This window comes from Benincasa hispida, unplaced genomic scaffold, assembly GCF_009727055.1.
Source record: "Benincasa hispida cultivar B227 unplaced genomic scaffold, ASM972705v1 Contig1182, whole genome shotgun sequence".
NCBI classification, from domain to species: Eukaryota; Viridiplantae; Streptophyta; class Magnoliopsida; order Cucurbitales; family Cucurbitaceae; genus Benincasa; species Benincasa hispida.
This window is the reverse complement of record NW_024063731.1, coordinates 70,463-142,335: the sequence shown is the minus strand read 5'-3', so window position 1 is coordinate 142,335 and position 71,873 is coordinate 70,463. Positions and strand designations below refer to the sequence as shown.

The window sequence follows — 71,873 nt, the reverse complement described above, 5'->3', positions numbered from 1 at the left end:
CTTATATTTCATGATGCATGTGTATGCTTTCTTGTAATTTCATCATGCTAGAAACTATATCATAACACTTATAATATATGATGCATAATTAAAATGCTAAACCTAAGGTGGGTTTCAAATCAATATGTCATACACTAGGCCATATAAACCAACATAAGTCACATGTACATTAAATAAAAGGTGATGAACCGGGATAATTAGCCTCAAATCCTTAAAAAGAAAGCTAACTATTACAAAGCCCAATGAGTCTCCGGTTCAAACAGACAAACTGGGTCTTGAACCGTCCAAATGAAGAAATGCGTCTCCTTAATCACGTACCAAAACCTTGTGATCTCCTACACAAGAGAGTAAATGCTTTACTCAATCGTTTAGCAACGTAGTGTGAGCATAAACGATCGTGTAGCAATGATCACGTACCTTTAACTATGTAATGAAGCATGAGGTCACGCGATGATGCAACACGCACCGTGCAACACAAGTCTTAAACGATCAACTAGACGACAACAATGCGATGAAGAACAATCATCTAAATGATCGCTGAACAAGCGTCATGGTATCGTATACCAGGTGATAGTGTAGTCAGTGACTATGTGATGAAGTATGATGAACTACACGATCATTTAGTGCGTGCACCTTTTATTAAACGATGAGTATTAAATACTCTAGGCGATCGTTTACCTCCAGCGTCCATGCGATCGAGCAACCAACGCTACACAATAGAGTAAACACTTTACACCATCATTTAGCTATGTTAAACGATTGTTAATACTGCACGATCGCGTAGAACTTTTCTACACAATCGTTTAGCCAAATTTCAACAATCGTTTACCTTAGGTACACGATACGACCAACCCTTGGTCTTAATCCTTGATGAGAATTGCATCTCCATGCTTCGAAATAGACTAGATTGCTTGTTAATTATGCCCAAAAACGCAGAGGCCTTTACAAATTAACACTTAAAAATGCTTTAAACAGATGCAACCATCCCGTAAACATTCATCAATACATCCACAAACACATTTAACACTTAAACGCAATATAGAAAACTTGAAACCCACCACGACTGTAAAAGAAGTTCAATACAGTAATGGTATTTGGAATATCATAACAACCTGACTCTGATATAGATTGAAGAAAATCTAACATGAGGATTTCTATGAGCAGTGGAAGGGATCATTCCAAATTCCATTCAAATTGAACACAACCAATTACAACCTAATCGAAAACTAACAGGTCATGTATAAATAGAAATTACAGCATGCTATAAAGAACTCAAGGGATAGATCGCGTAACCTTTGAAGAACCATTCTTCAAGAATACCTCGATCAGTCTACAAAGCGTCCACAGCAACACTCGAACGATCGAACAACACACAACATGAATACAACGAACAACGAACAACCCTTCGAAACCAACTAAGTCCAACTCGATTCACAAACTAAGTCAAGACACTACAACAATGGTTACCTTGGTATTCTCGGTGTGAGAATCTAGGAGTTGTGGGCTCTATATGATCTTGGCTTCAGGAAGAGACTGGAGGTCTACGATCGAGTAGACGATTAAGCAAGTGGGAGATAAGAACACACTCTATCGAATAGATGATGTGCTTGATCGTTTAGTAACTGGCAGCCTGTCGTATAGACTTAGCCACTCGATCGCATAGCAACGATCAGCTGAATGACTATCGTATTGTCAACTCTACACAATCGTTTATTCTTTATCAACGCTATCGCTTAGTGAAACTCTTTCACTTGATAGCTTATCTCCGTGAGTAACTTTTTTAATGAAGCAACCCCTGAAATTTAGGAAAACAATTTTCCTTTTCTCACGGTTACCATAAACTTCGAATAACCTCCCACTCAATCGGTTATTAGAGAAAAAGAAATTAATTATCATATAATTAATATATTATAAATAAATATGATAACCAACTTATCAGATTATATTTAAAACCTTAGGTTTTAAGATTTCATCTCATGAAACATATAAACCATAGAACTTTTTCTATTTTATGGTACTTAATGTAAATCATATTTACATTCATTACTACACTTGATGTATCTCATACATCACATCAATTATATCACATATAATTGAATTTCCTCTTGTTAATTTTAACACATCAAACAAACCCCAAAATCTGATTCTCAACTTAAATCCATTGAGCTACCAAGGGGACCTTATAAACCTATAGCTTAAAGCTCCAACCGTACGTGAATAACTGGCTAAACTCATTAGTCATGGGATCTACCATCCGTTAATTGCCGGGAACTTCACTAAAGACCGAAAACTGCACTCTTCTCACTATAGATATATTTCTATGTCCATATTAACTAATGAATAGTGCAGTAACCCTTCACATATCGCTAGTAAGTACAGCTAGACCAATTTACCGTTTTGTCCCTATAGTTACATCTAAATCCTTACGTACCACTAATTCCTCTAATGAACAATAAGTCATAGTCCTATTATAACTGGGTCTTCACTTCCAAAGAGAGGATATGGCCACTATGTTTAAGTCCCAGAATTAGCCTTTAAGGGAGTAATCTATCTACTTACCCCTGCTTCAAGAAAGAAGTGAATTTCGTCTTGTGTAACTGACTTCCCATCACCCCAATCAGCCAAATCCCCAAATAGGTAGGCTTGTTGAGTTGACAATCTGGCCATTCCCACCTATACTAATCAAAGGACCATCCTCATTGACAGGAGTTCCCAAAGCACTCAGGATTAAGGTCATGTCATCTATGGTCGTTTTAGTGAGATGTAATTCTCAATTATCAAAGACGTTATATAAAGAGACTAATCATCTCGTGGTCCGGTTTCATACAAACTCTTTGTATAGAATACTCCCGCTTGCATATCTCCACATGAATGGTCAGAATTATAACATCCGTAGTAGTTTACAATACTTGTAAACCTCTACAAAGCGGGTCGTATCCGTAATATCATAGGATAACGTATACCTTCTTTATCCTTATAATTCAGACCTTTTAGTTATTACATAAGGCATGATCCACTTTTATATCTCATATACATGCTTAAGTTTACATACAATAACCACGGATCTTAGTTTATTTGATATGAGTAAATGCAAATAAAATAACTCTTATTTTATTAATAACAATATGTGTACAATGTTTACAAACTACGAGACGCTAGGAGAATTAGGACACCAATCCCAACAATTTTGTCGTGACCATTGAATCAAATAAAATATTTTTTTGTCTAACTTGGTATTAATATTTGGGCAAGTTTAATGAGGCAAAAAAATATGCTTAATTTGGACCAAAGGCCACCCAAGACCTAGATTCAGTTAATTGGGCCAAGAGCTAGGTCTATGGACCAACTGAGCCCAAGTCCACAAAGTCCATTAGAGTTTTGTGTAAATAGATGGGTTCTCGTTCATTTGAAGGTCAGAAATTTTGAACTCCTAGTGTCGAGAGAGAAGTCTCCAAACAATCAGATGACAACCTAACTTTTAAACTTGAATATTAGTTGAAGATACAAGTCTCTTAGAGATACAAACATTCTTTCAAGACTTCAATTTCAAGAACATCATGCACTTCACTTTCTCACATCAAGCATATACATTGAATAGAGAGAGAATCAGAGATCCTGTACTCAAGTTAAACAACATCTGCATCAAATCAACATAACACACAAGTTAAACTCTAGGAAACATGTTTCTCTTTAAACGTACTCAAGTTAAACAACATCTGCATCAAATCAACATAACACACAAGCATATACATTGACACGTCCGATGGAACATCTCTACCTCTCATCTTTCCCACATCATCATCCAAGTTCAGTGATGACACTAAAGAAAGCGTCATCCAAAACCACTGCTGCAAGTGACGCTTACAAGTGACTTGTCACCTACAGTTGGTCAAAGAAAACCATCTAAGAGCACGAACAATGTCGTCAATATTACATCAATCACTTTGGAAAAATGAAATCAAAGGCACCAATAATTTTTAGAGAGTGTTGCAAAGATATCTATGGTCATTAATACGAATCCATTCAGATTTTCCTCCAAAGAAAAAGAAATAAAATTTGAAAAGAAACATGATGGAGGCAAGAGGCATCACCTAAATATTAAAACAAGACAGGAAAACATTTACCCATTTCCTGACTCTGATGTTGCCAACATGCTAGAACAACTACTAAAGAAGCAAATTATTCAGCTGCCGAAATGCAAACGATTAGAACAGTTAGGAAAAATAGGCGATCCAAACTACTATAAGTATCACTTAGTTGTTAGCTGTCCAATTCAAAAGTGTTATGTACTAAAAGAGCTAATTCTAAGGTTGGCTCATGAAAAGAAGATTCAGTTATATCTCAAAGAAGTGGCTCAGATAAATCACGCGATAGTGGTCTTGACTTCAAGGGACCATATTTTATGATCAAACCTAGTTTAATTTGGGACCTTCGAGCATATAGTTGTTAGGTTCCAACATAAGATTCTAATGATAGACTCTCAACACAAAGATGAGTCTATTGAAAATGATGATGAATCGTGGATTTATATAATTTGTTGGAAAAGAACATAGTTAAATTCTACCCAAAAGTAGTTGTGCTCCCATCAAAATTATAGAAGAAGAAGAAAGAGACAAAAAAAGAAAGGAAAGAAGAAAGTGTAGAAGCTTAAGCAAGTTCATGAGGAAAATGAGGGTTTTTCTATACATTGACGACTTGTAACTTTCGCCGAATTTCTCTCCAAGAAACTTCCATGATAGATGTAAACGATAAAAATGATGTTTTTCTATGAATGCATATGTTGCACTATGAATGTGAATAATTCAAGTTCTTGTTCCCGACAATGGCGCCAAAAACTTGTAAACGATAAAAATGATGTTTTGCTATGAACGCTTATGTTGCACATGAATGTGAATGATTCAAGTTCTTGTCCTTGACAACAGCATCAAAAACTTGTAATATTGATTTTGTATATATCTTTAACTAATGTGTTGCTTATGAATGAATATGAATATGATGATGCTCTATGCGCTCAAGTTCTTTGCATTAAAGATATTGTTGCGATACTACGATCTATGTGTATGTGTTGATAGTAATATGCTTCGTAGTATGCGATGATGTAGTGCGTGTCACAAATTTTTTTACGCTGGAACCAAGTATGATTCTAATACAAGTTTCTTAGAATGACCTGAGGTCGAACATGGGGATTGTTGTTGTTTAGATGTGATACTAGTGTGGTAAATGCGACTAGTTTATCATAAAGAATAAAGAATTTGGTTTGTGTAGAAAAGTAAATTGCGATGAAAATAAATTGCGTTGAAGTAAATTGCAATGATAAAATAAATGACTAAACTACTAATGATATAGGTTGAGGACTGGCTGTGAAGTTGTACAAAATAATCTAATGAATGTGGTGGCAAGTCTTGTGAATGAATTCGAAAAAGAATGAGTTGAGGGAGAGGACATCGCAAGTTCGTCAATCCTGTTAAGGATGCGACTGAGGTTCTGCTTTCCCTTGGCTTACACCTTTCAATTATTGGTCGTGTTCCCATATGTCTATGGTGAAACGGGGATGAACGTAATGAACGCAAGGTTGTTCCATCTCTGGAAATACTTATTGCTTTAGTTAACGCATTCTTCCAACCCTCTCTCGATAGGCGGAATGACATCTTCACTTTTGCTCTTACAGGTAAATATGTCCTCAAGCATGTTTTAGCTAAACTCACTCATCTACCTTAACAAGGATTAACTGACACGCTTAATTCTTCCCCTTTACCCAGGGGATTAAGGACACAAGATGGAGAAAACGGATGATAAATGTATGGAAAGGAACAGAGAGATGATAATGATGACGATAATGATATTTAAATCTAAAGATCAGCGTTTGATACATGATTTGTGAATGAAAGATTAAAGAAATATGAACACAGTAGATGAATGAAAGAATGGATACAAATACAGAAAGCGTGTCAATGTCTTAACACAGATCCCGATCGGAGACATTGTGCATGCCGGCATGTGGATGAAATGGAGTGGAAAGCTTCCCTCTCAGGCTTGCTTTCCAGATCGAAGTGAGCTCTTGCACAGAGCTTCTTCTTCGGGAATGGAAAGAGTTTCTTGCTCAGAGACTCACCTTTCAGCCTTATCTCGTCGTTCTCCCGAATTTTCTCTGTAATGTCTCTTTAGACCAGCCTTCTTAACAATGAATTTGAGGAAGCTTTTTATAGACCTTGACTCTCTGTGTTGGTGGTCCTACTGTGTAATTCTGATAATTCGTACCATGGCATAATGGAAAAGTCCGTTCTACTCCACGATCAATTTGTCAGAATCGTACAACAGAAAAACTGTACACTTGTCAGGATGTTCCACGAATGCATTTCTCTTCACATCTTCGATCGATCGCCGCATGTGGTGTAGTTGTTTTGATCTATTGTTGATCACCACATGCGGTGGAAATACGTTGATCGCTTGAATCCATGATCGATTGTCGCATGCGCTGCAATTGCGTTGATCTTTCGTTCTTGATCGATTGTCGCATGCTGAGAAGATGCGTTGTTCATTTTTGTCCTCGAGCAATTAACACATGCGGTGACCTATTTCCTGAAAAACAAAGACTTGGACATTCCATTTCGCTATCGCAATGGGGTTAGTAGGTATGTTCATGACACTTTATAATTTTCGTATTTCTAAGCTAATTCTTATACTATCGACGCAACTTTTCCTTCTTTTTGCCGCATAATCTAAATAAAACAACATAAATAACTTGTATTTCTACAAGTTATCAAACCCCCAAATTTAGATATATGCTTGTCCTCAAGCATATCTTCGACTAAGGCAATTTTGCTCAACTCCCATCCTAACTTTTCGTTGATCGGCTACTCCGAATGCTCTACCTCTACAAAATTACTCAACAACGCAAGTTTCTTCAATCCTTTAACAATTCATCAACATGCTCTACTTTATTCTTATCTCAAACAAACCTCTACCCAAAGTTCCCTTCTAGTTTTGAGAAGAATGTTTTACCTCTTTTTGCAAAAACAACGAAGTGCGTCTTTATGCGGTGGCATGGTTTGCTCATTATATAGAGAATGTTGATCATGGTTAGACCCTTCATTTTGTCTTGCTCCCACGGGTGTCATGCAACCATCCATCTTCGGTTGTATACCAATCTCAACTTTGACTCTTGATCCTCAGCCAAGTTTTACTTTTGCTTGTCAGAGGAGTTGTCTCTTTTATCCTTATTTTCTCTTTTTTTCTTTCATATTGCGTCGATCCTAGAAACCTACCTTCGTTTTGTCTTGCTCCCATGGGTGTCATGTGAACATTCAACTACGAGCAGGTTTCTTTCACGACTTAACTCTTATCAGGTTGGGATTTTCCCTTACCCTAACATTGGAATTTTTATGATTTTTTTTTGGATAATAATGAACGCATTTGCCTGATATGACCACATCCGCTTGATCACATCTGCTCAGACCTTCCTCACCCCCAAATTTAGAGATATGCAAGGTTCTCATTGCGTTGTTTTGGACAAAAAGACAAAACACTTAGTCAAAATTTTGAAAAGAAGGTTTGAGCAAAGTCTTGAAATAGAGAAGGCAAAGTAAAGCTATTGCGATGAATTGTCTAAGTGTTAGTCAGAGAATGCAATGAACAAAGAATTCTGCTAAGGGAAGTATACTACTCATCATGGCAGCACAAATAAACAACGCAAAATAAAAGACAAGAATTACCGTAATAATTGAAAAAGGATGATAAGTAAAGAGGCTAACGCATATGGAAACAATAATTACTCTGTTATATAAAATTTGACTAAGTATACAAAGAATTATAAACATCGCAACAAAAAATTGTAGCATGTGCAAAAGAATACAAGGTATAACTTCTATATAAAAACATGAATGGCCGCAAAGAAAAAAATAACAAAATTGCGGAGAAGGTGGCACACCCCCAAATTTAGAGTTACAGTGAAGGAGGAGCTCATTGAGGCGCATCTTAAAATTGCAGAGGTTGCTGTAGATGGGGAGGCACTGATGTTTGAGGTTGCACTGAAGTTTTGGCTTGCGTCGTCGTCGTCGTCGTCATCATCATCATCATCCATAGGTTTTTCAAATGAAGATCTATTATTGGGATGAAATCATCATAGTAGGCCTTTATTCATCTTAACATATGTTCGTGACAGAGGGTTGTCGGGGTTTTTATTGATGATGGATCAGTCATTAACATAATGCATAAGTCAATATAAAACAATTAGGAATCTATATGGAATAATTGTCAAATAGGAATTTGGTAATTCAATGCTTTAACCAAGGCGCTGAACGAGCGATCAATATGATACGTTTGGAACTCATTATTGGTGACTTGAAGACTAATACATTGCTCTATGTTATAGATTCAAAGATCACTTACAAGTTGTTATTGGTTCATCCTTTGATTCTTGGAAATGGAGTGATAACTTCAACACTATATCGATGTTTCAAGCTTTTTCAAGATGGTATTATGAAAGTTAAAGTAGGCTCTAACCTATTTCAAGAAGTTGAGTCCCACTTCACAAAGACAAAGATTAACTTGAGAAGCTATAGCATCAGTGAAACAATACCTGCAAGATTCCTATAATAAAAAGCAGGGATAAACTTAAGTCAACCCCAAGTAGATGCAAGAAATGAGTCAAGGGAAGAGGCAAACAAGTGCTTCCAACTCTCAGAAGAGTGACATATCAACTAGCCTTGTGTAGACTAAAATTTTAAAAGATGATGAGAAACATCTAAGTCCTAAGATCTAGTTCTAGGTTCCTTTGTCAAGACTGATACGAGCCCAAGTGTACGCTCAAGTCATAGTATAGTAAAACGATCTGAAAGGATCGAGTATCGTTGTTAGGATTCAAATGATGGTTTGTTTATCAACCATAAAATAGTGTCAATTTTAGCTAGGGATTGAAAACTGAATTTGAATTTTTTGATTTTGAAAGAAATAATTAAAACTAAAGACGGGTGCAAAAATTCAAGAAATAAAGTGTTATAGGGTATGGATTTAATTACATACTTCATCAAGTAACACCTAAGTTATTCATGGAATATTGTCTAAAAAATATGATTAGGATCGAATCCCATAGTGGAAGAAAGTGATCACTTTTACTTTGATTTTATTTTGAATTCATATTATAGAAAAGAAGAATAAACAAACATACATTAATTGAGTTTTACAGATTAAGCATGAAAATATAGGGAATAATAAATTACCTTTGAAGATCACTTCTTTCTTCTAACAAACATGTCTTCCCTCAGCAACGGATCTCCTTAAAAGTGTACATGCATGCATCCAAAATGTCTTCCCTACTATTCTTTGACAAGGATTGATTGATGGGAACCTTGTTGAAAGAGGGAATTTTTATGCAAAGACTTTTTCTCTGTGAATTTTGAGAGTGAGCTAAAACATGAGAGAAAGGGAGAGCAATTTAAGGAAACATGTTGTTAGGATTTGTGTCCTAAAGCCTCATAATTAATTAGTTATTAATTTACTTATTAATTATGAAATATTAATTTATCCATTAATTAGAAAAATCCAAGGATATTGTTGTAGTCTTGAATAGTATGTAGTTTACATACAAGGTGGACTATGTTCAAGAAATAACATAAGAGGTCTATATGTTGGGTACCTTATCTTGATGATACTACAAATATGGCTCATTTTGTAATAATTACAAATGGTTTGATCCAAAACTTTCATGTGGAGACATGTGAGTTGGGGTATCCTATACAAAGAGTTTGTATAAGACTGAATTGCGAAATATGTAATCTCGCTTTGTAAATGGGAACTCAATAAACCTACTATTTTGGGGATTTGACTAAATGGGGAGTTGAAACATAACTTTACAAGATGGAATTGGAATTGAATCCTTTCTACATAAATGGTAAGTAGATGAGTAATTCCCTTTAACTATTGGTTTCAGGTTTTAAACAAGAGGCCTCATCACTCGCCGACCCGAAAGGGAATTAGTTTATAGTTGAACCATAAAAATCGTGAATTAGAGGAATTAATGGTACTTAAGGAAAAGATGTAATTACACGGGTAAAACGGACACTTGACCCATACGTAATTATGAATAACTTGTGCAAGATTGACTTGCTTATATTGATTATATCCATGGACACAACTTGTCCTAAGTTACATAAAAGTCCAACTATGGGTCTATAGTGGTTTTCCCTATAGTTAAACAATGAAGGTCAATTTAATTAAAGAGTTTAAAATTAATCTTCGATCATTGGAGCTTATAATATGTAAGTCTACAAGGTCTCCTTGCTAGCTCACCACGAGGATCAAATATAATTGAATGGAAATTTTGAAGAGTTCAAATTTTTTAGGAAAAATATTAATTGTATTGGATATAACTAATACATGATTTATTATAAAGTTTATTTGAAGGAGATTCAAATTATGACCATGTAATTTAGAGAATTATTTAATTTGAATGAGATTCGAATTAAAAAGGTAATGAGAGACTTAATTTACTTGAATATGATTCAAATAATTAATTATTTAATTTGGACGAGATTCAACTTAAAGGGGTAATGTATAGAATAAATATTATTTAAAACCTTATCATATGAGATATTAACTGGGTAAATATTTATTATTGTTGGAAATAATCAAATATTTAATTTAAAATCTTCGCAGAAGGGTTATCCTAATAGGATTAGAAGTAACCCTACAGAGTTCTATAAATAGAGCCTTAGGGAGCCTATATGGAACATACACTACAACACAATCTCTACAGCTATTCTATAGAGATTTTTCCAAACAAAAGTTCTCCCAGTTTTTAGATAAGACTTTTATGAAAAATTTTCTTCCCCATAGATCTCACAAAAAGAGCAAGACTTCAAGGAGAAAATTACTTGTTCAAGGAGATATTTTTACTGTAATTGTCGATTAGCAAAACTATGCTACTTAACCTTTCCTTCTAGTTTTAGTATTTTTAATTTTTTCAAGAAATCAAATAAGGCAATCACACGCTTCACCAAGATTCAATTCCCTTTAGATGTGAGTGGTCCCCACTCACACAACCTCTCCACTCCATTGCAATGTAGGAAAGTTATGAATTTAATTTAATTTAATTTATTTAATTAATTAATAATTAAATTAATTTTTTATTTATTAGTTAAATAAGTCATATTTAATTAAATATATATTTGAATCATGATGAATAGTTTTAATATGAATCTCTCACTATTATATAATATTTAAATCTTATTTAGATATATATAAACTTCTCATATTGTATGGTTTAATTTTGAATCTCATTTAAAATAAGTTTCTTTTAAATTTTAATATATTTATATACAATATACTAATTGTATTATATACAACTAACATAAACTCCATTATCCATTTGAACATTTAAAATTCTTTCAAAACTATTAGTACTATTTTACTGTTATGAGCTAGTAAGGGGACCAAATGGACCTACAAATTATAAGCTCCAATAATGTAAAATCTAATCAACTAAACTCTTTAATCAGATAAATCAACATTCATTAACTATGGGGAAAAACACAATATATCCATAGTTGCACTCTTATACATTGTAGAACATCTTGCATCCGTGGATATAACCATTATAAGTAGGTTGATCCTTCACGAGTTGTTCGTAATGATAATAGTGTCAATTTATTGTTTGACCCTGGTAATTACCTTTTTATCCTTAAGCATAATTGATCCTCTAATGAAAAATATATTTATGGTCCAACTATAAACCAAGTCCCTCTTGGACAAGTTAAAGGTTCGGGTCAGGCCATATTGTTCAAGTCTCAGGGTTAGTACATAAGAGAACTACTCATCTACTTTTCTAAATGGGAAAGAGTGAATTTCATTTTGTGAAATTACATTCCCAGCTCCTTGAAACGCACTCTAAAAGTGCATTCCATGGGTTTAGAAATTAGTTAGTTTTATGCATTATATGAGATCTTTGATGCTTTTTACGTTCAATTGTAGAAAATCAAGCAACTGGATCATAACAAGCAATTTTTGAGGACTAAATGCCAAAATTCCAAGGGTATAAAGGAAGGTCAAAACTTTGACCTAGGGCAATGATCAAGGATAGAAAAGTGGAAAAAAGGTGAAGATTAAAGGTAGGACAGCATCACAGGAGTGTTGCAATGTTGTCCAACAATGTTGGAGACATGACACATTTACAAAATAAGTCAACATCACAAAGTTTCCTTGCACCGTTGCGACGCTATGAATGGCTGAGGCGTGTTAAGTTTAAATTAACGTCAGTGTTGCAACACTGCTAGTACTGCCTATAAATGCAGTGCTGCACTGAATTGAACTAGGGAGACAAGTTAGGGTTGAATTTTGAGAGCGTAATCGATATTTCGGCGAGGCCTCCTTGAGAAGAGTAATTCTGAACAGAGGCGACATCTTGGAGCTTCAAAGGATCGAAGACTTAAATAGTTTATTGGGTTGTGATTTCGCACTCGAGGACGAGAGTCAAGAACTCAACTTGCATCTTTTTCCCTCATTTACTTTATGTTCCTTTGTGTTTAGAAACTTCGTGAATGGTCTATGCTTGTGTTGTAACCATGAGTGACTGATTTGTGTTTCTAGGGTTTTGATCTAGTTTTATGGATTGCTTGAACTGAATTGATTATTCTTAGATTTGATTCATGAATTTTTGACATGCTTTTTCTTAATGCTTGCAAACAATTTGAGAAATAGGGCTGACTACAAAGAGTATATCAAGTCCAATAAGAAGCCAAATTAATGTACTAAAGAAGACAGGCCCACTGAAAATAATAAAGGGCCCAAATGTATTAGGCTAGCAAAAACTACAACAGAAAAGCTTGTCTCCAATTCATCTACATCAAATTTTCCACTCAATTGCATTCTCCATCTTCTCTATTGAAGGTCAATTGCTACATGAATTTCATTAGTTCCACTCCTAAAATAATCAATCACTAAAGTAATAATTTTGTAAATAAAAGCCTTTGAGATAAAATTGGGCAAGAAACTCATGGAAATTCCATCCCCATTGAGTAGATTTAAGAAATAGAGAAGAAATTAAAGGCAAAGAACGGACGAATACCAACCTTTTTTTAGACGTGTAATGGTGAATGACACACAAACTCCCTAGTTTTAGATGAAGGCAAATGAATGATGAAAAACCTCCTAGTTTCAAATGAACGGTAGGCGAACGATGAATGAGTTCGCCAGTTTTAGACGAATGGTGGATGAATGTTGAACAAGCTCCTCTGACGATGATGAACAACATATTTCCTTTCTTTAAGATGAACGGTGGACTGGGTAAAAAAAATGGAAACTCACCTGCGTTGAATGAAATTTTCATCCCATCAAGCAACATAGTCATGATAAAATAATTTTTTATCGCTTAACGATAGCGATGATTGGGTGTTAATCGTTGCACTTTTGTGACTTTTTTCATTTTGTCGCATAGTTACAGACGAAAATCAGATTTCGTTGCATTATTCTAAAATAATCGCTAATAATTAATCGCTAAAGGCCTGATTTTTTATAGTGTACCAAGATAAGACATCCAATCTTATCTATATACTATAAATCTTTAAGTTATTACTTGAACATGATCTACTTGTATGTCAACCACATACCGTTCAAGTTTCATTAAATAACCTTTCGTTTATTGGATTTTAGTTACGCAATTCTAAAAAAATTAATAAATAAAAACTAATTTATTGGTAATTAAAATGTTTAGAAAAAGAAAAACCACGAGCAACGACATTGAAAATGTGTTTAATTCAGGGTTATTCCTTACTTTAATGTGTTTATTTTGTTCTTTTACAGTTTTCGGATGTCTAAAAGGTATGACCGACCTTTAAAAGGAAAATAGGGCTAAAATGGACCAATTCAGAGCATAAACATATCAATGGGAGATAAAGAACCAAAATTACAAAAATGCCCTTGAGGGAGTAGGACAGCAGCGCAACAGCGTCTTGACCGGTGCATTTTCCCAAAAGCATTAGTTTTCAGAATGTGAGGCAATGTCTTGACACTATGTACTTCGATGGAGAAGACGAACGTGCGAAGCGCTAGTGCGTTGCGCTTTGATAAGGGGAGTCCTCTGCCCTCTAGCATCACAGCGGCTGCACGATTCTTTAAATATAAATTTTTACCGTTTCGGATTACACCATTTTTCCATTTCCAACTCTGTTTTTTTTTTCTTCTTCACTGTAAACTCTTTATTTTACTGAATTAGGTCACCATCAAGCTTAATTTCCTTGTATTTCGTGAAGATTGGAGGATAGGTAAGTGTCTAGTTTTGGTTAGAGGTCTACTTCTATTTCTTTGTGAACTTTTGAGATTTACGGATGAATTCTTCTGTGTAATTTTGCGGTCTTCAATCTATTTCATGTGGGATTATCGAACATATTAGCCATGCTTAATGGATTGAAGTTGTTTCTTTTTTACAAGGCTTACGGTTTCTCGTTCGTTCTTTAGCATTTCCTTTTGTGTATAACCCGGTCGTTCCAGGATCAAAGTTTATTGTGTTTTGCACAGATAAGCCAGAAAGAGAGGAGACTCAGACGAGAAACGAAGGAGCGAAGAGCTCAAAACAAAGAACTCCGTGAAAAAGGCACATCTGACGAAGAAGAAGAGATGATGGCGTAGTCAGAGGAGCGTATTCCTCGGGAATTAGTGCCCTCTAACCTGTCTCAACAATCAATTTGCATCACGTGTCCAAAGACTATAGGTACTTTCGAACTTAAGATTTTTTCAATCCACTTAGTTCCTTCTTTCTATGGCCTTCCAGGCGAGGACACACACAAGCATTTAAAGAAATTCCACATTGTTTATAATGATACACCATCCTCATGGTGTCACAGAAGAGCAACTAAATATGAGGGAAATCCTCTTTTCGCTGAAGGATGATGCGAAAGATGGGCTCTACTACTTGCCATTTGGGAGCATCACAAAGGTACGTTAATAAGTTCTTCCCTGCGTCATAGGCCACAAGGGTCAGAAAGGAGATTTACAGCATCCTTCAGTGTCTGGAAGAGTGGCTGTACAAGTAGGAGGAGAGTTTCAAGCACCTCTATGTTGGGTTTTCTCACCACCAGATCTCATATCAATTTCTCATTTAGTACTACTATGAGGGGTCGTTATAGTAGGACAAGATTAACATTGATGCAGTTGCCAACGAAGCTATGGGGAACAAGACTCCTACGGAGGCTAAAGAGATGATTTACCTTGATGGCAGAGGATGCGCAACAGTGTGGAAGAAGAAACCGCATCAATCAACCTGTTTCTTAAGAGGTAATTGAGCTCAAACCTGAAATTGTTGAACTAACTACATTGGTTAAACAGGCTTGTTTGGCAAAGGCACAAGCCAGGAGCCAAACTATGGTGGAAACTAGCAAGAAGCTCAGGAGTACCCCTGGAGAACGTGGTTCAAAGCTTGGCAGATTCGACCTTGAAGCTTAAGTACAACCAAGAGACGTTCCAACAAACAACTACCATCCACATGCAGAGTATGGCCACTTAGATCTCCAAGTTAGCCAGCGCCAATAATAGATTGGATACTCAATACAGGAAGCTTCCTTTCCAGCGTAACATGCGTAATGTCAGTGAGATAATGGTAGTGAGCTATAATGAGGTTTCCTACCCTCCTATTTCTGAACTAGTGAATGAGCCAGTAGAGTTCAAACAAGAAGATGTTGAGGAAAAGTCTAAAAGACAAACTAGAAGATGTGGGTAAGTTTCGATCCACCTTTTAATTTGAATGCTTACATTTCTCGTGATCATTTTTCCAGCAGGTTGACTATTGTTCAGGGAGGTCCGGAGAAAGTGTTTTCGGTTGTGTCTTTAGAGAAAGACAAAAACCCAACAACAAATGGCAAGTGAACGTGGGGTGAAGGTTGAAGACAAGCCAAAAGGATGAAAGACTTTAATCATCCGTCCAAGTAACCTGGTAACCAAATGTGATGATCTAGGTATGTTTTCCTTACCTTGTCTGATATGTAAGATGAAATTTGAACATACCATGCTAGATGTAGGAATAGCTATAAATATAATGCATACATCTGCGTACTCTGAACTTTAGTCACATGTCTTGCATTTGGGTTTATACCCTAAATCTTGTGGTTTGTAATGTATAAATAAAATTTATGTATTTAATAAAATAATGGGTTATTTTATTTTTAGATTTAGACTTGTGTAACTCAATTCAATAAATTAAGATCCAAAGTTATTCAATGTAACTTGAATAGTATGTGGTTAACATGATGGTGGATCATGTTCAAGTAATAACTTAAAAGGTCTATAGTATATGGATAAGGTTGGGTATCTTATCCTCGTAACACTATGGATATGACCCACTTTGTAAGTGTTACAAATGTTGTAAGTGTTACAAACGATTTGATTCAATTCGTTCATATATGGACATGCAAGTGGAGATATCCTATACAAAGAGTTTGTATAAGACCGAACCAAAAATAATTAGTTGCTCTTTGTAATACTCTTGACTGAAGATATTAATATGTCATAGGATGACAATATGAAACTTGGTCTCAATCCCGAGTGAGTTATGGACTCCTACCTTTGAGAGTTTGTCCTCTGTATGGGTAGAAGTGGCCCGAGTCATCAACTCAATAAACATACTATTTTGGGGAATGGACAGAGTGAAGAGCTGGGAACATAATTACACAAGATGGAATTCACTCCAACTTTAGGGTAAGTAGATGAATTGTTCCCTGTTCTGAATCTGGGTCCTGAATAATAGGGTCTCTCCCTCTCAACGGCCCGAGAATGATTTTATTTATAGTTGTTACATAATGTATGTCATATAGTTTAAAATCTCACCTAGGGTAAACATATTCATGCATCATATCTTAATATTAATTTTATTTATATGAATGCATGATTAATTAATTGTTATATTGTATGATAGCATGTAGATGACTTTCATTAGTGATAATATAATTGTTATATTATTTTAATTAAAATGAATATATTCTTTCATTTTTTATGTAATTTTAATTGTATGAATTCAATTGATATAATTTAGATTATATTAATTTAATCAATTTTTATTAAGATGCCAAAATTCGGTCTATTTCTGCTGTTTAGTTATGCATAAGATATATGGATAAATTAATGTTTTATTATATGTTACATAATATATGTCATATAGTTTAAAATCGTAGAAACACATTCATGCATCATGTCTTAATATAAATGTTATATTATATGAATGCATGATTAATTAAGCATGTTCATACATCATATTAGAATATAGTTGTTATATTATATGGTAGCATGTGGATAACTTTCATCAGCGATAATATAATTGTTATGTTATTTTAATCAAAAGGAATATAGATTGAAGCATGACATTAACATAGTAAGAATATGTTATATTCATAATGTTATTGGGTGCATGTTATAACTTTTAATTTCATTAAAATATAAAAGGTATATGTTTAATCTTGTAGAAATTAAAACTTATAATAAAGAGTTGCATGCTAACGTAAGGTTTTAATTGATTTTTAATGTGTTTAATATTTGCTAATTAAAATTTTGCGTTATGAAATCCTAATGAGATTAGAAATACATTGTCTTTTATTTGTTTTAATAGGATTATAATAAAAAAAATAAAAATATTAATAATAAAATTTTGTCTAAACCTTGGCTATGAATGTTCTGTCTATAATTGAGGTAGTTAAGCTGACCATAAGGGAACAACCTTATCTGGGAGCCGACCGGGATGTTAATTAGTCAATAGTTTATTAAGCATACAATAAAGTAGTAAATTTATTAATGTGTTTAATAAACTAAACCTTATTGTTAAACTATCCAATATAAATTTTATTTTGGGCAAATTTAACAACACTTAGATAAATTATTTAACTAGATTTACTTGAGTAAAAACCCCTGAATGTTAAAATACTTAGTGGGAAAAATGATAGATATGATATGTCTATTCTTTTACGTTCTCGAGTAATTCACATAATGAGATTCATGCTTGGTCTCGAGGCGTCCATAGTTGCGTCCTCTAAAGAAAGGTGTTTGCATGTGTCAACATCAAGGTGAATTAGTGAAAGTATTTATAGTAAGTTGTTGAAGGATGTGTGTCAACACATCCCACAGTCTCCATCGTTAGTTAACAACGTGAGATTCATTGACTACCCTACGGTGGCACTTATTATAAATCACCGAAGTATCATTACAAAACAAATGATATTAGGGTTCATTATTGTTTGCTAAAATGTGATTGGATTAGTATTTTTATGTATGGGCATGCAAATGGAAATATCTTGTATAAATAGTTTGTATAACACAAGACCACAAAATAATTAATCTTTCTTTGATACATCACTGACTAAACGGATTAATATTTCATAGGATGAGAATAAATAAATTGATCTCAATCTTGAATGAATTATGGATTCCTACATGTGAGGGCTGGTTGTTTGGATGGTGTTAGCACTCTAAAAGTGCTAATTTCCTTAGCTTAATTCAAGTTCGTTATGAGATTTTACATGTTTATTATGCTATTTTGTAGATAATTGAGCAACTAAGAGACAATATGGACAAAAATGAGTCTAAACAGAGCCTGGAAACATCAACCATGAGAAGAAGAAGAATAATGACCGAGTCTGCCCCTTGGCTTAGTGCAGTCGCGCTTGCTATGCGTTGTGCTCAACGCTCGAACACAGTAGTATGAAAATCAGGAAGCATTGCGACACTACTTGGAGTGTCGTGGCGCTCCGGATATTGATGAGCATGACAGGGCATGCATGCGCTTGAGTGCACTGGCCCGAGTGTAGTAGCTCTTGAAGTAGGTACTACGATATGGCCTAGAGTGTAGTTGCGCTCTCCCTAACCGCAACGGCACTCGACTACTTTTGTATAAGCATTTTGAGCCAAATTAGATTGATCCATCTTAATTTTAGAAGCCTCCACACAAATTTACTCTATATTCCTCACCTCCCAACATTTACCCTTATACCTTTCATTAATTTTGCATATTGTGGCTCAGTTTAGCACATTATGAGTGGCTACGGTAATTGATTTCTAGCTTAGGCATAGGATTAAACTCATGTTTTTTTGTTGAGAGAGTTGTTTATTCTGAATTTATGCTGGATTTTATTGATTCTTGAGACAATTTAATGTTCGATGCTTGTAATTTATTTTTGGCTTGATTAATGATAATATTTTCTTTGCTTTGCTAGAGATGGATATGGCTATTCATGTTAATCTCAATTAGGGCTTGAATTTATGGCTTGATTATAATTAAGTTCAAAATTTCCCTAGGCAATTTCTTTTGTAGCATTCAAAGTCATCTTTCAAGAATCTAATTAATTGGTAATTTAGATTATCCAAATTGCTATTGATTTAGTTTATTTCCCGACACTTGATGTGTGTTGATTAATTAAGCCACTATCAAAACCAGTTAATTGAACACCTAAACTAATTAGCTAAATAATTAGTGCACTAAAGTGATAGTTATGGTTTCCCATGCTAACAAACCAAGAATTAAATTTTGTATGTAGTTATTTCTTAGAGTTCGATGAACAACTAAGAACACGAGCGAAATCCAAATTCCCTAATCTAGGTTCCTGTAATTGAATTTAATTTTCTTTTAAATTACATATTTAAATTCATGCTATTTAAATTTCTCGCAATCACATCCAAACCCTCCGATGGAGAATTCAATTATTACCTAAAATTCTCAAATTCCTAGTGGACGCGATCTGGTCTTGCCACTTATACTACGTTATAGAATGGGTAGTAAAGATTGGAGTTTATAAATAGTATTTAATTATTCGCCTTTTGGGAGTGACACCAAAAAGCTGTTGTATTTTCTACTAGAGATGTTTGCTCCGCTTTCTTGGGAATGTGAATGGCCAAGGAGCCACAGCGAAAAGCTACTATATTGACTATCCAGAGAGGATTGCTCCACTTTTTGGTGTCGCTTTCGAAAGACTACTAATCAACTAAAATTTCTAAACTCTAATCTTTACTATTCTCACTACAGCGTAGTATAAATGGTAAGATTGGGTCATCTCCACAAGAAATCTGAGAATTTTAGCTAACAATTTAATTCGAGCTGACATAGGAGGTGTATGGTGTTGTTATGATTGCAAGGAATTTAAACAGTATCAATTTAAATGTGTAATTTAAAAAGGGAATTAAATTCAATTATAAGAACCTAGTTTAGGGAACTCGGATTTCGTTCATGCTCTTGGTTGTTCATGGAACTCTAAAGATTAATTGCACGAAAGATTTAATTCTTTGTTAGTTAGCATGGAAGACCATAACTTTCACCTTAATGCACTAATTAATTAGTCAACTAATCTAGGTGTTCATTTAACCGGTTACGATTGTGGCCTAATTAATCAAACATACATTAAGCCTAGGGAAATAAACCAAGTCAATAGCAATTTGTATAGCCTAAATTATCAATTGATTAGATTCTTGAAAGATGACTTTGAATGTTACAAAAGAAATTATCTAAGAAAATTTAGTAATTTATTATAAGCAAGCCAAAAATTCAAGTCCTAATTGGGATTAACATGAATAGACACATCTATATCTAGCAAAGCAAAGAAAATATCATCATTGATCAAGTCAAGAATAAATTACAAGCATAGAACATTAAATTTTAAAGAATGAATAAAATCCAACATTAATTCATAATAAACAAGTCTCTCAACCCAAATACATGAGTTTAATACCAAGCCCAATAAAAAATCAAATAAATGTGCTTTAAAAGGAGACAGGCCCACTTAATATAGTAAAGAGTCCAAATGTATTAGGCTAGCAAAACTACAAGGGGAATTGGAGTGTATGTCAGAATTTGAGTTTTCATTATGAAAAATGGCAAAATCGTCTAGGAATAAGAATTATAGCAGCTCATGTGACATGCACATTACCACAAATTTCTAAATCCTTGATTCGCCCTTACCTTGTTCGTAGATGTTGTTGTTTATGAAACTACAAATACCAGTAATTCCAAAACAGAAAACAAGGTCGAGGTATATATACAGGCAATTGATATTTATCAAGAACAACTGTCCTCCTAATTTTCTCATGTAGTTAACATGATCTATATATTTTATTATTATTTTAGATAATATTTAACCATTTTTCGAATTTATCTCACCTTAATAAAATATTCAGATTTTTCTACCAAATTTATATTTGAAATATTCATATATTATTAAAACTTCTTTTATCCATATATTTTATTCAAATCTCTATATTGTTTTTCATAATTGTACACATACATTTTTAATGAATTAGCTATATATTTCTCACATTTTTAATAAATTAGTTGTATATGCTATTTTTGATATTATTTTAACATTTTGGGAAAAGAAATATCACTTCCTAATAAAATGGTCATGCATTGATTGCACAAGAATTAGTTGGATTATTCCTTCATACATTGCCATAACTTTTTTTACTTACACAAATGTTTCATCGATTTAGGTTTTTTGTGATTTCTTTAACAAACTACCGTTTTTGCTATAACATTACATTTGGAGTTTGATTTAAAATAAACAAATCTTTTCTCAATTTTTCCTCTTTTGAAATTTAAATTTATTTTTAATATAAAAATTAGATTTCGATAACTACTTCACGAATTCACTTAAAATAAACCAATCTCATCCTCATTTTTCTTCCCTAATTGATTTAAATTAGCTATTTGTTTTGATTTGATTTAACCACTTTTCGAAAATATTAAGATTTAATCAATATTTAATTTGTTTATCACCATTTGGATTTTAATTTATAATATATCTTTAGATTTTATATTATTTTAATCATTTTTTATTATTCTAAATTTGGATTAATTTTTTTTGTTTTAATTATGATTTTACGGAATATTTTATACATATTATTATCTAATAAACTATATATTTCATTTAAATTTGATCATTTTTTTGTATTTTTTAATTACCTTTTATTCATTATCATTTTATTATATTATTATATCATTAATTTGTATTTTTGACAAACAAACAAGTATTCATTTTTGCAATCTTGCTGTTTTTGCTATATCTCCACAACGAGTTATGCTTTTTCATAGGTTTTTTGGTTGATGATATTATATATACATGTAATTGTAAATAAACGAACTACCTTCTTGAATAAATTATATTTGAATTTATATTTTATTATCAAATTAGATTTTATCTAGCTACTTATGGATTTTTTTTAATTAGAATAAACAAAAATTTAGTATTTTTCCTCTCCAATTTATATTTGAATTTATTTTTTATTATAAATTTGATTTTATCCAACTAACTTTTGATTTGTTTATATGTTTGTTACAAAATCAATTATATCTAGATATTTTTTATTATTTTATATATATTGATATCAAATTAATTTTTTTTCTTCATATTTTCGATGTTTTAAATTTTTCATATACAAATATGTAAAAATGGCTTGTTGAACCTAAAAATAAACATATAAATGAGAATTAAAATTTAAATGGATATATATATTTTTCAGTTTATTATTGTTATTAATATTAATATTAGTAATATTATTATTATCACTATTCTTATTCTTTTTCTTATTCTTCTTCTCATAATTATTATTATTTATTAAAAAAAAATTTAAAAAAAAACCCTAAATCTCATCTTATTCATTTTCCACTTAGCCACCCCCAAAACTTCATTTTCTCCTTTGCAATCTCATGTCTTCAATCGTTGGTTCAACAACTCTTTCTTGAATTCCATCATCTTGGCTAGCTTTTAACGACCACCCTCACCAGGTTGCCAACCTTTTTTTTACTTACACACATGTTTTTTCTTTTGTTTCTACTTTAAACATCATTTTCAACAATGACGTTCTGTGATTGATATTGTTTAAAGTTAGCTTTCAAGATCAAGTGAGTAAAATGGTCACATGGGATGAAGATGATGAGACTCCCTACAACTAGTTTAGTATCAAATGTAATCATACTTCCAATGATCACTTCGTCATTAAGTTGCAATTCCTTCACATATTCACTTGCCAACAACAACTTTACTAGTAAAATCGACTTTGCTCTTTCTCATCTTGGAGAAAGTCTATTGGAGAAAGTTTGTATACATCCATAAGTTTCTAATGACCCTCATCGACTACTCGTCATCTTCACTTGCATAAAGGACCATATTGGAAGATTTTTAATATTTTCATTTGTAGTTAATTTTGTTGTTTTAGGGTAGTTTTGTCATTTACTAATTAGTATTTTTTATTATATAAATTCATTTTTCTATTTTTATAATTTTGAAACTTTTTTTGCCATTTTTCCAAATGAAACTTTAAAATTTGCTATTTCTTTTGTCAGTCCAGATAGTCAAAGTGATCGCTTACTAATATCCTTATACATAATCTCAATTCTACTAGTTTGATTTTCTAACAAATTTTGAAGCACACATTAAAAAATAATAATAATAATAATAATAATAATAATAATAATAATAAAACTTTCATATCTCCCCTTTGTATAATGTTTAAAGAAAATAGTTTTCAGAACTACCCTTTAGAAAGCCGTAAAAGAAATAAGAAAAGGGTTAAAAAGTACTTGGAAGTAATAATTGAGTCTTTCAACTCTAGTTCGTAGTTTCAAATTTCAAACAATTTAGTCCATAAATTTTAATAAATAATAATTCAATTTTTATTATGAAAATCTTCTTCAAATTTAAGCGTCAATTTTTTATTATATAATGATTTAGTTTATATAGTTTATAAATAAATAAAAATTATAAATTTTATTAAATCTTAATAGTAAATTTTCACAATTAGAATTAAATTGTTACGAAACATAAAAAGTACAAAAATTAAGGTCCATGAACTAATTTATCAGTCATCATGTATAAGAAATTTTATTAAATCCTAATAATAAACTTTCGCAACAAGAACTAGATTGTTGCAAACCTTAAAGTACAAAAACTATGATCCGTTCCGTAATTATTTATTTCTTTTTATTAAAAATTAAATTTATTTCCTCATCTTTTCTTATAATGATTTGCATCTTTCTTTAATATAATCTTTAAATTCTTAACCAAATTCCAAAAAACAAAATCAAGTTTTTAAAAGCTACTTTTTTTAGTTTCCAAATTTTAGTTTGGTTTTTTAACCTATGGTAAAATGTAGATAATAAATGAAGAAATATAGAGATAAAAGTAGTATTTATAGGTTTAATTTTCAAGAACAATAAACGAAAAATCAAATGGGTTATTGTTATTTATAAAAGTTCAAAGACTAAATTATTATAAATTTGAAATTACATGAATTAAATTGCTGTCAACTTAAGTTTAGAGACTGAATTGTTAATTTAGAGATAAAAATATTTTTAATTAAGACAAAAAAAAACGTGATTCGATGAAGAAACTACGGTTTGTTTGGCTTATATAATAAACCGACTATTGTCGCTTACCTACTCCTTTAAAATCATTGAACATATAATATTAATATCTATGAAATTAATTCATCCTTGGAATAAAATAATACTAACAATAATAATAATAATAATAATAATTCATCACAATTAACCCAAGGTTATATTTTCCTCCTTAAGTTCCACCGATCCTCCAATGAATAATGGGTTTGTGATCAAATCACTAAATCGAGTCTTCTCAAGCCAATGAGAATGTGGGGTCCCTTGTTCAAGACCTAGAATCAATAAAGAGAATAACCTTTCTATATCCCTAAAAGCGGGTAGAAGTGAATTTCATCTTGCACCTATGTCCCCAACTATCTACCTTGTTTTATATCTGGAATGGGAGACCTATTGAGCCGACGCTGTTGAGCCATCCCTCACCTATGCAAATCTAAAGATAATCCAAAATAAACAGATGTTCATAGTTAGATCAGGATTAACATTTAGTTACCTAGGTCATCGATTTGAAATAGTCAGTCTTAAACAATAAACAACGTTATAAAGTAAGAGTGACTTATTTTTTGGTCCTGGTCTTATACAAATTTATTGCATAGGATGCTTCCACTCGCATGTCTCCACATGAACGATTTAGGATCACATCGTTTGTATTAGATACAAAGTGTGCCACATCCAATAATGTTACTAGGATAAGATACCCAACCTTATTCGTATACTATATACCGTTTTGGCTATTTACTTGCACTTGACCATTTTATGTTTCCGCATAAAGTTCAAGTACTCATGTAATGGCCATGGATCTTAGTTTATTGAATTTAATCTTTGCAAGTGCAATTTACATATTCAATAACAATTTTATTGAATAAGCCTCAATAACATTTTTGTTGCAAATAAAATATGTTTAATATTACAAACTACAAATTTTAGGACATATAACTCAACAAAACTATTTAGCATGTGTGTGTACTACTTTCAAACAATTGACTACTGTTGATTGACTTTTATTTAATATCTTGCTTGAGAGAAAGGGCATTATAATAGGATGTTCTTGCAATTTTATTTCTGTTGGATCTTTTTCTTATATAAGCTTTGCAGATTCTGGTTGGGGTATGCTTTCCTATTTGATGTTGTGCATATTTAAGACCAAGTTGTATTCTTGCTAGGGTTGCCGTTTTGATGTATTTGATTGCTGTTTTTATTTTTTGTGGCGAATGAATGACGTGATCGTGTGTCATTCTTAGAGATTGTGAAACAAGAAGTTTTGTAGATCTTGAGGCTTTGCTCTAGATCGTTATGAAGTATGAATAGCTAATTGAGAATAATTTCTCCATCTTAGGGAGAGCCTAAGGAATCATTATTTGAGAAGAGATTCGCAAACTTAAGGGGAGCCTATGTTCATCAAGTAGAATGGTCTTCATATTTGAAAGTGAAAAGATAGTAGTTGAGAGGGAGTCTCACACTTTGGGGAAGCTTAAGTGGTCGCTTACTAATATACTCGTACTTAGGGGAAGCCTAAGAATATTTGAAAAGGAATCACACTTAGGGGGAGTCTAGGTAAATTATTCATCGTGTTAAGCTATCCCTGTGTTGTTATATTTGCCATTTATTTATACATAAATACAGCTTTGTAATTGCTTGACTTTATTGTAGTAAAAGCATCTTTCCCGCGCACATTGTTTTCGAGACGTAGGTAGTATATCACTGAACTAAGTTACCAAACTTTGGGTTTCGTCTTTTGAAGTTTATCTTGATGCTTTATTGTTTGTCTTTGAAATTATTGGAACATTGTGAAAAACACGTTTATACATTGGGTTAGATAACCATAATTTCACCATATGAGTGTTATTTCCCTTATTTAGAACGTTTAGCTGTTGTACTGCTTTTTAAAAATTTAACATACTCTTGTAAAGAAAAGATGCAAGCCGAATAATATTAACCAAAATTCATTCAATAACTTTCTTCATTTCAAGTTCTTAACTTTCGCTATATTCGATTATCAAGTTAATTATTAAAAGGAGAAGAGTAAAAACATAATTAATTTATGTTCTGATAACCATCTAATTATCAATAGTTTGGGGGGTTTATTGCTAAAGCATTTTTATAGTTAAATTTGTGTGACCTAACAACTTCAAATTATGAGGTGTCTCTAATTTTCATGCACATGCTGCTTCGTGGCAGATTGATCTTTATAATTTTCTCTAGATTTTTTATTTTCGTTGTCTTAGTTTTTTTTTTGGATATTTTGTTTTTTGTGTGTTCCCCGACTTATGAGGTTTTTTTTCCTAGTTGGTTTGTTTGTTTTTCCTTTTGGGTTGTCTTTTTATTATGGTTATATTTGTTTCGTCTGTGCGCTGTTTATATAGGTGGTTTATTTGTTGTGGTGTCTTGATCTCAGACTGTGAGATCCCTCTTGTTGTTGTATATTAATATTATCTATTAAAACAAAAATTTGAGATGAAATATCTTCACAAATAAATTTCTATTATAAAAATTCAAAATCTAAATTATTACAAATTTGAAAATATATGAACTAAATTGATTTCGACTTTAACTTTAGGGACTAAATTATTAATTTATTGGAAGTTTACAAACTATTTTTAATTAAGGAAAAAGAAAAACATGATTCAAAGAAGAAACTACGGTTTGATTGGCGTATTTTAAACCAACTCTTGTCGCCTACCTGCTCCTTTAAAATCATTGAACAAATAGTATAATGTCATCAAAATAATTAATCGTTGGATTAAAATAATAATAAAAAACAATAATTATAATAATAATTCATCTCCTGCAGGAGTTTCATAAAAGGGGGAAAGCATTGGGGATTTGTTGTATGTGGATGTGTTCTTTAAATTACCAAATCTATTAAGAATTTATTAAAACCATGTCTCTTGTTGGGAAGTTTGTCAGTGAATTAGAAATAAATGCACCTGCTCACAAATATTATGGAGTCTTCAAAGATAAAGTTTCTCATCTTCCCAATATTTCTCCAACAATCTTCCAAAGTGTTGAAGTTCATGAAGGAGATTGGGACACCCATGGTCATGGCTCCATCAAGATCTGGAATTACACCATCGGTACGTATAAATACAATCATAACTATGATCACAACTATGACCACGACCACTTGTTTTGTTTTTCTATTCTCATTTGTTTTCGTGAATGATCCTTCCTTAAATATTCATATCTTTTGTGTTATTATGCGTTTTCCTAAGATGGTAAGACTGAGGTTTTCAAAGAACAAGTGGAATTTGATGACGAGAAGCTGGCAGTGACCTTGATTGGATTGGAAGGAGATGTATTTGAACATTACAAAGTTTTTAAAGGGATATATCAAGTTGTGCCAAAAGGACCCGAGCATAGCTTAGCAATTTTAACCTTGGAATATGAGAAACTTGATGATGGCTCTCCTTATCCTTACAAATATCTCGATCTTATGAATAATATCACCAAGGACATTGAATCTCATCTTAAGTGAAAAGAAGGCTGTATATTTCTCTGCTGAGCTTCATCTTCATTTGGATATGATTGATTATGTTGGAGTCAAATGTGTTGTGGTTTGTTCTTAGAGTCTTGTTACTCTTGTTTCATGCTTGATTGCAATTGTATGCTTTATTTTCTTATTACTATGGTTCTCTAAGCTTATGGGTTTTGTAAAAATATAATAATGGTCATTCTCATGTTAAATGGATGAAGCTAGATTGTTATGCTTGCTTAAAATATAATATGGTATATTTTATTTGGATCTAGTTTTTATTTTTTGATTAATTTTTTTTTGGCAAAAAAAACTTTATGACATATGTTCTTGATCATGATGTTTGAATTTGGTGCCCATTTGGATTCCATATATGAGAAAACATATATGGGATTAGTGGGTCAAAAATCCCATATATGTTTTCACATAGATTATTGCTTTTCTCTCAATTAATGTATTGAAAAAAAAACAAGTTCTAATAAAATATATGAGTATAAAATATGTTCTTAATCATGATGTTTGAATTTGGGGTCCATTTTGATCGCATTCACAACATATAGCAACGTTCATAAAGTTGGTAAAAATAACACAAATTGATTCACAGCTGATTTATCGTTTTACATAAACATTACATTTGGCAATTAGTTGTTTACAGTGAACATGTAATCATGTAGGAAAATTAAAACAATTTAGGTCCCGTCTGGTAACGATTTCGCTTTTAGTTTTTTGATTTTGAAAATTTGTATCTTTCTTAAGTACAATAATTGAATTCTTAGCAAAATTCCAAAAACAAAAACAAGTTTTTAAAAGTTATTTTTTTTAGTTTCCAAATTTTGGTTTGGATTTTAAACCATTAATAAAAAGTAGATAACAAAAGTAGAAATTTGGAAGTGAAAGTAGTGTCTATAGGTTTAATTTTCAAAAACTAAAACTACAAAAACCAAATCCTTACCGAATAAGGTCTTAATGATGGAACTATCACTTAGAGATATTCTCCAAATTTAAGACTCAAAACTAAACATCCAAAGTGAAACTATATTGTGTATTAAGAAAATAGTTAATTGACACCTTGATTAGACAACCTAATTGAAAAATTATCTCAAAGATCACAATCTTCTACAATTTTATGGAAAGTTATTATTGTGCATGATTAATTCCATAAAATGTCGGAAGTGCAAAGTGTCAAATTTAGTATAGTTAATTAAGTTGAAGTATGATCCTCGTAATTGACTAGGTACTATGGTTACTTACACTTTATTTTATCTAGAGATGTTTGAGAAAATATTTTAGAATGGATTCATGCAATGAAAATGTCAATTGATCGATCAAACAACTCATAATTAATATCATGATTGAGAATGTTAAAATACTACATTAGGCTCTCTCAAGTTTAATTAATCTCAATGCTTGAAGTTAAAACCTAAAATCTCTATAGAATTTTAAAGACAAAACAAGATATTAAGTTCTTTCACAAACAACCTAAAAGACAACCCTTTATTTTCGTGCAAACTTTGTCCTAAATTAAAATTTAGTCTCTTGAGTCAAAACCTAAATAAATAAGGGGAATGAATTATTCACTGAGAAAGAAAAAAAGTCATTGAGCAAACAATTACACACATGATTATTGCAATATGAAAGTCTTTAACTAATGCAATTAAATAAATCTAAACAATACACATCCATGTCCTCCACCATACTAGAACTCAAGCATAAATGATAAAGGAAAACTATAAACAAAATGGAAAGGAAAAAAAGTTAATGTGTTCCACGTTCGTTCCCTTTAAATCCCACTGTCTCAAGCATTGAATATCTTCTCCAACTCGTCGTCGTTTAATATGAATAAATTATTGAACAAACATTTTTTCTCTCCAATTGGTCTCTTTCAATTCGTTTGGAAAAGGATACATTCATAAGAAATCGAAGTCACATCTATTAAAAGCTATGACTTTAATACCAAACTAGCTGTAACAAATGTCTAAGAAATAGCACAGGAAAAAGGTGATAGAATGACTCGTCACTCGTTATGTGGATGTTAAACAGAAAATACTGACAACAACTATAACAATAAAAATACCAACAACAAGTAAACAAGTAAAGACATACAACAGTTTGTAACCTAGTTGGATGATAAACACCTACGTCTGGAGGGTAGAATGTCCAGAAAAATAAATCACTAATATTAAAGAGATAAGCAGTTTATGATATAGTACTTATCTGTAAGACACCAACTACTATAGTGGCTCACGTACTTAACATACACGTCACCTAGGCTCCCCCTAGACGTGTGACTCCCTTTCAACTAAACTTGGAGTCCCCTAAGTTTGTTAATATTAGCGTCTGACATTTCGACACCCGACGGTGTGTGAGACTCCTCTCAACTTGATTATCTTCTTCCAGAATCAACAAACTCCCTTCACTGGCAAATCTTAGGTCCTCTTAAGATAGAGAACTCTTCCTCTGAAGTTGAGAATCCCTTCTCTAGTAGCAATGACTTAGGCTCCCCTAAGATTGTGAAATTCTTCAAAGTGTTGCACTCAACAGATGAAGAACATGTACAACGAAATAGTGAGCAAACGAGCAAGAACACAATGTAGAATAGTTTGGTCGAAGTACAGAAAACGTCATGCTTAATTAAACAAATGCGGCAACTCTAAAAGGTCTGCAAAAATTACTTTAAATAATGGAATCCAATAAATGAAATAAGTCCTCATTTGGAATAAAAAGCCGCGCTTCAAAAAGGAATATATCAGACTAAATATTACATTCAGATAATTCCAAATTAAGAAAATATGCTGCAGGAAAATATTTGGTGTCATAAATGGATGTTAAGGGTTTAATTGAGACATCTACAGAACCACTACCTTAGAGAAGATTATAAAGCCAACAACCTAAATCTTAAATAAACTTCTCCTTTGGCTTATAATTTTTTTATGCAGAATAAAAAACAACTATCATTCAACAATAAGTACAAATGTCGGAATGAAAGTCTTGAAAAAAATAATAACATCAACAATACAACACATAACAAGCGAGAACATATCAGTTCCAAAACATATTAGTCCCCCGAGCAAAAACATAAATCAACCCATAATCATGAATAGAAATCAGACAGAAACATCTAAACACAATCAACCGAAACTAATCACCAAACCACAAACCAAAACTAATCACCATTCCCCCTTTCTGGATTGGAAAAAAAACACCTAAAGACATCAACTCCGTGGTTGAGAAGAGGAAGTTCCTGCATCCCTAAATAAAACGAACCACATGATCATTAAAACCTCATCCACTTCTTCCTTGCTCTCCTAAAGATGGTGCAGGAAAGACTCGAGATCACGAGCTTCAGGGGAAAGCAATTGAAGAATACGACCACCAAATGAAGAAGTTATTAAAGCTCGAGTTGTGCAATCAAGATGATAAGGTATTGTGGTGGTACCCAAATTAGGAACATGGTGACCCTGCAGAAGTTTAGGGTTGATGGAAAAGAGATTTCGAGATGGTCCAATAACTTCTCATGCAGTGAGAAGATCAGGCTTTTAAGACAATATGATGTCACAAATAAGGGTGGAAAAACAAATAGGCAATTTCAGAGCTTTGGACCCAATGTGATGTTTAATCAGATTTGCATGAAGAAGGACACCATTATAAATTCCAATCCTATGTAAAAGGGCATATTATATTTAAATCTCAAAGACACTGTAGACCATTGATCCTTTCATGGCCAAATGAAACGAGCTCCTCCAATCAACTCAAAGACCAAATGTCTTAGAGAAGGATGCAGTTCTCTCACATTTTAAGGCACATTACGAAAAAAAAAAAAAAGTTGGTTGATCACAGCAGCAAAGAAGACAAATGCATGTCGCCTATTGTGTACTGTCTGAAAATCTAGACTAGCTGAATCTACAAATTATGGGGGAAGATTCACAATGAACTCTCGTACCAAGTGAGGATTGTAGGGCGCCAAGTTCAAAACAGTTCTTTCAGGGCAGACAGTTTGAATTAATTCAATAATCTCAACACACTCTGAGTACGATTAGATAATTCTTTCTCATCCACAATATTATGTTTAACAACATACTATCATAAACTTGCACAATATTATGTTTAACAACATACTTTCATAAACTTGCACTCTCAGTGTGAAAAGAGACCCCATCTAAAGGCATAGGAGAAACATTAGCCATGGATGGTTGTTTTCTTTTGGTTAGAGTCCTGGCCCTAGTGACCGAAACAGAGCCTGTAGCTTCTTTATCTGAGCTGCTCTTGAAACCCCAGTAGAGGCTTCCTTAGAAGCGATGTGCTTAGAATCATTACTAGATGACAGGAGGTATTAACACCAGCATTACTATCACCAGTAACACCAGCACCATCGATTGTTGGGTTTTATGTCCTAAAACTCGTGGTATGTAAACAATGAAGCTTATTCTGATAATTCAATAAAGGTGTTATTGAATAAATCTATTGCTTGAACAGAAATCCAATAAACCTAAAAGTCCCTTGACTATTGGTTGATTACATGAACTTTATGTGGAGACATAAAGGTGGATCAGGTTCGAGTAATAGCCAAAATGATCTATAGTACATGGATAAGGTTGGGTACCTTATTCTGGTAACACTATTGGATATGGCCTGCTCTGTAGTTATTACATGAAGTTGTAAAGTGCTACAAACGTAGTGATCCTAATTCGTTCATGTTGGACATGAGAAGTGGGGGTGTCCTTGTGCAAAAGAGTTTGTACAAGATCGGACCAGGAAATGAGTCATTCTTACTTTATAACGTCGTTTACTATTTAAGACTGACTATTTCAAAGCGATGATCTAGGTAACTTGACCTTAATCCTGAGCTAACTATGAACTTCTATTTATCTGGGATTGTCCTTAGATTTGCATAGGTGAGGGTTGGCTCAACAGCATCAGCTCAATATGACTGCCATTTTAAGGGTAAGACTGGATAGATAGCTGGGAACATAGGGTGCAAGAGGGAATTCACTCCTACCCGCTTTAGGGATGGTAGAGAGGTTGTTCAATTAAGTGTTGATTCTAGGGCTTGAACAAGGGATCCCGCTCTCTCATTTGGTATGAGAGGGACTCAGTTTGTGATTGGATCACAAAACAATTGTTCATTAGGGGATCAATGGGGACTTAAGAAACAAGAGGTAATTTCGGGGGTAAAACAGAGATTTGACCCAGCCGTTATTACGAACAACCTGTGATAGGTTAACTTATTAATCATGGTTATATCGAGTGGACATAATATATCTACAGTGAGGGGAGTTCAACTATGGGCTTTAGTGGAGTGACCCATTAGTTAACGAATGTGGGTTAAATCGGTCTAATGACTTTAGCCGATTAATCTCGGATCGTTGGAGCCCATGATCTGTAGGTCCATGCGGTCTCCCTACTAGCTTGGAAATGGATTAGCTCTAGAGTAGCGTGATAAGTTAATTTGAAACGTTCAAATTAGAATCAAAAGAATTTGGAGAAAATATATTTAAATATGATTTAAATATATGAAAATGAATTTTTGTAAAAATTAATTTAATATTGGATATTAAATTAATTAGAATTATTTAAATTGTTTAAATAATTATTTATTAATTTTATTAGAAAATTAATTTATGAAACTAATTTTTAAAATTAATAAATTTTAATTTTAGAAATAAAATATGTTTTTAAAAATCAAAATAGATTTTGAAAATTGAAAAATTACACAAACTTGAGAAAATGGGTTTTCCAAGTCATCTTCAAAGTAGCTTACAAGGAACCCACTTTTTCCTTTGGTTTACTCCAAGCATAAGCTGCATCCCATGCTCTTTGTATTATAATCTGCAATATATTGAAGAGATTGGAGTGAAGAATGAGTGATGAACCGACTGAATTTTTGCTGAAAATTTCGGATGAATGAAGGTGTTCTTCAATGGATTCTGTTCAGTGAGCTTTCTCCATATTCCTTTTGATTCTAGCTTATTTTAAGTCTCACAACTCAATCTATGAGCACCAAGAGGATAGTAGGGAAGATCTTGTGGTGGTCTACATAAGGATTCAGAGGATTTTGTAGCTGAAAATGGAGATTTCGTTGGTTCGACCAAGGTATGTTCATGAAACCCATTATACTATGTTTTTAGCATGTTTCTTTTCAACCAAAATTAATGAATTATAATGCTTATGGATCCTGATTTCTTTCGCTGCGTGATGGTATCGATCCAATAATTGGTATCAGAGCGTCTTATAAGCATTTAGTTCGGATTAATTCTGGTTTGGTGAGTGTTTTGTATGAGAATATGAAAATGCTGTAATGATATAGTTTTCTGAGTTTTGGCCTTTAATTTCTCTTTGATTTCTCATTCAAATTTGTAATTTGCTCTTGCTTGATGAGCTTTAATGTCTTCCCAAGAGTCTGTAATTTATTTGGAGTCATTAGAGTTGAAATTAAGCTGTAATTCGAAGAAATAAGCGAAGGGGATGAGTTGCAGATTCCAGACGATTAGCCTCTGTTCATATCGTCGTTGAGCTTCAGTAGCTAAAGGATCATTTAGCTTCATATGTTAGACGATATGAAGGAAAAGCTAAATGATCGTGTAGCTTTGAGCGTTAATCATTTAGGTGTTATGCTTTAGACGATCGTCTACCTCGGGAGCTAAATGATGCGTTGTTTTGCTAAGCGATGGCACTACACGATCATGTAGCTTCGGGTGGGAGCTAAGCGATGAGGTGAAGAGCTATGCGATGGTGCTGAGCGATCGCTTACACGATCNAGCTAAGCGATGAGGTGAAGAGCTATGCGATGGTGCTGAGCGATCGCTTACACGATCGTTTACCTTTGTTCGGGAGCTAAGCGATGCGACGGAGGGCTATACGATGGCGCTAAGCGTCACTTACACGGTCGTTTACCTATGAGTGGCAGCTGAGCGATGCGTCGATTGCTATGCAATAGCACTAGGTGATCGCTTACCTCGGGTGCGCGCTAAACGATCAAGACGCGGTGCTAAGGATGAAGCTATGTGATAGTGTTTGACACTAAGCGATCGTGTAGCATCCTCCAGTGCTAGACGATGACACTAAACGATAGAAGGCGAACACTATACGTTCGTGTAGCTTTGTTAAACGATAGGCATTGGTTGCTAAACGATCAAGCAAACACTAAACGATCAAGCCAATTGCATGACGATGTTCGTCATTGCTCAACGATCAGACTTGGCGAGATTTTGAGCGAGAGTAAGAGAAGCCGGTTTGACCGATTCTCTTGAGGTTTGGTCTGGTTCAGCTTCAAATGGTTTGTGGTTGGTCCGATTCAGTCTCTGCTGGTTCGGTTCAGACGATTCCAGTCCGGTTCAAGCGATTTTGGAGCGGTTAGAGCGGTGTTGAAGCTGTTTTTGTAATAGTTAGGTTTTTGTTTTCTTGTTTTTTCCAAAACTAAAACCATATCAGTATGCGTTTAATTATTTATGCATTGGATGTATGTTATAATTAAATAAATCTTGTATGTGCATATAGTATGCCATTTAGATTTAAAATCTCACCATAGAAAGCATGCAACATGCATTGAAAGTATGTTATAATTTGTTATAATATATAGTATGCATGTTAGGGTTTCTTGTATTTAATATAAGTGTTATACTAGATATTGAATGCTTGTATGTTGTGGATGTTTAGTATGTCTAAAGTTTTATAAGCTCTTATAAAATTGGGTTAGACATTTAAAATCCATAATGAAGAATAGCTGCATGCTCACGTAGGTTAACCACTTGTTTTAATTAGTTAAAATAAGTCGTTAAACTTGTAAAACTAGGGTTATAAACTCAACCGGTATATAATCCTGTCGAAGGTTAGGGGTATTTAAGTTGACGGTCTATGGAACACCTCCTACCTAGGGATTATGGCTGAATACTTGAGCGTTGATAACCAGTTTTATGAGTATTCGTGAGCGATGTCAGGTAATAAAAGCGTTTATCAACTAGACATCATAGGTTTAAGTCCATTTATAAGAGTTATACATGGATAAACCACATAGACTTAGGTTTAATTTTATTAGCCGGGAAAAAACCTAAGTACAAGGTTACCCAAACATTAGAACATTTCAGTGGTAGTGAATAACTTCTATATGATAGAGTTATTAGAAAACTTCAGTGGGAGATTAATAACATACGCGGTATGTTATTCTTAGCTCTCACATCCCTAAGAGTTCACAGTCTAGATTTAAGTAGTACTTCATGTCACCCTGGGAGTGACCTCCCTACGGAGAATATTTTTTAGCTTAAATTTAGACTTTGTGAATAAGGGAAAGTTGTTCAAATAGAAATCAAGAGTATGATTTCAATTGCCACGTCTCCACATAGTTCACATCGTGAGATTCATATGACGTTTTGTGTCACCCTGGAAGTGACCTCCCTACGGAGAGCGGATGTATGCGTCAATACCAAGGTGAACGAAGGAAGTAGTTCATAGTAAGTGGGTGAAGGAAATGTGTCAACATATCCTATAGTCTCCTCCATTAGTATGAACCGTGAGATTATTATGTTGCGCCTACTGGTTAGCTTTAAGCGGCCCTTTGCTAGTCGTTTAACGACGACTATCCCCATGGAGGGTTGTAACATAGGATTCGGAACAACCTAGGCTTCAGTAAAATGAATAGGGTTTTATAGTTTCGTCTTGGGTATTTTTTTCCATTTCAGAGCGATATTCATACCATTCTATAAGATCCGAAAATGGCGGATGTATACTTACAGAATTATTAAGTGTTAATAATGTCTGACCAAAAGCAGTACCTAAATGACAATCGGAATATGAGTTATTCTAGAGGTAGTATTTAGTCAAGAATGTCTTGATGTAGTATCGTTGCAAAAGAATAATCTTGGGTAAATTATTAAAATTGCTAAAACTTGATTGGATATAAAATTTCAAAATGACAAGTTCAATAATACAAGTGTTAGCGCCAGATTAAATTATTGGGGACAATTATGTGAATTAGAAATCAAATTTGAACACGATACTTGTAATAGACAATTTTCGATTTATCTTAATTGAGGGCTATCCTCTCATTCCTAGTTCTAACACAAATCGAAATGTTTGGGATGTATATGACAGATGGGTCAAGGCTAATGATATAGCCTGTGCTTATATCCTCGCCAACTTATCTGATGTGTTGACAAAAGAAGCATGAGGATATGAGTACTGCCAAAGAGATTATGGAATCTCTGCGAGGGTTGCCATTAACTACGTTTACAAGAGTCGCATCAAAGTGGGGACCAATGTTTGAACATGTCTTGGACATGATGGTCCACTTTAATGTGACAGAAGTAAACAGTGCTCTCACAGACGAGAGAAGTCAAGTTGGTTTTATTCTAGAATCTCTTCTGGAGAGTTTTCTGCAATTCTAAATTCATTTATGAATAAAATTTAACTATTCTACTGAATGAGCTATAGGCTTACCAGATACTGTTGAGAACAAAGGGTCTGGTGCCATAAGTAAATGTTACTACTGTCGAGAAGTGAGGAATTTCCTCCAAGCCTGAAGTTGCTTCCTCTTCAAAGAGTAAGAGTATTCTTGTGAAGAAAGGCAAAGGGAAAGGGAAAAAGAAAATTACTTGATTGAAAGGCAAGGATAGCGTTGCAAAGGAAAATGTTTCCATTGCAACGATGAAGGGCACTGAAGGAGACACTGCCCTCAATATCTTGTTGAGAAGAGAATAGAGAAAGGGTAACCAGGCCAACTTGACCCTAAGACCATTTGCTCAGCTCATCTAGTAGGAGAAGTTGCTACTTGTTTTTAATTGCTAAAACTTGTATAGAACAAATTGTATATATTTTTGGGATAAATGAAATGTTCATTTTCAAAATATTATGTTTGTTCTACCAACCTCTGTTGAAAATCAAATTGTTAAATATCATTTGTAGATATTCAGATGGTTAGATCAAAGTATAGAAAGTTTAAAGATTTCTAGATCTGACTATTAATAAAGAGTTGTTAAGAAAGGTCAGATGCATCTTGCTCAAAGAGTTGAGAGTACCTCAACGTAGTGGGAGGAAAGTGTACTTCCTAGCCATTATTGAGATTAAGATGCAATCCCCTTATAGATTTATCAAAAGCCTATTATATACCTAACAATGTTTACAATAATTCTCTCGACTAAAGTGTTTGAGAATTACCTAGTAGGACTAGGAATACTAGATAACCTAGGAAAAGTGGGAGAAATATCGAGTATAAAGGTACCGAATGGTAAAAGATGGGTATGGGATGCCCTAGTTTATTGTATTTTTCTATAAAACTCAGAAACTTAGTCTTATATATTGGATGTATAAGTTACCACTGGAGTTTTAGTCCAAGTGGGAGTTTGTTGGGTTTTATGTCCTAAAACTCGTGGTATGTAAACAATGGAGTCTATTCTGATAATTTAATAAAGATGTTATTGAATAAATCTATTGCTTGAATAGAAATCCAATAAACCTAAAAGTTCCATGACTATTGGATGAGTACATGAACTTTATGTGGAGACATAAAGGTGGATCAAGTTCGAGTAAATAGTCAAAATGATATGTAGTACATGGATAAAGTTGGGTACCTTATTCTGGTAACACTATTGGATACGACTTGCTCTGTAGTTGTTACAAGGAGTTGTAAAGTGCTACAAATGAAGTGATCCTAATTCGTTCATGCTGGACATGAGGAGTGGGGGTGTCCTTGTTCAAAAGAGTTTGTACAAGATCGGACCACGAAATGAGTCACTCTTACTTTATAACGTTGTTTACTATTTAAGACTAACTATTTCAAAGCGATGACCTAAGTAACTTGACCTTAATCTTGAGCTAACTATGAACTCCTGTTTATTTGGGATTGCCCTTAGATTTACAAAGGTGAGGGTTGGCTCAACAGCGCCGGCTCAATATGACTTCCATTTCAGGGGTAAGACTGGATAGATAGCTGGGGACATAGGGTGCAAGAGAGAATTGACTCCTACCCGCTTTAGGGATAGTAAAGAGGTTGTTCCCTTAAGTGTTGATTTTGGGGTTTGAACAAGGGATCTCGCCTCTCATTTTGTATGAGAGGGACTCGGTTTTGTGATTGGATCACAAAAAAATTGTTCATTAGGGGATCAGTGCGGACTTAAGGAACAAGAGCTAATTTCGAGGGTAAAACAGAGATTTGACCCAACCGTTATTACGAACTACCTATGAATGGTTAACTTACTAATCATGGTTATATCGAGTGGACATAATATATCTACAGTGAGGGGAGTTCAACTATGGGATTTTGTGGAGTGACCCATTAGTCAACGAATGGAGGTTAGATCGGTCTAATGACTTTAGCCGATTAATCTCGGATCGTTGGAGCCCATGATCTGTAGGTCCATGCGGTCCCCCTACTAGCTCAAAAATGGATTAGCTCTAGAGTAGCGTGATAAGTTAATTTGAAACATTCAATTAGAATCAAAAGAAATTGGAGAAATATATTTAAATATATGAAGATTAATTTATGTAAAGATTAATTTAATATTGGATATTAAATTAATTAGAATTATTTAAATTGTTTAAATAATTATTTATTAATTTTATTAGAAAATTAATTTATGAAATTAATTTGTAAAATTAATAAATTTTAATTTTAGAAATAAAATATGTTTTTAAAAATCAAAATAGATTTTGGAAATTGAAAAATTACACAAACTTTAAAAAATAGGTTTTTCAAGTCATCTTCAAAGTAGCTTACAAGGAACCCACCTTCTCCTTTGACTTACTCCAAGCATGAACTGCATCCCATACAGCACATCTCTTTTCATGATAGTCTGCAATATATTGAAGAGATTGGAGTGAAGAATGAGTGATGAACCGACTGAATTTTTGCTGAAAAATTCGGATGAATGAAGGTATTCTTCAGTGGGTTCTGTTCAGTGAGCTTTCTTCATATTCCCTTTGATTCTAGCTTACGTTGAGTCCCACAACTCAAACTAGAGCACCAGGAGGATAGTAGGGAAGATTTATGGTGGTGTACACAAAGATTTGGAGGATTTTGCAGCTGTAAGTGGAGATTTCGTTTGTTCGGCCAAGGTATGTTCATGAAACCCATTATAATCTATTTTTAGCATGTTTCTTTTCAAGCAAAATGAATGAATTAGAATGTTTATGGATCCTGATTTCTTCCACTGTGTGATGGTATCGATCCAACATCGACAACTTTCTTAGAAAAAAGAGCAACAATATGGATATTGTCTTAATCATCAAAATAAGTGGAGAGGGGAGAATTTTCAAAACTCACATCGCTGAATTTAGTGGCAACTTTAGATTCAACAAAACTTTTCACATTCCTAGGAACCACAGAGGTCAATAAATCAGCATTATCAAAATTTTGATATGGTAAAGTGCCACACCCCTTCCTAGATTACCCTATAAACCTAGAAGGGAATGTGACGGTAGTAGTTCCCAATCCTTTTGTGACACTTACCGCCTAACTAATCTGTTTAACTTGCTTAGGAAACCCTTGAATAACATATTTAATATTCAAGAACTAGGGGATCTTTAAACATTTAAAACAACCAAAGGGCTCCATACATACCAAACTCATAACATATATACAGAACAAGGTCCAATGGATCCTACAATCGTCAGAGCATCTGATAACGGGCAGAAATGCACGTTATTATAGTGTTAAGTTATTAAAAAATGCAGGTTTGCGTTGATAAAATATATAAGATTGTGTCCAAAAACCATTAAGTTTGTAACATTGCCGTCGCATGCGTTCATCGCATAAAAATAGTTAACTATTGTATTTTTGTGCAGCATATGCGTTGACGCAAAGCGTAAAATGCGATCACAAGAAAGCAACGGTCGAGCACAGTGTTACTGCAAGGCTTTGCGGTGATTTGTGCTCGTAAGTATCTACTCAAGAAGGATTGCCGCATAGAGCCGGCGCAACTTGGTGGGCGCATCTGAGTGAAAAACATAATAAATCGCGATGGGACAGAAAGCTAATGACGGTCGAGTCCGAATTTAGTTGAAAAGCCGCTAACGAACTATTGTAGCAAGTACACTCAACTTTTCGGTGACAAATATTCGGTGCATCAAATAGAGAATTAATGTCATCCCATCAGTGTCATCATATGAGAGAAGACGCCTTTCACCTTGAAGCTCTATAAATACCGAAGGCAACCTTCAGTAAAGAAGTTTGGATAGTTAAAGAATTTTCCCTTAGATAGAATAGCCTTGTTCATAGTTTTCCTTTTTACATAGAAGGCGGAGCGAGAGAAGGGAGGAGACTCCAGAAGATTGCTCTGGCCAGCTTGAGAGAGAACCCAGAGGTGTGAAAAGTAGAGAGAGGGTCGACTCTCGCGAGACCGAGACTGTCTTTTGAACAGAGTAGAAAAGACTGTGTAAAAGCCTTGAGAAGCAAGAGATTGCTACCAGGCTCTTTATTCTCATCTTGCATTGTTATTTTGTATTTCAACTCTATATCTATACCATGGAACTTGTTTATCTACATTTGTTCATTCTCTTAAAAGCACGCATGAGTAGCTAAATTTATCGAATGGGTTTAGAAGAACTAAGCTAACATGACCTAGGATCTTCATTGCATGCGATTATCTTGTTTTATGCTGTGCCCAAAATCCCTTTAGAGCTACTCGAGAGAGAGTCTAAAGAAAGAACCTAAGACTTGAGAGAGCTAGGTTAGAATCTAGACTCGAGAGAGCGAGATTAGATCTGCATAAGAGAGAGATAGAGACTAAGAGATAAGCTCTGTTTGCCAACATGCATTCTAGAGATAGGTTATGATATTATGTGGTCGCCTTATTTCTGTGTGTGTCATGTTGTCATCATATAAATAAGAATAGAGGCTTATGTGTAGTCCTATAGACTCATCGCATATATCGCATGCGTTCTAGTACTAGAAGCCGTAGCATTTGCGTTGAGAGATGATTTGTTATTGTATGTGTGTTGCATGATCGTATTATATGAATGCATCCTAGGAAGTATTAGCTGAACCCCTTCTCAACCCGTTCCCCGCATATTCATCGCATCTTCCATATTATCAACTCTTTTTGTAACTCCATCGCATACATTTATTTTATACCGCAAACAACAACCCAAAACAACTATTTAATTTATTGGTTACTGCAAAGACTTCTTGAAAATTATCACTGCATACCATTTTCCTTAGTCCCTGAGTTCGACCCTAGACTTGCTAGGAAACTCAGTAGGGTTTACACTTGGATTCTACTGAGAAAACTTGTTGCTCAACGCATTTCCATCACCACATTTCATTCCATTATTTCATCACATAAAATAATGCATCAGCGTTTCATCACATTAAAGCATTTCTCAGTCATGTCAAGCTAGACCTCGACATCTGTTGAATCTATGGCTCCTTCGAACGTCATTTCACCTAAGTCTTTAAGCCTCTCGATGCCATATTTCTTCTTGGGTTTGCCTGCACGGACCCTACACTCGACACTAGTCTCTGGACGATCCTGTCAAATACTCTTTCCTCTAACTGAGGATTTGCTCCCAATTGAGGATCGTCATGCAGATCATTTTAGAGCATAATGTTGCCGACCTATTTACGAAGGCTCTCACGGCTACAGTGTTTGAAGGTCACCTACGGAGCATGGGTCTATAGGATTGCCCACGGTTGGACTAGGGCAAGTGGGAGATTTTCTTGTACTGGGTCTTTTATGCCCTAGTTTATTGTTTTATACTAGTTTATTGTACACCCCACTTTGCTTTAGGACAAGTGGGAGATTGTTGGGGTTGATGCCATAAAGTCTCGTGTCCTGTAGTTTGTAAATAGTATGTACGAACGCTTGTGTTGTTAATATATGATATTTACCTCACATCTTGTATTTTGTTCATTTACTTGTTTTATTTGCTTACTACAAACGAATAAACATAAAAACCCTGATTATCTGGATGTGACTCAAGCATGTATGTAGTGACATACAAGTGGATCATGTCTTAAGTGATAACCAAAATGGTCTGGAGTAAATAGATAAAAGAGGGAAACCTTATCCTGGTAACGCTACGGACGCGACCCGCTTTGTGGAATGGTCACAAGTGTTGTGACTTGTCACAGATGGTCTGATCCTGATCATTCGTTGTGGGAACATGCGAGCGGGGGCGTCCTATACAAAGAGTTTGTATAAGAACCTGACCACGAAATGTTAACGTCTCATTATATAACACTGTTCATGACAGAGGCTTCACTTCACTAGGATGATCATAGGTAACATGACCTTAATCCTGAGTGAGTTGGGAACTCCTGCCATTGAGGGCGGTCCTTTGATTTGTATGGGCGTGAGTGGCCAGTTTGCCGATTAAAACCTATCATTTTGGAGATTCGTTTTATTTGGCAGCTGGAAACTCAGCTACACAAGATGGAATCACTCTTTCCCCGAGGCAGGGGTAAGTAGATAGATAGCTCCTTTAAGGGCTAATTCCGGGCTTGAACAATGTGGTGCCACACACCTCCTCTTGGTTCGAGAGATGTTCACAAATAGTTGAACTATGTTGTATTTTTCATTAGAGGAATTAGTGGTACTTAAGGAGTGAGATGTAATTATGGGGTATAACGGTAATTTGGCCCAGCTGTACTTACGAGCATCTGTGAAGGGTCATCATACTCATGATCGGTTTATATCCGATGGACACAAAAAAAATATATCTATGGTAAGAAGAGTTCAGTTGTTGGTCTTTAGTGGAATGCCTGACAGTTAACAGATGGTGGATCTCGTGGCTAAAGAGTTTAGTCAGCTATTCATGTACTGTTGGAGCTTCGAGCCACAAGCCTATACGATAGTCACTCTTCATCTAGACGATCGTCTACCTCGCAGCTAAATGATCGCACACTGTTGCCTACACAATCAGATAGTTTCTCTAAATGATCGTATAGTGTGTCGGTTTTACTAAACGATCGTGTACCTTTCCCTAAACGATCATTCAGTAAATACTACACGATCGTGTAGCTCTTGCTAAGTGATAAGAATTTCTTCTATGCGATAGCATTTTCTTCCCTCCCACTTGCTCATCGCCTACACGATTCGTGTTTTCCTCCTTCCTTTAGCAAATTCACCAAAGACCGCCCTTTGGGTTTTCATTCTGAGAATACCAGGGGCTCATTACTGCTGGTGTCGTCCCCACGGCATTCCTGTTCGCGGTTCTTCGGGTTGCTGCAGTCGACGTTTCCGCTGGGCATTGGTAGATCGCATAGAGGGTTTCCGCTGCATTGGATTTTCGAAGTATGAAGAACGTCTTCAACTGGTATGGAACTCTTTCCCTGATGTTTTTGTTGTTCATAGCATGCTGTTAATTAAGATTTGTTTTCATAACTATATGTTGAATGTATATTGTGTATTTCGGTCATGGTGAGGTCGGAGCGATTTGAATGCGCTCATAGAACTCTTAGATATGAGATTCTTCATAGGGGGTCTATGAACCTATCACCTAAGCCCAAAATAAATTCTCACAGGATGGTCAGGGGACCGATAAGTCTTGTTCTTGAGCCTGTGGGAAGGGAAAACCTTGATTGGAATGGTCAGAGGGCCGACGGGCCTAGCTTCTGAGCCCATGAAAGGGTTTATGTGCACATAGGTTAATGAATGTTTGTAGATTTGAAATGTTAAATATCTATCGTGTGTGTAGGCAGGTTTGTGAAAAGATTCTTTAAATGATGGAGGTTTGCATTATAACCTCATGATATAATGTTTATAAGTTGAAAGAGACTTATATTTATGATTCCACTCACTGAGCTTTTTGAAGCTCATGGTTTGTTTTCTGTATTTTTCACGCAGGTAGCAGAAGAGTCCAGGTTGCAAAGTTAGTCAAGGTCTGCCACAAGTTTAGAAATAGTACTAAAAGAGTTTTGTAGTCGGGGTGGGGCTACATTAGTAAATGTAATTTAAATTTGTAAACTTATTTCCTAAACAAAGAATGTGTATCCATTTGTTCCATTAATATTTTCCGTTGCAGTAGTAAATATTGTTAAAAAGGAAACTAGTAAAGTAGTGTCAATAGTTGTCATGAAATAGTAGCATCTGTTGACATCACGCCTTCTCTTAGGTAAAAGTTGAAACTAGGGAGAGGGTCGTGACACATGTGGCTCAACCTCATTGCATAGCTCTCTAGCCAGCGCTAGCGCATAGCCATCAGCCAGCGCCCATCACCTCACCTAATTGCCATTACATAGGCTCACTTGTCCATGCCACATATTCAGGCCATCACACGCATGCCCAGCCTCGACATATAATGAATCTTGGCAGCTCTTTATTTCGCACATGCTACACCCACGCTCATCAACGCACATGTGTAGCCTCCCAATGCCTTAAGCCTTCAAGCTCTTTCACGCACTTCCTTGCCCATCTAACCTTAAATGGGCTTAACCAACGCATGCCCTTGCTCAACGCATAGCATCTCATGCGGCCACCATTTAGCTTTATGGCCAATGCCTCTCATTCGCCTAATTAGCCTTCGTGAACATGGTTGCAACACTTTAGACCATTTCCTTCAACGCATAACCATTTTTACTTCCACACATAGCCAAAATTTTCCTTACAAATGCTTCATTTGTCTTGCTACCCGAGTGCCATAATGTTCAACACTTAGAACATTTTTCCTTCTTTTCTTCATCAAGTTTTTTCCCTACAAACATATTAATTACTTATACTTAATCTTGATTAATATGTTAATTAACTTATTTAAGTAGGAAAAATAGGGTTTGAGGTTTACAATTTACCTCCCCCTTCTGAAATTTCATCCACGAAATTTGTTGCAAGTCTATGAATTGAATAACTGAGGGTATCTATTTTTTATTTGCTCTTAAATCTCCTAAGTGACTTCTTCAATTCCATGATTCCTCTATAGTACCTTTACTAAAGGTATCGTATTGTTTATTAACACATTCTTTTTCTTGTCGAGAATTTGTACTGGCTTCTCTTCATAAGTCAGGTTTTCTTTTAACTGTACTAGTTGCTCTAATAACACATGAGCAGGATTTGGAACATACTTCCTCAACATTGATACATGGAAAACATCATGTATGAGATAGTTCTGGAGGTAAATCTAACCTACATGCTGCTGGCCCAACTTTCTCCACTATCTCATAAGGATCGATATACCTTGGACTTAGCTTTCTTTTCTTGCCAAATCTAAGGATTCTTTTCCATGGAGATAACTTAAGGAATACCTTCTCACTCTCGAGCTCTAATTCTCTTCTTCGCTTGTCAACAAAACTTTTTTGTCTGTCTCAGTTGTCTTAAGATTTTCTCTAATAAGCTTAACACTATCTGACGTCTGCTGAACAAGTTCTGGGCCTACTAGTTTCCTTTCTCCAACCTCATTCAAACACATAGATCTCCAACAAGGTCTTCCATACAAATCTTGGTATGGAGCCATTTCAATACTGGAATGATAATTGTTGTTATGCAAATTCGATCAACGAAAAATGTGTATCCAAACTTCCCTTGAACTGCAATACACATGCCTTAGCATGTCTTCTAGTGTCTGAATTGTCCGCTCTGACTGACCATCTATCTGTGGATGAAAAGTTATACTGAAATGCAACTTAGTACCTAGAGCTTTTTATAAACTAGGCCAAAACTTTGAAGTAAACCTCGAATCTCGATCTGACACTATCGTCACTGAAGCTCCAAACTGACTGGTAATCTTGTCAATATAAAGCTTAGCAAGTCTGTCTAGGGTAAAAGTGATGTTTATTGGTACAAAATTAGCCGTCTTAGTCAACCTATCAATAATTAACCAAATTCCAGCATATCCTAATGGTGTTCCAGGAAACCTAAATAAAAAAGCCATTATAATATGCTCTCTTTTCCACTCTCGCACTGGAAGTAGATTAAGCAATCCTGCTAGCCTCTGTCGTTCAGGTTTAGCTTGCTGACATACCAAACACTTATCAACAAACTCTACTATTTCTCTTTTTTATGTCAGGCTACCAGTACGACTTATTCAATGTTCTATGAATCTTCGTACTGCCAAGATTCATAGCATAAGATGAACTATGTGCTTCCTCTAAAATTGCTTATTTTAATAATAATGTATCAGTACACAAACCCTACCTTCCTTGAGTAAGACTCCATCTGTTCTTACACATAATTTGTCCTCAGACCTTTACCTACCTCCTCGGCTATCTTTTGGAGACTAGAATCTTCTAACTGTTCACGAGAAATATCATTAAGTAAGGTGGGTCGTACCTGAAACGAAGCTCGCAAGCCTCCTGCCTGGTCAACTACTGGATCAACATTAGCATATCTGAACTCTTCCAACACTAAACCTCGTACTGAGCAAAGAGTAGCTTTAACTATTCCTATTTTCCTATTTAGGGCATCTGCCACCACAATGATATTCTCAACAACTAACTTCAAAAAAATTTCATCATAAGCATTTACACCTTTAGTTTCTTCTAACTCAGCAGCAGTTTCAACATTATCACGTACCGACATTATAGTTGAAGTAGGAATAGACAAATTTTCAACTAAACTACCTTCGGAAACCTGGAATAATGACATTAGAACACAACTTAGTGCCAGAAGTATGAACAGTCGTATCTGCAAAACCAAAACCAGGTTCAAAATTAACATCATCAACTAAACTACTTTCGGAAACCATAGCGTCTACATGGGCTATGGGAAAAGGTTCAATAATCTCTTCAGGGTTTCAAGGCAAGACGATATATTCATGCATGTGGTCAAACTTACCACTAGAAGGGGTTTTCTTTGGAACAATTTCAACACCATCCCCAATTAGATCAACCATCGTTAAGGATGACGAACATGCCTTTTTTTCCTCTTTAGTTTTAGATGGTTGACTCACTCTAGAACGTTTTCTTCCTCTTGAGGAAGGTAGAACTCCAACTTCCTTAATTTCAACAGGAAAACCTTGGATATGAACACCATATTGTTTATATAGGGCGGTGGAACTTCTTCTACAGCATGCATCTTGTGCTTGGATTTTTCTTTATAGCTTACCATTTTCCTGCCAGAAGTGTGAGTCCCTTAACAAGTACTCACAATTATAGATGACTGAGTGAGATAATCAAGAATAAAAATTTTGAATAGAGGCAGTTACGGGAGAAAGAAGCCCACAATGCAACAAAGAAACCTGTCGGCCTCCTGTAATTTGAATTAAAAAAAAAAAAAAACTTTAAAGATAAAACCCGGTTAAACTTCCTTGAGTTCTAAACAAACGTAATTAAGACAGTTCATTGTGCGATTTGCTTTATGTGCTTCTACGCCTGTGGGCCGAGATTCTTTGTTGAACGTCCCATTGTTAGCTCTTAAAAAGAGCTAATATTATGTCCTCAATTTCGTCATATTTAATAATTCATATGCTTAAATTATCTAATTTGTAGGTAAATCGATTCTGAGGAGAAAATATATCATTCTGATGAAAGCCGAGCTAAAAGAAAACAAATGGGAGTTGGATGCATCATGTTGAAAGAAGACAACAAAATTGCCAAACTGCTCTTGAGGATAACATTGTAACCCTCCCTTGACAGTGGAAATCGCTCATTGCCCATAGTCGGAGCGTCACAACTCTCATGGCATGAAGAAGCTTTATGCTACCCCAATGCTTGAAGACAAAAGCTGTTGAATAGGGCAGCGTTGTGATGTTGTCCAACAACATCACAATGCTACGAACTTTCGACAGAATTCTTCGCCTCACGTGCGTGTAACCGAGCATTGCAACACTCTTAATCAACATTGCAATGCTATGATCACTTATAAATTCATCCCTTACATTCCAACAGAAGAAGGAATAAGTTGGAGCCATATTGGAGATGATTTATAGCTTTCAATTTCTCAATTATTGTTGCTGATTTAAAGAAGATGCAAGGCTAGGTAACCGTTTCTTCTTAGGTTTAGTAGTTTTGTTCAATTTCCTGAGGATGTTTAATTCATGATGTTGAATCCTATAAACTCTTGAGTTTTATTTGAGTTTAATTTTAATAGAATTTGATAGAATTGATTTGACAAATCATTTTTATTGGGTTCTTACATGCAATTTCGACATGGCAGTTTTGCATAATTGTAGATTAGGTTGCATGAATTAGGAAATTCGTGTGTCGGCTAAGACTTTTTCTGAACTCACACTTGTTTGCCCTAATTTTAAGTTATTGAATGAATCATGCCATGAGTCTAGGCTTTCCAACTTGTATGTGTCAACTATTCATGCATCATTTTATATTATAAGTATTATAATATGTGTATATGCATGATTTAAATTATATAGCAAGCACATGCACCATATAGTATAAATGTTAAAGTATATGTATGCATGCATTTATAGTATATCCATGCATGTATTATAATTGTTATAATATATGGTTTAATGAATGTATGGAAGTATGCTATAGTATGATACATTAGTTATATAATTGTTATATATGTTAGTAATGAATGGAGATTGCATGAAACATGACACTACCTTAGGTTAATTTATAAATGTTATAATTAACTAAAGTATGTCGATCATGCAATGAATGTTTTAATTATTTCATTTATTTATAATCGTTATAACTAAATGAAATTAGAATTAAATCAATAATTAAGAGTTGCATGCAAACCTTATGTTATAATCATTTTTTAAAAATTGTTTCAAAACTTGATTGAAATAGACCTAGGATCATATTTCTAATAAGATTAGACATCTTAGTTTAATCTTTTTAATCAGTTTAATATGATTAAATTGATTCTTAATAATAGATTAAATATGTAACAAATGCATCTATAAGGGACCTTTTGTCTAATGTGGGTTTTGTCTAGGCTAGAGTACTTTAGTTCATAGAAACGTCACACCCCTACATGGGAACCTACCTAGAAAGCTGAATTAGATAGATTTGTTACATGTATGCAAGTTTGATGAAAGTCTAATAAAGAGTTTAATGAGATTTCAATCAAAATTGTTTAATCATCAAAGACAAGTGTTGTTTTTTGAGCAAATTAAAGGTTCACTTAGTTAAAATCCATAGCCGAGTTTTTCCTAAGTTAATTGACCCTAGGTAAAATACTCATTGGGAGGAAAATGGGGTATATGATACTTCATTTATTCTCTACATGTTTCTCCCTATAAATTCACACCGTGACATCTACACTCGACCTCGAGGCATCATGGGTAGGTCAATAACAAGGTAAATGGATAGAGTGTTTATAGTAAGTGGGAGCAAGACGTGTGACAACACATCCCTTGGTCTCTCTCATTAGGTTAAATAAAGTTTTCATGCATCGGCTGGTGGCATCGTGGGTGTCCGCCTAAAGGATGGTATTATTGCATGACACTTTATTCAATCTCCAGATATGGATAGGGTTGCTTTTATTTCATGTTCTGATCCATTTTCCCTACGGTTGGCTCATTGGGATGGAACTCTAGAACTTAAAATAAGGGGGTTACACTATTGTTAAGCAAGTTAACAGATTTTGGACCAAACAATGGTGACTGTTAGTCATAGTAACTAGGTATTGTTTTTGTCTAATGGTTGAGAATGTCTTTATTTTAGTGAAGGGACACTTGATCACCCTACGATGGTTTTTGTCCTACCTCACTGTAACATCATTGCAAAATTAGATGTCATTTAGGGTACATTAAAGTTTTGCTAAAATGGATTGGTTGTTTGAGTTGTTTAATGCAAATTAAATTAATTGTAAATAGTTTGTTCCTTTTCAACAATTATTTTATTATGGCTACCACTACATTAAACTTGCTCGTTGAGAATAAATTAGCGGGAGAAAATTACACTAGTTGGAAAAACACAATCAACACAATATTCATCATCAATGATCTTTGTTTTGTCCTCATGGAGGATTGTCCTCCCATTCTAGCTCCCAATGCCCCTCAAACGTCTAGGAAGCTTATGAGCGTTGGACACGGGCAAATGATAAGGCTCAAGTGTATATCTTGGCAAGTCTTAACAAAGTTTTGGGCAAGAAACATGAGCCCATGCTCACAGCCCGTGAGATCCTAGAGCCCCTAAGCTGAATGTTCGGACAACCTTCCGCACAGCTTAGGCATGATGCTCTAAAACACATCTTCAATGCCCGTATGCAAGAGGGGCATCTGTTCAAGAACATGTTCTTAACATGATGGTCTATTTTAACGTGACGCAGATGAATGGGTCTAGCATTGATGAAACCAGTCAAGTTAGCTTCATTTTAGAATCATTGCCTGAAAGTTTCCTTCATTCTCGTAGAAATGTTGTTTTGAATAGGATTGACTACAATCTGACCACTCTACTCAATGAGCTACAAACCTTCCAATCATTGATGGAAAGCAAGCAACAGAAGGGTGAAGCAAATGTTGCTTTATCTTTTATTAATTTCCATAGAGGTTCAACCTCTGAGACTAAGTCTGTACCTTCTTCCTTCAGCACCAAAAAGTGGAAGAAGAAGAAGGGTGAAAAGAGGAAAGCTAACGATGTAGTTGTTGCTCAAAAGGGGCAGAAGACCGATCAAGGCTACAAAAGAAATGTGTTCCCATTGCAACCAAGATGGGCATTAGAAAAGGAACTGACCCAAATACTTGGTAGAATAGAAGAAGGCTAAGCAAGGTAAATATGATTTACCTATATTGGAAACCTACTTAGTGGAGAATGATGATTTTGCCTAGATTATAGATAAATGTGGTCACTAACTATGTTTGTTCTTCATTTCAGGGAGTTAGTTCCTGGCGGCAACTAAATGTTGGTGAGATGACGATGTGTATTGAAACTGGACATGTCGTCTCGACTATGGCAGTGGGAGGGCTCTAGTTGACTTTACAGAACAAATTTTTTATTTTAGAAAATGTATAAGTAGTTCTTGATTTAAAAAAGAACCTTGTTTGTGTAAAGTGTTAGATTGAACAATCTTATACTATCAACTTTCTTTTAAAATAAAGTGTTTATTTCTAAGAATGGTATTTATATTTGTTATACAAAACTAGAAAACAATCTTTATGTACTAAGATCGTTAGCAACTAACACCCTCCGTAACACATAAATGTTTAAGACTACAGTAATCAACGTAAAAGGCTTAAAATCTCTCCTAAAGAAAATGCCCAACTTTGGCATCTAAGATTAGGACACATTAATCTCAATAGAATTGAGAGGTTGGTGGAGAATGGACTTCCAAGTGAGTTACAAGAAAATTCTTTACCTGTGTGTGAGTCTTGCCTTGAAGGCAAAATGACTAAAAGACCTTTTATTGGAAAGGATCGTAGGGCCAAAAAACATCTATAGCTTATACATTCAGACCTCTGTGGTCTGATGAATATCAAAGCAAGGTTTTGGGCCTACACACTTAATTTTATTGAAGAAAAACCCAAATGATGAAAATGGTCTTCAGCTGATCCGATCCATGATCCAAAAGCCTAGTTAATTTGTCCAAAAAATTTGGTAGGTAGATTGCTTGGCTCTGGTTGCTCCACGACCTTCCAACTGATGTGTAACACGTGGTAAATTCCAGTTACACTGCCTGATGGAAGAGACACCACTTTCCAATGGGAAAGAAATTAACAAACAAATTTATTTTTCTTTCTCTCTATCGTATCAGTCCTCTGTTTGCAGAAATCTCTCTAACCCTTTTTTCTTTCTGATTTTTTGCGTGAGTTTACTGTGTGAATGCAAAAGAAGATGAACATGCAATGTGATAAAGAGAAAGAAGAGAAGAAGAGCTACATGGAGATGTTCGTGATTCGGTAATAGAGTGCCTACATCCACAGAAGAAGAAGAACTTTTATTATTCAAGAGCTAAATCACTTTTATTACAGATCTTATAGCTTTTTCTTGTAAGCTTATGAAAGATTACACTACTAAATGTAAATTATGCATATTTATGCAAGATGATACAAGTAGTTACATAACAAACTATAAAGAAAATGTAAAAAGTTGTTGAAGTCTTGATTTGAATGCTTGAGCTTATTTTATACTTCACAAGGGAAGGTTATAAATATTTCATCACCTTTACTGGTGATTATTCAAGATATCGGTATGTTTATTTAATACGACATAAGTCTGAATTATTTGAAAATTTAAAAGATTTCAAGGCTGATGTTGAAAATGCATCAAAGAGAATGATTAAAACATTTCGATATGATCAAGGTGGAGAGATTATGGATTTAACATTCGAGAACTATTTGATAGAACATGGAATAATATCTCAACTCTCGGCACCTTGTACACCTCAGTAGAATGGTACATTAGAAAGGAGAAATTGAACCTTGTTGGACATGGTTCGGTCAATGATGAGTTATGCTTCCTTATCTGACTCGTTTTGGAGTTATGCAGTAAAGACTGCAGCGTACATCCTGAACTGCGTTCCATCCTAGAGTATGGCTAAAACACCTTTGGAATTATCGAATGGTCGTAAAGTTAGTTTACGCCATTTCAGAATCTAGGATTGCCTAACACACGTGCTTGAGGTTAAGAAATTGGAACCACGCTCATAATTCTGCTTATTTGTAGGCTACCCCAAAGGAACGAGAGGTGGTTACTTCTTCGATCCTAAAGAAAACAGTGTTTAAATCGACAAATGCTACTTTTCTTAAAGAAGACCATATAAGGATGCACAAGCCCCGAAGTAAAATCGTGATGGATGAAATTTCCAATGAAATTACTGAAACTTCAACAAGAATTGTTTAAGAACCTAATCCCTCAACAAGAGTTGTTGAAGTAGGATCATCAAGTAGGTCAAATCCACCTCAAGTGTTGAGGGAACCTCGATGTAATGGGAGGGTTGCGAACCCACCAATTCACTATATGGAATTAACAGAAATCTTGGCTATGGTAGCTGATGGTAAAGTTGAGGACCCATTGTCTTACAAAAAGGCAAAGTGATCGATCTCGAAATGGAGTCTATGTATTTCAATTCCATATGGGATCTTATAGATTAACCTGATGGGGTTAAACCTATAGGTTGTAAATGGATCTACAAGAGGAAATAGGGTGTTCATGGGAAGGAGCAATCCTTCAAGGCTAGATTAGTGGCAAAGGGTTATACCCAGGTTGAAGGAGTTGACTATGAAGAGTCTTTCTCACCTGTTGAATGCTTAAATCTAACAGAATACTCTTGTCATTGCCTCATACTATGACTATGATATTGGGCAAATGGACGTCAAGACTGCTTTTCTAAATTGCAATCTTAAGGAGAACATTTACATGTAGCAGCACGAGGGATTCATATCCCAAGGTCAAGAGCAAAAAGGTTTGCAAGCTTAATCGGTCCACTTATGGATTGAAGCAAGCTTCACGGTCTTGGAACATAAGATTTGATATTGCGATCAAATCTTATGGCTTTGATCAAAATGTTGATGAGTCTTGTGTATACAAGAAGATCATCAACAGTTCAGTAGTTTTGCGAAGAGTGCAGCCGTTGGTATGATTAAAACATTTTGATGAACCTTGTGTATACAAGAAGATCCCATTTGATGAGCCTTGTGTATATCTGTGGTGCGAAGAGTGCACATATTGGTCTTTAATGGAGTGTCCGACACTTAACGGATGGTAAATAATTTAATTAAAGAGTTTGATTAATTATTCATGTACTGTTAGAGCTTCAAGCTATAAGTCCATGAGGTCACCTTGGTAGCTCAATAGATTTAAATGAGAATCAAATTTTGGATTAATTTGAATTGTTCAAATTGATTGAGGGATTTAATTATATATATGATATAATTAAGTTATTTTAGTTATATATGATATAATTATTATAATGCATTTGATACATTATAGCATTTGAGAAAGGAAATAAATATTTGAATAAGATTCAAATACTAATTATATGAATTGGATTCATAATTGTTAAATTTAATATAAATGTGATTTATATTAAATGTCATATGATAGAGAAAGAAAATTATACATTATATTGTATATGATACAATATTAAAACTATAGGTTATAAGTTAAATTTGATATAACAGGTAGTCTAATATATATATTATGATAAGTTAGTTATCATATTTATATATATTAAATATTTTTTCTTTATAAATTAATTTTATTATTTTATATATTAAAATTAATTTATTTGAATTAGGGAGGGAGTTACAACTCCCTCTCCTCGTTTCTTTCTCCAACCACATAAGTGGGTGGTTGTTGATTTATTTGGCTTTTGAAAGGTGAGAGTCTCCTTCTTCACCAACATACACAAAAACGTTCTGAATGAGAGTTGTTCTTGGAGATCAATCACAATTCCCCATCCTCCTCTCTTCTCTCAATTCATTCTCCCATTCAAAAATAGTCAGAACCCACCACTCCTGGATTCTCTACCTGAGAATACCAAGGTCGCCATCGTGGTAGTGCCCGTTTCTAGTTCGAGGGATTCTTGAAGATTCGTCTTCAAAGGTAAGGGTTCCTAAAACCCTATTTTTTAAAAAGTATGTTGTAATTTATATAAAAAAATAGAAATTGGGACGATCCCGTTTTCGCTCATAGTTCTCTTCAATGAGATCCTTCACCATAGTGTTCCCAGGATAAGGTACCCAACCTTATCCATATACTTATAGACCTTTTTGGCTATATACTAAAACTTGATCATCTTTTAAGTCTTTACATAAAATTTAAGTATACATGTTATAGCCATGGGTTAGTTCATTGGATTTAGGAATAAACACAAATCAATAACACTTCTATTGAAAGAAATCTCAATGATATCTTTATGTGAATAGAATATGTTTAATGTTTACAAACTGTGAGTTTTAGGACATTCTCAACAAACTCCCACTTGGACTAAAACTCCAATAGGTTTAAATATATATAAATATACAATGTTAAGTATGAGAGAATATAAATACCATAAACTACGACATTTATATACCCGTGAATTCTCCCATTTGCCATAGATTTATGATGCTCATAGTCCTAGTCACACTAGGTGACCCTCAAACACTTTTGCCGTAAGGGCCAGCAAATGGATCAGCTAAATTTTCTTCTAAAGCTATCTGCATGATGATCACATCGGCTCTTTGTACTATCTCCCTGATGAGATGGTACTTACGTTCGATGTGCTTTTCTCATTTATGGCTTTTTGGTTCTTTTGAGTTGGTAACTGCTCTACTCTTATCGCAATATAGGGTAATTGATAGATGCGTATTTAGAACGTCTTACAAATCTGTCAAAAACTTTCTAAGCTATACTGCTTCTTTGGCTGCTTTACATGCAACTACATATTCAACTTCCATGGCGGAGTCAGCAATACAACTTTATTTAATGCTTCTCCATACCATAGCTCCTCCATTAAGAGTTTATATTGGTCCCGAAGTGAACTTCGTAGAATGTACATCGGTTTTAAAATTAGAATCAGTGTATCTAGTAAGGATCAAATCCATATCCCTATATACGAGCATATAGTCCCTCATTCTCCAAAGATACTTGAGGATGTTCTTAATAGCAGTCTAATGACTATATCCAGGGTTGGACTAGAACCTGCTAACTATTCCTACTACAAAGCACATGTCTAGGCGTGTGTATAACGTAGCGTACATCAATCTCTCGACTGCTGATGCATAAGGAATTATTTTCATATCATAAACTTATTGAGGTTTCTTAAGACAATGTTCCTTAGACAAATGAATTTCATGTCTAAAAGGTAATAGACCTCTTTTGGAATTTTGCATTGTATATCTTGACAGCATACTGTCAATATAAGATATTTGAGATAGCGCTAGCATTTTGTTCTTGCAATTTCGAACTATTTGGATTTCAAGAATATACTGTGCATCTCCTAAATCTTTCATTTGGAATTATGATGCTAACCGTCTCTTAATTCAACGAGGAATCCTACTTCATTCCCAATGAGCAGGATATCATCATCATATAGTACCAGAAAAGCTACAGTCTTGTTGAGTATTTTCTTATAAACCCAAGGTTTATCAATACTAATGTACTCTGAAAGTTGGATCTAAATTTTGCTATGTTTGCAAATCTTTTAACATTCTGCTATATTTACTAATATTTTAGACCTAATTGATATATTTACAATTGTCCCCTTAATAGAAATGGTGTCACTTCAATTTCATTAATGAAGTTATTACGTAGATTAGATATAAACATAATTAAAATTTTAAAAACTTTATCGAAAAGATTTAAATTCCAGAGTAAACAAGATAGAAGGGTCAAAATAAACAATAATAATAATAATGGTGGGGTTAGTAATGACTTGGAAGATAGGACTATTCGATGGTAGATCCACCACGCTCTCTCGCAGTTGCACAAATGTCATGTTATTCACGTGAATTAGCCATAAACATAATAAACATTTTAAAATTTCCCTTACAAATTTTAAAATTTAGAAACTGACAAAGATATTGAGTGTCCAAATTAATAATTTAAGCTTCATAAAATATATATATATATTTTTTGAAGGGATAAAATATAAATGGTGCTAGAGTTGGTAATGACTTGGAGGATAGGAATATAATACAAAGTCATCAAAATCAGGACCCTTCTAAAGAAAATCTAAAACCTAATGTTTTTTGTTTGTTTAATTATTATTATTACTTTAGGGTTAGTACCTAACCCTTCTAATCCCTCATCAAAATCATCAAAATTATGACTTTGTAACCATTCTAATCACACAGAGATTTTTTTTTCTGGCCCACGTATTTAGAGTTTTTCCCGCTAATTGATCTATTTGTATCCCATATATAATTGATATACAATTTTATGGTCTATTATTAATGGACTGATTTTTATCCTGTATTGTCTTGTTTTTCGTCGATTTACATATATCATTGATAGTACAACTTACATATAGAAATTTGGGAGTATGTGTTGATAGAAGTCTAACTTTAATAAGTCATTTATGTTTCTTTTTGTGATATGTGCTTATCAATAACTTTGAAGTATAGATATAAATACGGATATGATAGGATACAACGATACGTCGATTTCTAAAAAATTAAGATACTAATACGTTGAGGATACATTTTCTAAAATCTAGGATATATATACATTTGACATAAATATACTAAATGTAATCCATTAAATCCATGAAAAGTCATAAAATATCAAGTTAATGTCATAGTACAAAATACAATACAAAAACAGAAATACAATACAAAATGTAACATCAGTGATATTGAATTACAATAGTCAATAGAATGAAGTAGAAAAAGGACTTGGATTTAATCGAAGAAGAAAAAGAAAATCAGAGGGAGAAGTTTGAAAATAAATGAAGAACTTCATTGAATTGCTGAAGATATTCAAGTGGATTATATTTTGTGGGATTTTGTGAGGACTGAAATGTAAAGATGAAGATTATATGATTCTAGGGTTTGATCTTTTATTACTTTTTCTTTTCATTTTGGATTGGGACAGTGAGCTTTTTCAATAGGCTACTTTGTTTGGTGTGGGGAAAGATTTGATAAATTGCTTATTTTCTTTCTTTAAAAAAATATCAGTATAAAAATAGATTTGACGAATTGCTTATTTTCTTTCTTTAAAAAAATATCAATATAAATAGATATGTTAAATCGCGTGTCAGATACGTATCTGAAAAATATCTTAAGATATCGGTGATATCGATTTTTTTTTCTATGACGTATCTGTATTTCAGAGGATACCAAATGTTGTTATATAAAAATGTCTAAAAAATATGAGTAAACAAAGAGACCAAAGATAACTCAAATACCATTTTTATTTATTTATATAATATATAAATGAAAGACCTGATAGCAAGTAAGCATGGAAACAAATGTCTTGTACCCATTTATTTAATTCTATTATATTAAAATTACAATATATCAATAATCAATCTAATAGGCGAGTATGGAAAGAATTATAGTGTATCCATAGTGTTAATTTAAAAAGTTAAAAAAGGTTTAGAAATATAATATTTCAGATGGTAAACTCAACTATTTTTTTAAAATTAAAATATGGATTAGGTAATGTATTATAAATTATTTAATATTATAAAATAATAATTATATAAATTTTTTTAACAAAAATAAGTCCATAGATTAGTTAATAAGAATTTATAGTCAACCTAATATTTAGTGGGTAACTACATAACTAACTTTATGATTTATAAATATTCAAATATTCAAAATAAAATAAATTCATAAATTAATTAGTAATAATTTATAGTCACTTCTCTCCACGAACAACGCAACACAGCTATCCATCACCATCTATCACCATGGAAGCTTCTTCTTTTAGGGTTGTTCGAATTTGAATTAATGTAGCCATTATTCTTCATAGATTATTGAGAAAGAAGATGAACCATCTTAGATCTACCCTCATTTTATATCGAGTCATTTGTTTGCTCTAAATGTGAAATTTTCTTTTAATAATTTTATGTTATTTCAATCTATTTATCTGCTCAATGATTGTTGCATTGTCTGTTAAATTTTTGTTCATTGTCTTTGAAAAATTTATTTTATGTGTTTCAAATTTTATCGCTATGATCATTATAACCTAATTAAATTTTAGTTTTTAAATGATGGCTGAAATTTTCTCCATTCTTTAACTTTTTCAACGTCCTACTTTCGGTTTCTTCTCTTTTCACTTCATCGGGTTTCTTATCTTAGGTAACGTGATTATAAGATTCTATAGCTTGTAAAGTGTCAAATCATATCTTGAAATATGAAGTAGTGTCTCTTGTAAGTTAGATGATATTGTAATTATACTAAGATCTTGTATGTTGTAACAAGCTTGTCAAGTGTATCCTTAAATTGTAGTATCTTCTATTTGTTCATTAGTATTAGAGGCTTGGCAATACTTGACCATAATGTGCTAAGGACTCGAGGAGACAATCTGTTGACCTAAATCGATCTCCAAAACTATTTTTATATGGTCTTTCTTGTCTAGACAAAAAAAAATCTAGTACCCCGAATAAAATAGATTTAAGGAACGATAATGGTTTGTTTCAATATGAAACTATATTTAAAGGTCTTGTAACTTGCAAATAGTTTGTAAAGGACATTCTAAATTACCACATCAACTTTTTGTTTGTTTACATCAGAGAGCCTTGAATACGACGACCCAATTTTTCAACGGAAAGACTTAGAGGTCCAACACGACTATAAACTAAAGTAAAACAAATAAAATTTTCAGTCCAATAAGGAATGCCGAGGCTAGCACTTGAAGACATAAGTAAATTGCCAAAATAATTGACAAGACGCATGTGAAGCAAAAGCTTGACTTGAATGTTCTCCTCTGATAACAAAAAACCTCCTTTGATAACAGTTTTGCGCTTCGGTCTTTGAGGTGTCATGAAAGGACTTGCGGTGTCAAATGGTGCTCTTCATATCTAGGGATACCTACAAAAGAAAAAGAAGAAGTTAAACTAGAAAGCAATAAAAGAAAGCAGTAAATTTTCACTTGATTCCCTCTAGGAAGGCAACATTTTTAATGTCAGTTGCTTGAAGTGACATGTCTATTGGGTGGAAATGTGATCAAAGTCCCGCGCATTGGTTACATAAGTAGATGATCATGGTTTATAAGAAAGGAAAACCATCTCCAATGATCTGAGTGAAGGAAATCGGAAGCGAGATTTCCATAAGCGGTTAGCATCATAATCATGAATGAACAATATTATTCCAAATCACAATCATGAATGAACAATATTTTTACAGTTAACGTCAAATAAATGGTTATACAATTCATACAGATAAATTATAGCATGAAAAACTACAAATGAAGAGAGAACAAATTGAACAAACAATCGAAGAAGCGTCTCCACGCTCCGTTGCGCGACCGCTCGAACAACAGCAACCTCGAACGCCTGATCTACATGACCACAATAACGCAGCACGAACACCGCATTCATCCTCAACAAACACCTCAGCCACGAACTCTTCCGCAACACGATAAGACACTGCGCTCGTCCTTAGTGACACAAACGACCTCCATAACACCATGAACGGCCTCCAAAAAACCTCGACGGTGTCGAGTTGAGTCTGACACCACCAATAAGGTTACCTTGGTATTCTCTGTGTGAGAATCCAGAGGGTGGGCTCTGTTCGGACTTGGTATGAGGTAGACGAAGGAAGAAACACCGATCGCGTACACGACTGTGAAAGTGGGAGATGGCGGAGACCTATCGTATAGGTCGATGCACAATCGTTTAGATAAAGCTATGCGATCGTCTAGCAAAAGCTATGCGATCGTTTAGCTCATCGTTTAGTTCAGTATATCACCTACAGACTCTACACGATCGTTTACATAGGGCAAGCGATCGTCTAGCAAAACTATACGATCATTTAGTAAATACTGCAGGATCGTTTAGCTCACCCAGCCGTCGTTTTGTAAATCCGTATTTACTTGACGATTCCGTGAGTTTCTTTTGCATGGAGAGAAAACTCAAAAATTTTGTAAAACTTCTTTTGAAAATAGGAAAACCATTTTCCTTTTAGACTCACGGTTACCATGATCCAATAACCACCCATTCATTTGGTTATTTAAAGAAAAAGAATTAATTATCCAATAATTACTATTATTATAGATATGAATGATAACAAATATATCATACTATATTTATAACCTATAGTTTTAATATTTCATCTTATGAAACATATAAACCATAGTTCTTTATCTATTCCATGGTACTTAATGTAAATCTCATATACATCAATCCTCCATTAGATATATCTTATACATTATACCGATTATATCATATATAATTAAAATACCTCTTGTCAATTTGGACATTTCAAATCAACACCAAGAACTGATCCTCAACTAAATCCATTGAGCTACCTGGGACCTCATGGACCTGTAGCTCGAAGCTCCAATGATACGTGAATAACTGATTAAACTCTTTAGTCACGGGATCCATCATCCGTTAACTTTCAGGCACTCCATTAAAGATCGACAGCTGAACTCTCCTTACCACAATATATTATATGTCAATCTTAACCAATCAGCAGTGCGACAACTCTTCCCAGGTCGCTCGCAAGTACAGTTGGGCCAATAACCGTTATGCCCCTGTAGTTACATCTGTCTCCTTAAGTACCACCGATCCCTCTAATTAACATAAGTCATAGTCCTACTATGACTGAGTCTTTTCTTCTAAAGAGAATTTGTGGCCACTATGTTCAAGCCCTGGAATCAGCCTTTAAGGGATCAATCTCTCTACTTATCCCTTCTTCGGGAAAGAAGTAAATTCCATCTTGTGGATTAAGTTTCAGCTCCTAGATCAGACAAGTCCCCAAAAAGGTAGGCATATTGAGTTGGCAATCTAGCCACTCTCACTCATACTAATCAAAGGACTGCCCTCAAAGGCAGAAGTTCCTAAAAAACTCAGGATTGAGGTCGTGTCACCTATGGTCGTTTAGGTGAGATGTAAGTTTCTAGTATCAGCGGTGTTATATATAGAGTCTAATCATCTGTGGTCCAGGTCTTATACAAACTCTTTGTATAGGACACCCCCACTCGCACGTCTTCACATGAATGGTCAGGATCAACCCTCTTGTAGTAGTTTAGAACATTTGCAAACTTCTACAAAGTGGGTCGTATCCGTAGTGTCACCAAGATCAGGTATCCCACCTTAATCCTTATACTACAGACCTATTTAGGTTATCACTTAAGGCATGATCCACTTGTATATCACAAATACATGCTTAAGTTCATATAAGATAACCAAGGAGCTTTGTTTATTGGATATGAGTAAATGCCATAATTAAATAACACTTATTTTATTCATTGAACAATATGTTCTTTACAAAATAACGAGACTCCTAGAGAATTAGGACACTAATCCCAACAATCCCGCTTGTCCGAATGACTTGGGAGACTAATGTACAATACAATATAAAAATGTACAATATACAATAAACTAGGGCAACCCTAGTATCATCTCCCACTTGCCCTAGACAAGATGTCGCATGTCCCGCAGACCCAGACTCTGCAGGTGACCCTCGAACACTTTAGCTGTGACGGCCTTTGTAAAGGGATCAACAACGTGCTCCGATGCGATCTTCGTGGCCCCTTTGAATTTTCCATAGCCCCGATCAGGTGATATTTTCGTTCTAATGTGCTTACCCCGACGATGACTCTGAGGCTCCTTTGAATTTTCCACAGCTCCACGGTTATCACAATATAGTGTTATCGGCAAATCCATATTTGAAACAACTTCCAAATCGAAAAGGAACTTCCTTAGTTGCTTCACAAGCCGCTACGTATTCGGCTTCCATAGTAGAGTCCGTGATGCATCCTTGCTTGATGCTTCGCCAGACTACAACTCCTCCATTCAGAGTAAACACTGACCCCGATGTCGATTTGTGAGAATCTCTATCGGTCTAAAAGTCAGAGTCTGTGTATCCTATAAGGATCAGATCCTTATCTCTATACACAAGCATGTAGTCCCTCATTCTCTGAAGATACTTGAGGATCGTCTTGACCGCCATCTAGTGATCAAATCCTGGATTGGACTGATACCGACTAACAATCCCTACTGCATAGCAAATGTCGAGTTGAGTACACAACATTGCATACATCAAGCTTCCTACGCAGAAGTATAGGGAATCTATCTCATCTCCTCAACCTCTTGAGTTGTCTTAGAACATTTATTTTTAGACAGAATGATTCCGTGCCTGAAGGGTAACAAACCTCTCTTGGATCCTACATCCTGTACCTGATCAACATTTGATCAATGTACGATGTCAGAGACAGGTCTAACCATTTGCACTTTTCTATCTACACCTCTCTTTCGCTTATAAACTCACTTACACCCAATAGGTCTTACCCCAACAGTTTGTCGGCCTGTTCAACAACTCTTGTTAATCTGTCGGCCTGTTCAACAACTCTTGTTGAACCCTCAACAGTCTCAGTCTCACTTAAGATCTCATGTAAAACGAGCTTACTTCGTGGCTCATGATCTCTCATGTGATATTCTTCCAAGAAGATAGCATTAGTGGAAACAAACACTTTGTGCTCACTCTGATCATAGAAGTATCCACCTCTCGTTTCCTTGGGGTAGCCTACAAAGAGGCAAACGTTCGAACACGGTTCCAACTTCTTTGGGTTAGTCGCTAGCACATGTTCCGGACAACCCCAAATCCTGAAGTGGCATAAACTACCTTTACGGCCTCTCTATAACTCAAAAAGTGTTTCAGAAACACTTTTCGAGGGAACGTTGTTCAGGATATAACATGTAGTCTACACTGCATAACCCCAAAACGAGTCTAGAAGATGAGCATAACTCATCATAGACCGAACCATGTCCAACAAGGTTCTGTTTCTTCTTTTTGATACACCATTCTACTGAGGTGTACTAGGGGCCAAGAGTTGGGATGCAATCCCATGTTCTATTATATAGTTCTGGAATTGGAGGTCCATATACTTTCCACCACGATCAGATCGTAGTGTTTTTATCTTTTTACCTAACAAGTTTTCAGCTTCAGCCTTATACTCCTTGAATTTATCAAGGGCTTCAGGCTTACATTGTATTAGGAAGAGATACCCAAATCTTGAATAATCATCTATGAAAGAGATGAAATATTCATACCCACCTCGAGCTCTAACATTCATCGGACCACAGAGGTCTGAATGTACAAGTTCCAAGGCTTCCTTGGCTCTATAACCTTTTCCAGTTGTTTGGTCATCTTGCCTTTGAGGCATGATTCGCATACCGGCAAGGAGTTTTCTTCTAAACCTTTTAGAAGTCCACTTTGCACCAACTTCTTAATCCTATTGAGGTTGATGTGACCTAACCTAAGATGCCAAATATGGGCATTTTCCTTTGGAGATATTTGTAAAAGTTTCTTAAAATAAAATTGGATTAAAACAATTAATTTTGTTTGGATAACTTTTTTCGGAGTGGTTCCTAAATTAATTTATTAGAAATTAAAAGATATTTATGTATTTGTGTATATACATATATATACATATTTATGTATATATATGTGATAGGAGAAAAAATAGAACTAATATATAAATGGCAACTAAAAGACAATCTTAAGGTGCAAAATAATATTAAAATTAACAAAAGCCATGAAATTTGAAAACGTTAAAAATTATAGAAGTGTAGAATTGAATGAAAATGAACCCCAATGGAATTGCAAAGCACACACGGAGGGCACCACATTGATTTTAGTGAAACCATGGATTTTGATACTTGTAGACTAGTGGATAAGCTTTTATATAATATATACAACCCCCTACCCCCAAATGGCTCTTACTATATGGTTTGACAAATGACATTATGATGAAATCTATATTTTCAGTTACAATTAAATGAAAGAGAAATTTTCAAAAATAAAAAAAATATATCAAAACTATTTACAAAAATAGAAAAAAAAAACATTGATAGACACCGATAGACTTCTATCAACGTCTCTATCAGTAATAGACTTCTATAAGTTTCTATCACCAATAAACATTGATAGACTTCTATCAGCATCTATCAAGTAAGAATAAAATTTTGTTATTGTATGTAAATAGTTTTCCTTATATTTCTATTTTTGTTATTATATGTACATAGTTTTTCTAATAGACTTCTATCCCTCTCAATAAAACTCAAACTCCAAACTCTAATGCTAGGGTATGAAGTAAAAGTCACTAATGAAGTTAAGTGGGTGTGCACAGAAATTAATATATTAAATTCAATTGGAGATTGTTTCACAATATTATAGGTCAAATCATCATTGGGTCAGATTTGACTGATGGAAAGAATCAAAGGCCCAAATTCAAACCCTACAAATCTCAAGCACTGATTGGGTGGACATTGGGCCCACCCAATCAATGGGCATGCATGGTAATTTGAGATTTTTATATAAAAACCCATCTTTAAGTCCTCTATTTCAAAAATATCTTTAAATTTGAATTTTTTCAAGAAAGACTTTTGAATTTTTGGACAAATTTACCCTCTTTTATTATTTTTATTCCGATTTTTATATATATTTGCCTATTTTCAAAATCTTCTTAATGATGGAGAGAGAAACTGTATTTATTATGGAGAGAGAAATTCATTTGATATGATGTTTTTTTTTATCATATTTTCAAATGGGGAGAGAAAATACATTTATTTATTGAGATTTTTTCTTTTATTTAATTTAATTGGAGAGAGAAAATATATTTAATGATTTTTTTTCTATTTTAATTGGTTTCACGTTTTTTTTCTACAGATTCATGGTTATTTAAAATATATTCAGAACATTTTATTAGAAATTTGAAAATATTATAGCCAATATATGAAATATAGCAATATATATAAATTAAATACTGGATATAAATAATCATATAATGTTTTTATTATGGAGAGAGAAAATACATTTATTATGATTTTTTCCCTTTTTCAATTGTAGAGATAAAATGCATTTGATATATATATATTTTTTTTCATTTTCATTTGGAGAAAGAAAATGATTTTTAATATGATTTTATTTTCCATTTCGTTTTTCATGTTGATTTTTGTTATTATGTGAAATATTTCATTCTTTGTTCACTTTTACATGTAATATATTTCGTTGTTTATTTGTACATATCAATTTTTTGGGTTTTTTATGGGTTATTTTAAATATACCTTAGAATATTTTGATTATTTTAAATATACCTTAGAACATTTTGTTAAGTATTTGAAAATATTCTAACCAATATATGAAATATACTACAATTTATAAATCAGAGATTGACTCAATGCTTGACATAAATCACAGTATAAACCAATATATGAAATATACTACAGTATATATAAATCTTTATAAATTTCATTTACATCAAAGTGTATATATCATAATACAATAAGTCTAAATAAAAAAAACACTCATTTATATCAAATAAACGAATACATATACCACAATATATATCAAAGTTCCTACAAAAGCTAAAAAAAAGTACATATATATAACAAATAGAAAAAAATAAAGTCCATCTTCATATGGAGGTTTATAATATATAACTTTCGATCTTCATCTCTTCTTCTTCTTTAACCATGAACGCCACAGATCTCTCTCCCCATCGTCGTCATCCAGATTTACTCGGCCCGCCATGTTGTCGACCGAATCTACTCAACCTGTCACCGTCGATTTTCCCCTTGTCGTCCACACAATCAATTTATCCCAAGTCGTTCGTGTCGTCGTCTACCACCTACAATTCAAAATGCATGAACAAATTTTTACTAACCCTAAAATGGGTAGGAGTGAGTTCCATCTTGCAAATTCTATGTCTCCAACTTTCTTCGGAGTCTTATCCCTGAAAATCGAAGGCATATTGAGTAGCGCTGCCGAGCTTACCCTCACCTATGCAGATAAAGGGACAATCTCGAATAAACAGAAATTCATAGACAGCTCAAGATTCAAATCAAGGTATTTAGGTTATCAAGAAGTGAAATTAATTAGTGTTAATAATAAACATGTTAATATGCAACAATGATTATTTCGTGGTCAATCTTACACAATCTCATCGTATAGAACACCCTCGCTCACATGTCACTTCATGAACAAACTGAGCACATCGTTTATGACACATTACAATATTTGTAACAATCATAAAGCGGGACGTATTCAATAATATCTCCATAAATAGGTACCCAATCTAATCCAAGTATTATAGACTGCTTAGGTTATTTTACTCAAACTTGATCCAGTTTATGTCTACATATAAAGTCCAAGTTTTCATTACAATAGCCAAGGGTTCATAGTTTATTGGATTTAGAGTTATTAAACAATCAATTCATTTTCATTTAACAAAATTTGTCTGAATAAATTCCATATATATTTACTGTTTACAAACTACGGGTTTTAGGACATATAACCCAACATTTTAGGGACAATAGAGAGGTTGTTCTCTTAAGTACTGATTCTATGTTATGGGCAAGCGGCCCCATCCTCTTATTGGTTTGAGAGAGACTCGGTTTGGTGATTGGATCATAAACCAATCGTTCATTAGAGGATTAATGGAACTTAAGGGGAAATATGTAATTTCAGGGGTAAAACAACATTTGACGCAGTTGTTATTACAAAGAACATGAGAAGGGTCGACTTACTGGTTATGGTTAAGTCAAGTAAAAAAAATATATATCTAGGGTGAGGGGAGTGCAATTATTGGTCTACAGTGGAGTGACCGATAGTTAGCAAATGTTCATTAATTCGGTTTAAAGAGTTTAGCTAATTAATCTTGGATCGTTGGAGTCCATGATCTGTAGGTTCATTAGGTCCCCTACTAACTCACAAATGGATAAAACCTTAGAATAGCATGATGAATAATTTTTTGAAATGTTTAAAACTGAATTAAGGAAATCAATAACTATATACGATATAATTATATGTTTAATTATCGAATTAAGCGAAATTGGAGAATTAGATCATATTTAAATTTGATTTAAATATTAATTACATAATAGAGATTCATGATTATGGAATTTGTGTTTAATTAATTTAATATTTAATATTTAATTAATATAATTAATTAAATTATTTAATTGATTTTTTTAGAAAGATATTGTAATTAAAGTGTGGGGGTGAAGGAATCGAACCTCAAACCACGAGGTTGATTACACTATGTTAGATGATAGTATGAATACTATGTCAGTTGATAATAATTAAAGAACGAACTATTTAATTAATTATTAAAAATTAATTTTATTCGAAAATTAATGATTGAATTAGTTTTTTCAAATTAATGAAAGTCCATATTAATTATAGAATTAATATTGAAAGTAATCATTAATTTTGAACATAAAATAAAAAGAAAAATTGAAATTTCAATTGAAATTAAATTTTAAAACCCAATAGTGGGTTTTGTCCCAACTTGAACAGTCAAAAATCCACTTAATCTTACAAGTAGATGCTGTCATTTTCTTTTGCAAATAAGTTGCATGAATGACTTACACAAAATTGGGCAAGATTGAGCTCAGATTTAGGCTCATGCAATTCTGGATGCTGGCTGGATTGAAGAAGAAGAGTTCTTCAACAAACCTAGAAAAATCTGACTTCTTCCTCTCCCATAATTTCTTCAATTAAGCTCATTTTGAATCCCACAATTCAATTAAGGTCAAAGAGAATAGTAGAGAAGATCAAGTGGTGGTCTACAACACTTTTGGAGTGAAGAGTCGAGCATTGAAGAAGTTCTTCAAACGTAATGTTTCAAAATCCTCTTTGGCTTTATGAGCATGCTTTCTTAGTTGTTAGAATTGATGAATTAGAGTGCTTAATGATCTTGATTTCTTCCATTATTTGCAAGCTAACTCCACCGGTAGTGATTTCGATTCTTCAGTTATCGTCGATTCCTGCCGATTTTAGTAATTCCGATTCTTGTCCATTCCACTTCCAAAATTAGAAAATCAGTGTGAATAGTGGTTTCAAATGATATGCTGTTAGATACTTTGTTGATTTTCTTCAAATTAGGGTTTCTTCTTCAACTCATCTTCTTCGATTCTTCTTCCAAAATAACCTAACGGCCACATAGATCTATGTTATTTCATTGATAGCTCATTATATGTTATGTTGTTAGACATGTTTTTTCTATGTATGTTGCTCATGTCGATTGCAACAGCAGTTTGTTGACAGTATGTTATTTTAGGCTTTCTGATTTTTAGGATATTGCATGCAAACTAAATTATTGGAAGGATATTACTGATAGCAACATAAGTTATAACATCCCAAGACTGTATGTATTTTTCTTTAATTATCTTAATTATTTGTGTGTTTTAAAATTTTGGAAATTTAAATGGAACTAATTGTTAAGATAATTCAATGTATGATATTGATAAAAGATTTGTAATTATGAAGTTGAAATTTGATTATTGGTTTGTGTTCATTTAGGTGAAATTTAGGTTTAGTTTTGAGAGATAATTGAAATAAATTAGGTTTTTATGGGAAATTTAAGTTTGATGTGATTGGGAAAGAGGAAAAAGGAATATATATCTAGGATTTTGGGAAAAAGATTAAAAAAAAGAATTATTATTTAGCCTTGAATAATAATTTTGGAGATTCTAGAGTACCCATCAACTCTTGGTTAATGCCTGTAAAATTTTGGATTCCAGGTTGAAGTATTTAAGCTCTGTGAACCGCTGGGCAACAAGAACCGTGACAAATTAGTGAGTGTATTTTGGGTTCTTGCTGATATGTAAATACCCAATTAGTTTGGTGTGAGTTTAAATATAATTGGAATTTGGATTCGGGAAATAGATTGATGTCTAGATTAGATTTCGTACTTGGAGGCTCGTGTGTAGTTCCAATTAGGCCGACACTTTAGGTAAGTGGTTTGGATATACTTGGTTGTGTCTTTGTGAAGAATTTATAATTTGGGTTACGTATGTAAATTGGGATTTAATTTGGTTTATATTTTAAGAATTTGTTCAAGGTTTTATAGGCAAGGAAGAGAGTAAATTTGTTGACGGGATGGGCATAATATCCAGGTAAGTTTCTTACTAGCGTTTTGCCCTCGAGCCAAACGCCTTAACCAAGTTATTGATATTAAGATTGAGCTTATGTCATGAAAGCATGCTAGTAAATGTTATGAAGTGAATTGCTATGCTTCGATATTGTAAAGGCTGTGTGGACGTTTGAGTAATCTATGAGCTATGCTCATATGAACATGACACGCGATCGTAGTTCATTTTTGCATTATGATATGATGGATATGTTAATATGACTATGATTTTGATATAAGATCTATTGGTTGATTGTAGCATGCTAGATTAAATGGGTACAGTTAGCTATTCTATCGGGCTATGTACATCTTATGTTTGGAAACCTTCAAATTCTCCACTTATGACTGATTCGGTATTTATATGGGATCACCACTATTGCTATGATTTGTGTACCTTTGGGATCACTAAGACTTCCATGATATGTGTTCTTTTGGAGTCACTATGACTGGCATGAAATGTGTTCCTTTGGGATCACTAAGATTGCCACAATATGTGTTCCCTCGAGATCACTACGACTGCCATAATATGTGTTCCTTTAGGATCACTACAACTGCCATGATATATGTTCCTTCGGGATCACCATGACTACTATGATAGATTTTCGTTCGAGTTCACTACGATTGCCATGTTATAAGATGTATACCTGTGATTGGATAGGAAGGTTAACAAGTACATCTAGTATTGGATCGCTTACTAACTTTTTATAATACTTACCCTTTCTTGTGATATGTTTTTAAGGTAAGGGCAAGGACATACCGACGAATGACAAGAAAAATCCGTAATCGTGCCATTGGGACCAGACAGAAGCTTTTGTTCATGTTTTCATGTTTTCCTGTTGGAAACGAGTCTTAGTATTTGAAATTCAAGAGCTTTTGTGTACTAAACCTTTAAATTCTTAAATGTTTTTTTTTCTAGTTTTATCTTATGTTTTAGGGGACCTCGAAGTAATGTTTTAAGTTGTTTTAGTGAAATTTATTAATTTTATTTGAATTATGGGATGTTTTTATTTTCATTTGAGCAAAAAGTTAGAATTTTTATCTAAGGTTCATGCATTCATGTAGTATCGTCTTGATAGTAAATGTTCAAAAATCGGAACGTTATATAAGTGACAACCTTATTCATTGATACCAACATAATGATATCAGTGATATCATTAAGGTTGCTATCGAAGGATATCGTTGATAGATCTATCACTTAAATCTACTATATCTATTTCCTATCTAAAGTTTGTTGATGGATTTATCTTTGTTTCCTATAGTTCCAAGGTAATAAATATGTTTTTTTTACTACAACTTGATATCATTAGTGATTCATTTGATGCAAATATTTTGATATTCATTTGTTGATTGTTTAACTAGGGCTATCAATTAGTATTGTTGATAGCATCTATAGTTAATATCATTAGATGGATATCATGTAGGATTGTATCAACAGCAATGGAAGCACAATGATCATCTAAGCATTCAAATTCACTAATTTTGGCAAAATATAAAACATGCTTTTGCAGAAAAAAATGAGTTTCAAGACATACCTCTTGTAAAACTTCTTCAAAGCTCCATCTCCAGCTGCTATCTTCTCCATATCTTGTTGTAGACCACCTCAAGATCTTCCCCACTATTCTCTTGGTACTCTAGATTGAGTTGTGGGACTCAAAACAAGCTTGAATTAAGGGATGGAGGAGAAAAGCTCACTGCTGCAACCTTGTTGAAGAACCTTTCTTCAAATAAGTTTTTCTCCCAAAACTCTATAAATTGCATGCCCGATTTTCACTCCA

At 34.0% G+C, this 71,873-nt stretch overlaps 1 protein-coding gene and 1 long non-coding RNA gene across 5 annotated transcripts; both read left to right on the top strand.

Moving 5' to 3' along the window:
- The first annotated feature begins 13,974 nt into the window (after positions 1-13,974).
- On the top strand, positions 13,975-19,032 carry LOC120068834. 4 transcript variants are annotated; one of them, XR_005479370.1, is made up of 6 exons: positions 13,975-14,255; positions 14,509-14,701; positions 14,835-15,702; positions 15,781-15,941; positions 16,496-16,680; positions 18,512-19,032. It is a non-coding gene; the product is annotated as an uncharacterized LOC120068834 (long non-coding RNA). The 4 variants fall into 4 exon arrangements; XR_005479371.1 differs by having other exon boundaries at positions 15,765-15,941; XR_005479368.1 differs by having other exon boundaries at positions 14,835-15,941.
- Positions 19,033-27,218: 8,186 nt separating this feature from the next.
- LOC120068835 (MLP-like protein 328) lies at positions 27,219-28,015 on the top strand. The gene is made up of 2 exons (XM_039020470.1): positions 27,219-27,423; positions 27,562-28,015. Exons 1-2 carry the CDS (start codon positions 27,231-27,233, stop codon positions 27,822-27,824), a joined length of 456 nt encoding a protein of 151 aa, XP_038876398.1. The 5' UTR covers positions 27,219-27,230; the 3' UTR covers positions 27,825-28,015.
- The last annotated feature ends 43,858 nt before the right edge of the window (positions 28,016-71,873 follow it).

Excerpts from the sequence above, each read along its gene's own strand:
- LOC120068835 (XM_039020470.1), top strand. The coding sequence starts at position 27,231 with ATGTCTCTTGTTGGGAAGTTTGTCAGTGAATTAGAAATAAATGCACCT. Across the intron at positions 27,424-27,561 it reads GATCTGGAATTACACCATCG|ATGGTAAGACTGAGGTTTTC; the intron begins GTACGTATAAAT and ends CGTTTTCCTAAG.